Raw genomic sequence first — 70,108 nt, 5'->3', positions numbered from 1 at the left:
CTCGCCCGACGCCGGCGAGATCGAGCCTCGCTAGATCCGGCGAGGTTCGACCTCGCCGGCCTCGGGAGGCCGGCCTTGCCGGTGCCGGCGAGGTCGAGCCTCGCCGGCGTCGGCGAGGCCGGCCTCGCCGGTGCGAGCGAGGTCGCCCGCCCGACGCCGGCGAGGTCGAGCCCTCGCCCGACGCCGGCGAGGTCGAGCCTCGCCCGACGCCGGCGAGGTCGAGCCCTCGCCCGGCGCCGGCGAGGCCGGCCTCGCCCGGCCCGGCGAGGGCGGCCCTCGCCCAACACCGGCGAGGGCAGCCTCGCCTGAGGCCAACGACCTCCGCCGGCCCCGGCTATGGCCGGCGGAGGAAGAAAAGAAAAAAAAAAGAAAAGGAAAAGAAAAAAAACAGAAAAGAAAAATTATGAACCAGCCCAGAACCGGTTCCGAACCGACCGGTTTCGAACTTGAATCGGAACCGGAACCGGCCCGGAACCGTCCGGTTCATACTTGGCCACGAACCGGAGCCACCGGTTCCGAACCGTGGCCATGACTAGTCCACAGCCTCGATGGTCGCAGGGAAACCCTCGCTGGCCACATTGACGGCTCGCGGCCCCTTGCCCAAATATGGCAAGGGCCGCGACGCCCTCGCCCAATGCTAGAGAGTCACCAGCCTCATTTAAAAAATAAAAAGAAATAAAGAAAATAAAAAGGAAAAGAAAGAAAAGAGGAAAATGAAAAAATTGTTAAAAATTATTAAAAATTGCAAAAAATTATCCACGTTAGCGCTAGCCGTGCTACGTAGGATGTCTAGCATCCATGTCAGCGATTTATGACCAAATGGACCTCATTAATAAATTGTTAAAAAGTTTAAGGCTAAATTGGCCAAACTGAAAGGAAACTAACATTTTTCCTTCACATTTTCCCTAAACCATCAACCAAATAGAAACTAATAATTTTTCCTTGAAAATGATTTTCATTAAAAATATTTTTCTTTATCATGAATTTTTTAGTAAAACAAATGCACCAACGTTTTTCGAAAATCAATTAATTTTTTGTTATTTAAATATCGGAAAGTCGAAAAACAATTACCTGAGAACAGTAAATTTGAGAACTGGTCTATGCCAATTGCTCCTTTTTGGACTTATCCCATGATTGAATTTTTTTTAAGAGAGAAAACAGAGATTGCCATGTGATAACAACAATATTATTTAAAGTTATCATGATTGCGAGCCGAAATTCATTTTTCAAGAAAGCAAGACCCCCAAAAAAATATAGAAAACAAGAACGTTTTTCAATGTTTGCGCAATTGGCTGAACGTTCGGGATTTTCAGTCCAGAAACTAAGGGTGCGCATGGAATGCATTCCGGAATAAAAATTCTGTTCCGGAATGCATTCCGGAACAGAATGACGTTTGTTAAAAAATTTCCGGAATGCATTCTGGAGCGATTTTTGCATTCTGGAATAAAAATGCGTTTGTTAAAAATACTTGATTCCAGAATGCATTCTTGATTCCAGAATGCATTTTTGATTCCGGAATGAGTTTTTGGCAAGAAAAAGAGAAGCTACTTTTTGTAGCTTCTTGATTCCGGAATGCATTCTCCCTATTTTCTCACAAATTTTTTTTTAGAAAATGCATAAAAATTGAAAAATTCTAGAAAAATTCATAAAAATTTCTAGAAAATAAAAAAAAAGTCAGATTTCGGGAAAATATGAAATTTAGTGAATATTTTTTAAAAAATAAAAAAAATCAAAAATTTCAAAACTTCACAAAATAGCATAAAACACATGTGGCCACCCACTTTGAGTGAAATTTAAATTTTTTGAGGTGCCCAAAAAAAATCAAAAATTTTCAAAATTTCACAAAATGGCTTAAAATACCTGTGGCCACCTACTTTGAGTGAAATTTAAATTTTTTGAGGTGCCCAAAAAAAAATAAAAAAAATAAAAAAATAAAAATTTTCAAAAACTTCACAAAATGTCTTAAAATACCTGTGGCTACCCACTTTGAGTGAAATTTAAATTTTTTGAGATGCCCAAAAAAATAAAAAAAATAAAAAATTTCAAAACTTCACAGAATGGTTTAGAATATCTGTAGCCACCCACTTTGAGTAAAATTTAAATTTTTTGAGGTGCCCAAAAAATTAAAAAAATAAAAAAATTCAAAACTTCACAAAATGGCTTAGAATACCTGTGACCACCCACTTTGAGTGAAATTTAAATTTTTTTAGGTGCCCAAAAAAATTTAAAAAAATCAAAAATTTCAAAACTTTACAGAATGACTTATAATACATGTGGCCACCCATTTTGAGTAAAATTTAAATTTTTTTAGGTGTAAAAAAAATCAACAAATCAAAATAGATTTCTGTTCCAGAAATCAATTTCTGGAGCAGAATTAGTCATGTTTTACCAAACAGATTTCTCCTCCAGAAATCAATTTCTGGCAAGAATTCCAGAAATCAATTTCTGGCAAGAATTTGATTTCTGGAGCAGAATGGTTACCATTCGCACCCTAAAAGTCATCCGTTCAAATCCCTTCAAATCCCCCAATAACGTGCAAATGCTCTGATTTTATGCTCCAAGTCAAGAGCACATTCATAGGCGAATGGTCTGGACCTAACCGACTGATGGGATTTGTAGGGTGTTAGATGAAATTTTATGTAGTTCGATCTCAATGTCTGTACCCTAATTGATTAAAAGAAATCAGACTTACTATTAACCCTTTTTCATGTCCTTCTAGCAGGGCATAAACAAAAGTTTTATCACGCACCTATTTGCAACTTGAGGAATCTTTGTTTAATTCAGTGAAGATAGAAGAGGTTATCTACAAACCTTTTTTCATGTCCTTTTTATCTTGTTCTTTTTCAATCAGGAACATATTCAATTCAGATAAGTTAGGTGAAAAGAGGGTTGTTTTTTCTTTCTTATAATGATTCTTTAACCACTAAGCTCATGATAGGACGCGAGAGATAATGTTTTGGAAATCGTATCGATGACCACACCGGACGAGCGGGCTTATTCTCGATTTCAACTTGTTCGACCAATTGTACCGGCCCTATTCGTATCACCAAGAGCACAAAAATGGTTAATATATGGTGCAAATTCGACCGGTGGTTGGTATGTTCTTTCATCAATCTTAGATGTCTCGAGACACTTTCAAGATCGCGTGTTCAAAGTCTGCCTTTGTAATAGTCCGACGGTCCAACCGAGGGATTGAACCTCCACCTTGGAACACCATTAATTTAACACCATGATTCGATCGAACGTGGCACGTATTCAAATGGTTGAACCGGGTCAACACCTGTCTTTGATTGGCTCGACCTCCTGATGATCAACATAGCGGCCACAGGACCCGGTCGAATCGGTAATAGGGCGAGGTTTCCATTAAATTTTACTATCAAATTGATCAGTTTAATGACACGTGGCAATTGACGGATGTGCTAGTGTAGGGTTTTACCCTTCTATTTGTCACAGATTTATCAATTTGCGATTTTTCGTGATATTAATCCAATTTAACGGAGGGTAAATTTGTCACAGGTGTACCAGTTTGGAGTTTTTGGTAGTCAAAAAATTAGTTTGGGGTTAAATTTGCCATAAATATACCAGTTTGGAGTTTTTAGTGGTCAAAAAATTAGTTTGAGATAAATTTATCACAAGTGTACCAATTTAGAGTTTTCCGTGGTATTAACCCAAAGAAAAATTAAAACCGTATTTTGCCCTCGCCATCGCCATGATTGGTTGGTAGCTCCTTGTTCGAATGATCTCTTTGCGCAGTGCCATTTTATGCATGGAGTCGTCATTCAGAACAAAAATATCGCAAATGAATCTATGACATTATAACCCTTTCATTGTAATTGAGTATGAACGTGTGATTGCATTATACATGCCATAGAAATTTTCGATAGAGAGTGAATACGAGATGGGAATTCTTTATCTTGACAAAAAGTTTTAGGTAGTATTTGGTAGACACGACGTATTTTTACTGATGGCCCATCTATTTGGAAGAAAACTGTTTCCGAAAATTGCATTTCGGCTTTTCGGTATTTTGATGATAAAAAACCAATCGATATACGGAACATGTTTTCCGTAGACTGAAAACGGGGAAATTACCAAAAGAGTCTTGAAACTATTGCACTTGTGCCAATTCTATCTTAAACCTTTCAATTTAGCCAATTTAGTCATAAACATTCTTTACAATTTGCCAATGAAGTCCATCAGGCCAATTTTGGTCAAAAATCGTTGACATGGACGTCGGGCGTCCTATGTGACATCACCAACGCTGACATGGACAATTTTTGTAACTTTTTAATAGCTTTCTCTTTTTTCTCTTTTTTTCCTTTTTCATTTTTTTTTCTTTTACTTCTCTCTGCCAATCCGCGGCTTTGATGGTCGCCATCGGAGATCTCCAACTATAGGCCAGAGCCGAGACACCCTCACCAACCACATTGAGGGCTCGCAGCCCCTTGCCCAAATCTAGCAAGGGCCCTGATGCCCTCACCCAATGTCAGTGTGAGTCACTAACCTCATTTAAAAATAAAAATAAAGAAAAGAAAAGAAAAGGGAAAAAAAGAAAAAAGAAAAAAGAAAAAATTATTTAAAAATTGCAAAAATTGTTTACATCAGCGCTGGTAGTGTCACTTAGAATGCCCAACGTCCATGTCAATGATTGCTAACCAATATTAGCCAAATGGATTTCATTGACAAATTGTCAAAAAATTTATGACTGAATTGGCACAAGTGCAATAGGTTTAGAAATTTTTTAGTGATTATCCTAACTGAAAACAACAAACTTAGATTATAAGAAAATGACTTCCCTTTCTGGCAAGAGGGAAAACACTTTCCCTAAACCACCAAACAAATGGAAACTAACATTTTTTCCTTGAAAATAATTTTCATCGAAAATATTTTCCTTTATCATGAATTTTTTAGTGAAATAAAAGCACCAATATTTTCTGGACATCAATTAGTTTTCCATCATCCAAATACTGTAAAGTCGAAAAATAATTACTTGGAAACAATGTATGGATTTAAGCAAGACCAACAAAAAAAAAATAGAAAACAAGAACATTTTTCAATGTTTGGCAATTGTTTAAACGTTCGAGATTTTCAATCCTGAAACTGAAAGTCATCCATTCAAATCCCATCAATAAAATGCAAATGCTCTGAGTCAGAGGCACGTGTATAGGTGAAAGTTCTGAACTTAAACCGACTGATAGGATTTGTGTGGTGTTTGATGAGATTTCAGGTCAACCAATCAATGTCTGTACCCTAATTGATTAAAAGAAATTAGACTTATTATTAACCCTTTTTCATGTCCTTCTAGGATGGCATAAACAAAAGCTTTACCATGCACCCATGTGCAACTTGAGGAATCTTTGTTTAATTTGGTGTAGATAGAAGACCTTATCTGCAAGCCTTTTTTCATGTCCTTTTTCTCTTGTTCTTTTTCAATTGGGAACATATTCCATTCGGATAAGTTAGGTGAGTAGAGGGTTGTTTTTTCTTTCTTATAATGATTCGTTAACCACCAAGCTCATGATACGACACAAGAGATAATGTTTTGAAATCGTATCGATGACCACACCGGTTCGACCAATTGAACTGGCCCTATTTGTATTACCAAGAGCACAAAAATGGTTAATATATAGTGCAAATTTGACCGGTTGGTATGTTCTTTCATGGGAAAAGAACACTAGAAGTGTCAAAAGTTATATACGGCGCTCACTTTAGTGTCAAAAGTTTCTTTTAGATCACTTTGGTGCCAAATTTTTTGAAAAACGATCGTTTCAATGCCAATTCCGATATGTTTGGCCGAAAATCTGACGTTGCCTTTTTTTATTAGTTTCTTAAGCCGACGTGGCTTGCCGGAGAGTCCAATCAGCATCTAAACCCTAAAATGACGCCATCTAGTACCCTTTCCCCCAAATAAGAACCCTACATCCCCAAATTGAAAGAGAATCTTCCAATTTGCAACCCTAACCAGCAATTGAACCCCCCAAATTACACCATATTTCGGTTTGCCCCCAAAGTTACTAGCTCAATCTTGCAAATGGAAGACATAAGCTTCAGTAGTGACTCAAATTAGTCTCAATGAAGCGAACAAGAGGGTGAGCGTTTATTGTTTTTGCGGGTTACTGAGTCCAATAAGAACATCTTGGACTCGGTTGAATCCCGGGAGAAGATTCAATGGATGCGCCAAGTATAGAGAAGGCTCGAAGTGGAGATATTTCAAATTGGTCAATGCGAAATTCTCCAGTCGAGCAACAGAGGTAATCTTGGAGCTACTTGAAGGACGACATCAACCTCCACCTACATTAATGAACGAGTTGGAGGATGTCAACTTAATGCAAGCTAAAATGAAGACTCTAACATCTCTGGCGAACCATTTGAAAAATGAAGTTTCAAGGATAAAAATTGAAAGGAAATGTTATTGAGCATTGATTGTGTTGTTGTTATGCTAAGTAGCCTACTTATGGTCAAATGTAAAGTGAGTGATGAGAAGAAATTTCTCAATCTACCATAGTTGAAGATGAGTGGAATATATACTTGTATTGGGTAATTTATAAGTATAATTGTATTAGGCAATTTTTATATGGAACAAAAGATTTGCTGCAATCTATGGTGAAAATGAAAGATTGGAATTCATTGGTTATGAGCGTTTAGTTGTGTATTCTTATTCTTGATTTGCTTAGTTTTGCTTGAGATATTTGGATTACTGCAATGGTTTGCCGGTAATGGTTGGCTACAATGGTTGCTGGTTTTTGCAATTTTTGCTACAAACGCTTGTCAAATTAAGGAGTGGTAACAAGTTCACGAGTGATTATTTCAGTGCCATAAGTTGTAAATAGTGATCGTCTGAGTATCAAGTTTTTCTAAAAGTGATCACTTAAGTGACAGTCATGATTAAAAAATAATTACTTAAATGCCAATTGTTGTTAAAAAGTGATTACTTAAGTGACGGTCATGGATATGTTCGTGTCACTTGTACTACACCAGCAACCAACTAAGTGTTGGTATAGAGTGTGCATCATGTGCATGCACCAACACATAGCTGGTGCAAGTATAAGATGGTGTAGCCTATGTGCTGCATTGATACATAGCTGGTGGACTAGCGCACCAGCAGGTTGCACCTTACACTAGCACGTATAACACCAGCACATATAACTACTGGTGCAGGGTGCAAGCACCAAGCCCTACATCAACCAAGCACCACCAACACCTCCATCAAGCCATGCACCAACCAACCACCACTGTGACATCCCCGATTTCGGGCCTAAGAAGCCGAGGGCTGGTAATAAATGGATGAGCGGGTAATTCGAGTCGAGGGTTGGTAATGGAATGGACAGCATGATCGGAACGAGTGTACTGAGGGTTGGTCGTGGTTCGATCGAAAGATTGTCCATGAATTGGCCTAGGGATCGACAGTGGAATGACCCACTGACTACGCAAATGATTAGAGTAATATGACTGTGGAATGACCCTTCGACCATAAGGGCCGTTAGTGGAACGGTCCGAGATAATTGTGGATCAGTCCGGTGTCGGCATATGTCGGTCGCGGGTGATACCGCACGGCCATGCATTAGTCCCGGATGACTATGAGTTAATCCCGGGGTACTGGAATCCACGAGGTTACATGACAACCGAGGGTCGACCATGGGTCGTTGATACTCGAACGTGGCTCGGTCACGAATCGGCCACGGATCGTTGCGTTGAGTCGGGTAGGCCATGGACGAGACATGTGCCAGGCCATGTGCCTAGTGGCTTGGTCGCGGCCCGGGCAAAATTGCCAGTCGCGCCGACCAAGGCCATGTGCCCGGTCATGACCGGCCATCGCGCCCGTTAGCCAGGCCACGGACCGGCTACATGCCCGGTCGTGTGCGGGCCATTGTGCCCGACCCTTGTGCCACGTGTTGTGCCCATAAGATCCGGTTCCGATCCCGTCCCGTGCCCAAGAAATATGGCCATGAGTCGTGCATCGTGCCATTCACGGGCCGTTGCGCGTGTTTGGTCATGAACCGACCCCTCGCTCGTATGACCCGGCATAGTGCTCGGCACGTTGCCCATACGGCCGGCAAGGCACTAAGCACGTCGCCCGTGCGGCCAAGCAAGCCGCTCGGCACGATGCCCGTGCGGCCCAGTCTCGCCCCCGGCTATGTGCCCGTGTGGCCCAGCGACGTACCCGACCATGTGCCCGGTGACCCGGCCACGCGCCCAGGCCACCCGAGAAGCCTAATTTGGCCTAGTTTGGCTTAGATTTTTCTAGGGCTATGTTTAGTCACTTGTGATGGCTTTTCCACACTAAACCTCATTTTAAATGGGATTATTAGAATTATTTATCGCGAGAAAACCTCGGAACTTATGAGAATCAATATGATGCGGGGTTGCGACTATAGCGTCGTTTAGCCAATTTCGGGTAAACCGATTGGCCCGAGAGGTTTTTGAGTGGAACCAACCAGCTTGTAGACCTCCCACGGTTCAGATTTTGGTTGAAGAAAAGAGACAAAAATGGTTGACTTGGTCAAAAGTGCAATTATTGCCTTTAAGCCTTCATTATTGGACCCCCCATGAGGTGTCCCCTTCTATTATTGTGCAATCTGAGCTGTGCCCCCTCCATTATGGCTCATTTAAGGCTTCTTGGTGACTCATTGGTCACCAATAATAGAGCCCAAGGCAAGGCCAATAATTGGCCAAGCCAAGGGAGCCGAGAAAGAAGGCCATTCGGCCAAGGGGAGAGAGAGAGAGAGAGAAAGAGAGAGAGAGAGAGAGAGAGAGAGAGGACCAATGAGGTGAAGATAAGTTTGGCCTCTTCATCATTTTCCTTGGCCTTAGTCCATTAATGGCATTTAATGCAAGCCATCATGAAATTTGACTTAGAGGCCCTCCATTATTGGTTTAGTTCTAGAGTTTTCTAGGGTTTTCTAAGAGTTCTATAAATAGCAAGACATCCCCCCGTCTCTCTCTTCTCACGCCAACCTCACCATCATCTTCTTCTCCCTTTTGTTTCTTGTTTTTCTCACCCTTTTGGCCCGAGAAGCTCACGCCCAAACAAATCCCGAACCGGCCCGTGTTTCTTCTCGTTTCTACCCAAGAACCCACGGTTTGGCCTTTGTAGGCCTAGGTTTGCTCGGCCAAGGAAGAAGGAAGCAAGGAGAAAGCCCGAAATTTCCCGAGCTCACCCGTCTCTAAACCGTTCTCTAGTTTTATTTGTTGTTGAGTAAGTGAATTCCCTAATATCGGGAAAGGAAATTGCGATATGTTGTAACATGGGTTGCTTGGCCCGTTTTCTTGGTTTCATGGTTGTTCGTTCTTTCTCGACTAACGATGTTCATGTGTGATACTCACGCTTGATGTTTATTTTTGTTGGTTTCGTAGCATGACTTTGCTATTTGAATTTCCATCGATGCCGGTACGGTAAGAGCCGACTTGTGTGAACGGTGATTATCTCGCCCTCGCTTGATATTAGAGTTTTTACTTATTGAGTCTCCCCGACTCACTCCTGTTGTTTTTCCTCTTTTCAGGTCCGTGATATGGCATCCCCTCCAATCCGGTTCGGAAACCCAGTGGAAATGCGAGCCGAACTCCTCACCGTGATCGACGCCCGGGAGAATCGCGCTTACCGTCAAATCACAACCTATGTGATGGTCGACGAAGGTCGTGATGAGTTAGTTGCTCACCCATACGAGGCGTGGTACCACCTAGCGAACAGAGAATGGGTTAGACCCCTTCGCGGGTTCAACGGGCCATTTGGAGGACCGGGCGGGTCGGTTCCGGGGCAAATCGGTGGTGGAGCGTGAGATGGCCAGCCGGACGAGGAGCGGGAGGAGTGGGAGGAGCGAGAGGAACGAGAAGCTATAGCGAAGCTAGGAACCCGAGCCAAGTTTTGTTTGTTTTATAGTGGCTTGTGTCGGAAACGCCCTTGAAATGGGCATGTAAAATATATACGTGGCTTGTAAGGGCCCGTAAAGAAGGGCTCGATGAAATAAGCACGTATCGTGTAAATATAACGTGCGTGGTTTGTTTATCTCACTCCTGTTTGTCTCGTTTATCGTTTATTTGCTTCCGTGTGCGCATTTGATTATTTAAAATAAACGGGACGAACTAATATATTTTCGCGAGTCACAGGTCCGTTCGGGTCATGTTCGGTCACTAAGTATCGATCGTGATTTCGAGTCGGGACGTGACAATATGGGGTATCGTTTGTTTTGGTATCAAAGCAGGTTTTCCCTCCGGTAGGTACAGTTCGTGGCGACTTGCGATTGGACAATCCGATGAGGGCGGGGAGTGGCACCGGGGCCATACGACCTGAATATTGAGCGGCCTCTTAGGAGGTGGCACCGAGGTCACGAATGCCTGATCATTGTGCGGCCTCTAAGGAGGTGGTGCAGGGGCAATAATACCTTATCATTGTGCGGCTTCTGACCGAGGTGGCGCCGGGGCGGGTAGCCTGATCATTGTGTGGCCTCTGGGAAGAAGTGGCGCCGGGGTACATATACCACCTGATCATTGAGCGGCTTCTGAAAGGAAGTGGCGCTGGGGTGAAGGGCCTGATCATTGAGCGGCTCCTGGCAAGCTTCTAGGACGGCTAAAGAATGAGAATTTCCGAACTGTGCACCAAAATGTGGAAAACGGTTCTAAAAACCAAGCGGAAATAAAGGCCTGGAGTGATAAGGTGCGCTGAAGTTGGGGTAGTTAGCCAGGAAACACCCCGTGCATGTGACTGTATGTCTGTGTACCTGATTGATTGGTAAGTAGGCCTTTGATTGTTAAGTTTTTGATCGCTGACATATTCTTGCGTTGTAGAAAGCCTTAGTAGATTACCAACGGCAGTATGAATGCTCAGGACCCGGCCTCAACCTCGAAAGGAAAGTCAAAGCAAGATCCCCGAATAGACGGAATTCTGCAGGCTCTTGCGACCGTAGGAGACTTGCTGGGACAACAAGTGCAACAACTGCTGCCTAATGCTGAGAGTGCAGTAGCAGCAAATGGAAATGGGAATGGTGACCGTACGATGCATGGATTGGTCGAGCAATTCCTAAAGCTACGAGCCTCGAAATTTGCTAGAACTAGAGATCCTGAAGAGGCGGAATCCTGGATCGATGAATTACAGAAAACATTTGAACTTCTGCGATGTTCCGAGGAAGATAAAGTCACCTTAGTAGCCTATCAACTGCAAGGAAACGCCAGCTATTGGTGGAAGGTGACCAAGGAAACCGTGTTCCCAGAAAATGCTGCGGTGAATTGGAATGCTTTCGTTGAGGCATTCAACGGAAAGTATTTCTCCGAGTGTGCTCGTGATCGGAAGATGAAAGAATTTCTGCAACTCAAGCAGGGAAATATGACGGTGGACCAGTATGAAGCAAGGTTCGCTCAGTTGTCAAGATACGCCCCTAGACTTATTGAAAATCCAGTCGACAGGGCAAAACGATTCCGTGATGGTCTCAAACCTGACATCCGGAGTCAGTTAGTACCTCTGAACTTGAAAGATTATAACAAGTTATATGAACGAGCTCAACTGATCGAGAAAGATTTACTAGAGAGGGCGACTTCGACAAGATCTTATTATTCTACTCCCCGAATGGATCAACGTTCAGGCAAGAGGCCAGTGACAAGGGGAAAACGTCCCTTTGTTTCCAACAAGAAGCGAAATTTCCAACAGACAGCTAATATTTCTGGCAATTACTTGTTCTATTTGCGGAAGACAGCATGGCGATGCGCGGTGCCCAATTCGTACATGAGCATGCTTCGGGTGTGGCCAACAAGGTCACATGGTCAGGGACTGTCCACAACGACGACAGAATATACCTTTACAGCAAAGACAGGCGATAGCATCGACTGGAGTTCAACCTCGTGCTAACAACGGCGATCGTCCTCCGGCACAAGGACGAATATATGCACTTACTCAAGAGGATGCTGAGAACTCCGATGCAGTGATCACAGGTACAGTTTTCCTCAATAACTGTGCTACATATGCGTTAATTGATACTGGAGCTACACACTCATTCGTATCTAGTCAATTTGTACGTTTGGCCAAACTTGAGATGAAACCGTTAGAAAATGCACTTAGTGTTTCTACTCCGATGAAAAATAAAGTGCAGACTATCCTATAATGTCAAGGGTGTAAGATAATTATAGGTGGATTGGTGGATATTATAAATCTAGCGGTACTGACCATGTATGATTTTGATGTTATCATTGGTGTGGATTGGCTTAGTAAACAGCGAGCCAATATAGACTGTTATAGCAAGGTGATTCAGTTTCATCCCCCTTATCGCCCCTGCTATACATTTGTGGGAAATGGAAGAAGACCTTCTACTCCTCTGATCTATGCTTTAGAAGCAACCCGACTATTGCAGAAAGGTTGTCAAGGATTTCTGGCAACAATAGAAAATACAGCAAAGGAAGACGAACCAAAGTTAGAAGATATCCGGGTGGTACAAGAATTTTCGGATGTTTTTCCAAAGGAATTACCAAGTCTACCTCTGAAACAGGAAGTAGAATTTGCTATTGAAGTAGTTCCTGGAACGGAGCCTATGTCCAAAGCTCCCTATAGGATGGCTTTGACTGAGTTGAAAGAACTCAAAGTGCAACTGCAGGAGTTACTTGATAAGGGCTTCATCCGTCCAAGTGCATCTCCCTGGGGTGCACCAATATTGTTCGTGAAAAAGAAAGATGGATCGTTGCGACTTTGTATTGACTATCGACAGTTAAATCGGGTTACTATCAAAAATAAGTACCCACTGCCGAGAATCGATGATTTATTTGATCAACTCCAAGGAGCATCCGTGTTTTCCAAGATCGATTTAAGGTCGGGATATCATCAGCTAAGAATCAAGAAGGAGGATATTCCGAAGACGGCATTCCGAACCCGATATGGCCATTATGAATTCACCGTTATGCCATTCGGTTTGACGAATGCTCCAGTAGCCTTTATGGACCTGATGAACCGAGTGTTCAAGCCATACTTGGAACGTTTCGTCATAGTCTTTATTGATGACATCCTGGTATACTCAAAGAATTCAGCTGAACATGAACAACATCTGAGATTCGTGCTTCAGACACTCAGGGAACACGCACTTTATGCAAAGTTCAGCAAGTGCGAGTTCTGGCTATCTCGCGTGGTGTTTCTCGACCACGTGATCTCGGGAGACGGCATATCAATGGATCCATCCAAAATTGAAGCGGTAATTAATTGGCCAAGACCAACGACTGTCACCAAAGTTCGAAGTTTCTTGGGTTTGGCAGGATACTACAGAAGGTTCGTGGAACGATTCTCTAGCATCGCTATCCCTTTAACGCGAATGCTAAAGAAGGAAACGAAGTTCGAATGGACTGAAAAATGTGAGCGAAGCTTTCAAGAATTGAAACGAAGGCTGACGACTGCTCCTATTCTGACTATACCTAAAGGACCAGGAGGATTTGAAATATACAGCGACACCTCGCACAAGGGGCTAGGCTGTGTATTGATGCAAGATGGCAAAGTGGTGGCTTATGCCTCGAGACAATTGAGGCCATACGAATTGAATTATCCAACTCATGATCTGGAACTTGCTGCAATCGTGTTTGCCTTAAAAATTTGGCGACACTACTTATATGGGGAGCAATTTGTCATTTATACAGATCATCAAAGTTTGAAATATTTATTTTCCCAGAATGAGCTGAATATGAGGCAACGACGTTGGATGGAACTTCTCAAAGACTACGACTGTGAGATATTGTACCATCCTGGCAAAGCAAACAAAGTTGCCGATGCTCTTAGTCGAAAATCGACCATCGCCCACTTGATGATCAAGGAATGGATCTTACTTGAGGAAGTTCGGGATTGGGACTTCAAGCTGGAAGTTAGGCATCATCAGAATTTACTAGCTGCTCTCAGAATCGAGCCGGACATCATATTGAAAATCAAGGCGTTACAACAAACAGACCCGGAGATTCAGAAAATCCGGAAGGAGTTAGCAGAAAAGAAGAAATCCAATTTTCATGTGGCTGACGACGGAATCTTGAAGTTTAATGGACGCCTATGCACGCCAAAGGATGAACAACTCAAAGAAGAAATTTTAACGGAAGCTCACAAGAGCAATTACAGTATTCATCTAGGCAATACCAAAATGTACCAGAATTTGCAACAACATTTCTGGTGGAATGGCATGAAGACAGACATAGCCAAATATGTGGCTAAATGCTTGATGTGTCAACAAATCAAGGCTCAACATTGCAAGCCTGGTGGATTATTGCAACCGTTGGAAATTCCTGAATGGAAGTGAGAACACATTACAATGGACTTCGTAATGGGATTACCAAGAAGTCAACGAGGAAATGATTCGATATGGGTGATTGTCGATCGATTGACAAAATCAGCCCATTTTCTTCCTATGAGAAAGGACCTTCCATTGGAAGGTTATGCCGAGTTATATGTTCGTCATATTGTACGACTACACGGAGTGCCAGTAACGATCACATCCGATCGAGATCCAAAGTTTACTGCAACTTTCTGGCAGAGTCTCCAAACTGCTATGGGAACGAAGTTGCAATACAGTATAGCTTACCATCCGCAGACGGATGGCCAAACAGAAAGAACTATCCAGACCCTTGAGGATATGTTGCGAGCATGCGTCGTGGATTTCAAGGGGAGTTGGGATGAACATTTGCATCTCATTGAATTTGCATATAACAACAGTTACCAGCAAAGTATCGGGATGGCTCCATTCGAGGCATTATACGGTCGAGCTTGTAGAACTCCAGTCTGTTGGGATGAGGTCGGGGAAAAGAAGGTCACGGGTCCAGAGCTAGTCCAACTCACCAATGAGGTTGTGCAAGTGGTTAGAGGTAAGTTGAAAACTGCCCAAAGCCGACAGAAAAGTTATGCTGACAGACGTAGGAAGCCTCTAGAGTTTCAAGTAGGCGACCACGTGTTTCTCAAAGTGTCACCCATGAGCGGTGTGTCGCGTTTTGGGAAGAAAGGTAAGTTGAGCCCCAGGTACGTAGGACCTTTTGAAATTCTAAAAAGAATAAGGAATTTGGCTTATCGGTTGGCGCTGCCACCAAAACTTGCTTAGGTGCATGACGTGTTTCATATATCCATTTTGAGAAAGTATGAACCCGATCCGGCACATGTGCTGAATTTCGACGAGGTCGAATTGGACAGCAGAGTGTCCTATGTTGAGGAGCCGGTGCGGATCGTGGATCGTAAAGAGCAAGTGTTGAGAAATAAAACTGTTCCCGTAGTAAAGGTCCTATGGCGACACCATGGCATAGAGGAAGCTACCTGGGAAAGTGAGGAAATCATGAAGCGGCAGTATCCGCATTTGTTCGAGAAACCAGGTACGTGTTTAAATTTCGAAGATGAAATTTTATTAGAGGGGGAGAATTGTGACATCCCCGATTTTGGGCCTAAGAAGCCGAGGGCTGGTAATAAATGGATGAGCGGGTAATTCGAGTCAAGGGTTGGTAATGGAATGGACAGCATGATCGGAACGAGTGTACTGAGGGTTGGTCGTGGTTCGATCGAAAGATTGTCCATGAATTGGCCTAGGGATCGACAGTGGAATGACCCCCTGACTACGCAAATGATTAGAGTAATATGACTGTGGAATGACCCTTCGACCATAAGGGCCGTTAGTGGAATGGTCCGGGATAATTGTGGATCAGTCCGGTGTCGGCATGTGTCGGTCGCGGGTAATACCGCACGGCCATGCATTAGTCCCGGATGACCATGAGTTAATCCCGAGGTACTGGATTCTACGAGGTTACATGACAACCGAGAGTCGACCATGGGTCGTTGATACTCGAACGTGGCTCGGTCACGAATCGGCCACGGATCGTTGCGTTGAGTTGGGTAGGCCATAGACGAGACATATGCCAGGCCTTGTGCCTAGTGGCTTGGTTGCTGCCCGGGCAAAATTGCCAGTCGCGCCGGCCAAAGCCATGTGCCCGGTCATGACCGGCCATCATGCCCGTCAGCCAGGCCATGAACCGGCTACGTGCTCAGTCGCGTGCCGGCCATTGTGCCCGACCCTTGTGCCACGTGTTGTGCCCATAAAATCCGGTTCCGATCCCGTCCCATGCCTAAGAAATATGGCCATGAGTCCTGCATCGTGCCATTCACGGGCCGTTGCGCGTGTTTGGTCATGAATCGACCCCTCGCTCGCATGACCCGGCGTGGTGCTCGGCACGTTGCCCATACGGCCGGCAAGGCACTAGGCACGTCGCCCGTGCGGCCAGGCAAGCCACTCGGCACGATGCCCGTGCGGCCCGACGCAGTGCCCGTGCGGCCCGATCTCGCGCCCGGCCATGTGCCCGTGTGGCCCGGCGACGTACCCGACCATTTGCCCGGTCAGGCCCGGCCATATGCTCGGTGACCCGACCACATGCCCAGGCCACCCGAAAAGCCTAATTTGGCCTAGTTTGGCTTAGATTTTTGTAGGGCTATGTTTGGTCACTTGTGAGGGCTTTTCCACACTAAACCTCATTTTAAATGGGATTATTAGAATTATTTATCGCGAGAAAACTCTCGGAACTTATGAGAATCAATATGATGCGGGGTTGCGACTATAGCGCCGTTTAGCCAATTTCGGGTAAACCGATTGGCCCGAGAGGTTTTTGAATGGAACCAACCAGCTTGTAGGCCTCCCACGGTTCAAATTTTGGTTGAAAAAAAGAGAAAAAAAATGGTTGACTTGGTCAAAAGTGCAATTATTGCCCTTAAGCCTTCATTATTGGACCCCCCATGAGGTGTCCCCTTCCATTATTGTGAAAGCTGAGCTGTACCCCCTCCATTATGGCTCATTTAAGGCTTCTTGGTGACTCATTGGTCACCAATAATAGAGCCCAAGGCAAGGCCAATAATTGGCCAAGCCAAGGGAGCCGAGAAAGAAGGCCATTCGGCCAAGGGGAGAGAGAGAGAGAGAGAGAGAGAGAGAGAGGACCAATGAGGTGAAGATAAGCTTGGCCTCTTCATCATTTTCCTTGGCCTTAGTCCATTAATGGCATTTAGGGATAAGTACAACTCAAGTGCCATAACTTTTGTACGGAGGACACTTAAGTGCCATAACTTTTTTTTTTGCTCACTTGAGTGCCATAACTTTCAAAAAAATGATCACCTAAGTGCCACTTACGAGCTAATCGTGAGGGCCCGAAACCGCGGCTTTTCCGGCCGAACGTTGACCTTCCCGGCGAGGCGAGCACCACCAGCTTGAAGAGGGGGTGTCGGTGAATCATTCCATGGCCTCCGTTCGTCTCGAAATTTCCGTTTTAACCTCCGTTAACGAAGGTAAAATGCTTCGTAGTCACACATTTATCGAGCCGATTTGTGTGACTACGAAACATTTTTACCTTCGTCAACGGAGGCTAAAACGGAAATTTCAAGATGAACGGAGGCCATGGAATGATTCACCGACACCCCATCTTCAAGCTAGTGATGCTCGCCTTGCCGGGAAGGTCACCGTTCAACTGGAAAAGTCGCGGTTTCGGGCCCTCACGATCAGCTCGTAAGTAGCACTTAGGTGATCATTTTTTTGAAAGTTATGGCACTCAAGTGAGCCAAAAAAAAGTTATGGCACTTAAGTATCCTCCGTACAAAAGTTTTGACACTTGCGCTGTACTTACCCCATGACATTTAATGCAAGCCATCATGAAATTTGACTTAGAGACCCTCCATTATTGGTTTAGTTCTAGGGTTTTCTAGGGTTTTCTAAGAGTTCTATAAATAGCAAGACATTGCCCCCCCCCCCTTCTCTCTCTTCTCACGCCAACCTCACCATCATCTTCTTCTCCCTTTTGTTTCTTGTTTTTCTCACCCTTTTGGCCCGAGAAGCTCACGCCCAAACAAATCCCGAACCGGCCCGTGTTTCTTCTTGTTTCTACCCAAGAGCCCACGGTTTGGCCTTTGTAGGCCTAGGTTTGCTCGGCCAAGCAAGAAGGAAGCAAGGAGAAAGCCCGAAATTTCCTGAGCTCACCCGTCTCTAAACCGTTCTCTAGTTTTGTTTGTTGTTGAGTAAGTGAATTCCCTAATATCGGGAAAGGAAGTTGCGATACGTTGTAACATGGGTTGCTTGGCCCGTTTTCTTGGTTTCATGGTTGTTCGTTCTTTCTCGACTAACGATGTTCACGTGTGATACTCACGCTTGATGTTTGTTTTTGTTGGTTTCGTAGCATGACTTTGCTATTTGAATTGCCATCGATGCCGGTACAGTAAGAGTCGACTTGTGTGAACGACGATTATCTCGCCCTCGCTTGATATTAGAGTTTTTACTTACTGAGTCTCCCCGACTCACTCCCGTTGTTTTTCCTCTTTTTAGGTTCGTGATATGGCATCCCCTCCAACCCGGTTCGAAAACCCAATGGAAATGCGAGCCGAACTCCTCACCGTGATCGACGCCCGGGAGAACCGCGCTAACCGTCGAATCACAACCTATGTGATGGTCGACGAAGGCCGTGATGAGTTAGGCTGCGCATGACAACCATTCTGTGCCCGGGAACAGATTCTGGTCAGAAATGATTCTTTTTTATTCTGTGCCCGGAATTGATTCTGAGCATTTTAAGGCGTTTGTTAACGGCCCAAAATTCCATCCCTGGAATAGAAAAAGAACAGAAATGCGTTTGGTAACGCCACAAAATTTCTTTTTATTAATAATATTTTTAAATATTTTAATATTTCTTTCTTTTTTTTCTTTTCTTTTTTTCTTTTCCTCCTTCTTGGCCATAGCATGCTCGCCGGCCATGACCGGAAAAATATTTTTTTATTAATAATATTTTTATTAAAAGTATTTTTTATTTTTTTTTGCCATGGCCTGGTCGCCGGCCATGACCGGTAAAATATTTTTTTTATTAATAATATATTTTATTAAAATATTTTATTAAAAATATATATTTTTATTTTTTTTGGCCACGGCCTGGTTGCCGGCCATGGCTGGTAAAATATTTTTTTTATTAATAATATTTTTTATTAAAATATTTTTATTAAAAATATACATTTTTATTTTTTTGGGCCATGGCCTGGTCGCCGGCCATGGCCAGTAAAATATTTTTTTTATTAATATTTTTTTTTATTAAAATATTTTTATTTTTTTGGCCATGGCCTGGTCACCGGACATGGCTGGTAAAATATTTTTTTATTAAAAATATATATTTTTTCTTTTTTTTGGCCATGGCCTGATCGCCGGCCATGGCCTGTAAAATATTTTTTTATTAAAAATATACATTTTTATTTTTTTTAGCTATGGCCTGGTCGCTGGCCATGGCCGGTAAAATATTTTTTATTAAAAATATATATATTTTCTTTTTTTGCCATGGCCTGGTCACCGGCCATGGCAGGTAAAATATTTTTTTATTAATAATATTTTTTATTAAAATTTTTTATTAAAAATATACATTTTAATTTTTTTTAGCTATGGCCTGCTCGCTGGCCATGGCCGGTAAAATATTTTTTTTATTAATAAATTTTTTTATTAAAAATATATATTTTTTCTTTTTTTGCCATGGCCTGGTCACCGGCCATGGCAGGTAAATTTTTTTTTTTATTAATAATATTTTTTATTAAAAATATATATTTTTCTTTTTTATGGCCATGGCCTGGTCGCTGGCCATGGCCGGTAAAATATTTTTTATTAATAATATTTTATTTTCGTCAGATCCGGCGAGGGCGGTCCTCAGGCCGGACATTAGAAGCTAAATTAAAAACCAAAAAAAGGAAGAATAAAAAAAAATTGATTCTCAAAATTGTTCCCAGAATCAAGAAGCTACTTTTTTTTTATTCTTGATTCTGCTCCAAAACTGATTCTGGGAACAATTTTTGACAAAATTGTGCCCAGAATCAAAAAATTAAACAAACGCATTTCTGTTCCCAAACTGATTCTGGGAACAAAAGAACAGAATCAAACACTGTTTGGCAAGTTGTCATGCGCAGCCTTAGTTGCTCACCCGTACGAGGCGTGGTACCGTCTAGCGAACGGAGAATGGGTTGGACCCCTTCGCGGGTTCAACGGGCCATTTGGAGGACCGGGCGGGTCGATTCCGGGGCAAACCGGGGGTGGAGCGTGAGATGGCCAGCCGGACGAGGAGCGGGAGGAGTGGGAGGAGCGAGAAGAACGAGAAGCTATAGCGAAGCTAGGAACCCAAGCCAAGTTTTATTTGTTTGATAGTGATTTGTGTTGGAAATGCCCTTGGAATGGGCATGTAAAATATGTACGTGGCTTGTAAGGGCCCGTAAAGAAGGGCTCGATGAAATAAGCACGTATCGTGTAAATATAACGTGTGTGGTTTGTTTATCTCACTCCTGTTTGTCTCGTTTATCGTTTATTTACTTCCGCGTGCACATTTGATTGTTTAAAATAAACGGGACGAACTAATATATTTCCGCGAGTCACGGGTCCGTTCGAGTCATGTTCGGTCACTAAGTATCGATCGTGATTCCGAGTCGGGACGTGACAACCACCACCACCACCACCACCAGCATTGCACCAAGCCCTACACCAGCCAAGCACCACCACCACCACATGCATCATCTGCACCAGCACCTAGCACCACCATTGTCACGCCCCGACCCGGAATCGCTTTTGATACTAATTGATCGATCACGACCCGATCGAGCTCGTGATTCGTGGGAATAAATTAGTACGTCCCGTTCATTTTATTCAATGCGCAAGTGGAAGCAATTCTAAATAAAATATCACAAGACAACATGAACAAACCATCGTACGTTGTATTCACATAACTCGTACTTATTTAACAAGCCCGTACTTCGAGCCCTTGCAAACAACATACATACTTTTCCACACATGAGCCAACTATAGACAAGCAAAAATTTAGCTTAGGTGATCCTACTCCCACTACTACAGCTTCTCGCTCTTTGTACTCCGTTCACTAGCACATCTCCTCCCCTCGTCCCGTTCGTTCGGCCATCCTACCCCCCCCCCCCCCGCGTGAAGTTCCCCAGAACTGGCCCGTCATTTCCGCCAAAGGGGCCGTTGAATTCGCGCAGGGGTCCAACCAAATCTCCATTCGACCAGCGGTACCACGCCACGTAAGTGTGGGGGACCAAGTCCTCGAGGCCCTCGTCCACCATGACATGGGTCGTAACCCGGCTGTAGACATGGCGTTCCCAGGCGTCAATCACGTTGAGCACCTCAACTTGCATCTCCACGGGGGTGCCGAAATTGGTTGTGAGTTATGCCATTCTACGGACCTAAAAAGGGAAAAACGACGGGAAATGAGTCAGGGAGACCTAATAAGCGAACTCACTAATATTAAGCGAGGATGAAAGAATCGCCGTTAACATGAGTCAGCTCGGCATTGATGGCAAATCAATAGCAAGGCACATGCCAATAATTAACAAGAGAACATCAAGCATGGCTATCACACATGAGTATCACTAGCCAAGTTCCAGTTTCTGTCTTGTGATGTTATCGTGAACGTCTAATACAAAACACAAGCAAGACATGAAAAGAATCATCCACGACCAACCAAATGACCGAACACGGTCCAAGAAAATCACGTCATAACGTATCTCATCTTCCTTCTCGATATTAGGGAATTCACTTACTCAATACAATAAAACTAGAACACGTGAAAAATCGAAGAAAGCGAAAGACGTGTGGCTTGAGCACGTGAACAAAGTGCGGTCTTGGGCATGGGCTCCTTGGTGGCCGAATAACAAGTGAAAGAGGGGATGGTCGGTAAGGCTTCTTGGGCGTGAAATAAGAGGAGAGATGGTGGTTGGTGTGTGTCCTTCTAATTTAAGTGAGGCCTCTCCTATTTATAGTGGTCCACACTCAATTATTCATGGAGAAAAGATAATGTCATGATGAGATTGCTCCTAAAGTCTAATGTCATCATTATCTTGATCTTAATAATCTTGGCTATTAATGAAGAAAGGCCAAAAGATCGTAATGAGATGATGTTGCAAATCTTAGCTATTGATATGGCTCTCTTTCTTTCTCTCTTTCTCTTTCTCTCTCTCTTGGCTCCTCCCTTGGCCGACCTCCTTTAGTTGCCCTCTCCTTTGTGTTTTGTCTATTATTGGTGGTAATGAGTCACCATGCCCTTAACAATGAAGGTGGACAACTCAACTAGTGAGCAATAATGGTGGGGACACTAAGTTTCGACTCAATAATTGCGGTTTCAATAAGAAGATTTGGCCTTGACTTGGTCAATTTCATCTTCTAGTTTTCCCCATCTCCTTAGGCTGAGGCCTCATCTTGGTTCTCTTCAAGTGTTGATTCTACACACAATTAACTTGGATCAATCGATTTACACAATACCAACTAATTGACGCCTAACTTGTAATCCTGCATCATATCCACTCATTTTATTTTCCGAGGGTTTTTCACGATAAAACACGGTCATTAAGTCCGTTTAATCCGAGGTTTGGTGTAGGAATACCCACAAATATCACCAATTATAATCAAGCCAAAGTTCAAGTTGAATGGAACAATTTCAGACCAGTCGGGCTGACGAGACACATGGCCTGTGCGATCGGGTATAACTGGGCGCAGGGCCGGCACAATGCCGGGCCACACGGTACAGGGCCGGGCACATGGCCGAGCACAGGGCCGAGTGCACAGGCGTGGTGCCGGGCTGCACGAGCAATACGCCGGGCACAATGCTAGGCTGCATGAGCAAGGAGCCGGTTCATGGACCAAACACATGCATTGACTCATGAATGAGCACAATGCATGGCTTATGGCCAAGTCTCTTAGGCACTGAACTAAGTCGGAGATGGATCTGAAAGGGCATAATGCCTGGCACAAGGGTCAGGCGCAATGACTGGCATACGGCCAGGCACGTAGCAAGTCTATGACCTAACTGACAGACACAACGGCCGATCATGTCCGGGTACGAAGCCTGGCCGGCGCGGCTGGCACAATGCCTAGTTCGCGACTAAGCCACTAGGCTCTTGGCCTGGCACATGACTCATCCATGGCCTACCTGACTTGTCGCAACGATCCATGGCCGATTCGCGACTGATCCATGTTTGAGTATCAACGACTCATGGTTGACACTTGGTTGTCATATAGCCGCGTGAAATTCAATACCACGGGATTAATCCATGGTCATCCGGGACAGATGCATGTCCATGCGGAATTACCCGCGATCGACATATGTCGATACGGTACTGATCCATGATCGTTTCAGACCTTTCCACTAATAGCCCTTATGGTCAAAGGGTCAATCTGCAGTCGTCTCACTCTAATCGACTTGCGTGGTCGGGGAGTCATTCTACCGTCAATCCCTAGACCAATTCATGGACAATCTTTCGATCGGACCATGACCAACCCTCAGTACACTCGTTCCGACCATACTGTCCGTCCCATTGCCGACCCTCGGATCGGGTTGCTCGCCCATTCTATTACCATTCTCCTTTGGCTATCTTGGTCTCAAATTTGAGGATGTCACAACCACCTTCTGGTGCAAGCCCTGCACCAGCACCAAGTACCACTAGTACCAAGTCCTGCATCAGCCAAGCACCACCAACACCTCCACCAAGCCCTGCACTAACCAAACACCACCAGCACCACCACTACCATTGCACCAACCCCTGCAACAACCGAGCGCCACCACCACCACCACTGCACTAGCCAAGCACCGCCGCCGCCGCCGCCACCACATGCACCACCATCTGCATTAGCACCAAGCACCACTACCTTCTTGTGCAAGTCCTGCACCAGCACCAAGTACCACCAGCATCAAGCCTTGCATCAGCCAAGCACTACCTCCACCATCACCAACTCAATCACCACCAGCACCACCATATAACTCCTAGTGCAAGGCCTGGACCAGCACTACGCACCACCATCACTAGCACAACCACCACCACCATTTGCACCACCTGCACCAGCACAATTACCACCACCTACACAACCATAACCTGCACCACCTGTACCAACACAACCACCACCAACTGCACCACTTGTACCAGCACAATCACCTACACCAGCAGAACTACCACACCAGCAGCACAACTAGCACAACCAATAGCAAAATATGGAAATTTCAAAAGCATAGACAAAATAAACATCGGTCTATTAAAATTAAACTTAGTCTTTACATTTGATCAATATGAATAACCAACTAAAACATCCACATCCAGGGGATGACTTCTCACCAAACAAAAATATTCAACTAACTGAACACCTAACAATACCAATCCCATAAGTCAATATGCACAACCTCCCAACAAAAAATAAAAACTACCATATTTAGCACCCTTTTATTAGTCAATACGCACAACCCACCGTTCATTTTCCTTTAAATGGAGTTTTGACTTGATTCATGGTCCTTACACTCTTTTGCACTCTCTCTAACTGGACGTGTAAGTTCTTCAATTGGCTTCCTGTCCCATGTGTCTTCTTTTTAGCAGCAGCCATTTTCTTTGTAGGCCGTGTCATTTGATGAGAGCTCTCCATAAGATCATTGTTGGTGCCAGGATCGGTTGGTTGAGATGGAACTGATGGTGGGTTCTTTGTCGGTGGCTGTTTTGGAGCTGCACCTGATGTCTTCTTCTTTGAAGCACTAGTCTTTGGTGCCGTCCCCCTTATCTTTCGACCTATCGCTTGACTTCCTCTTTTAGGTGCAACCGTTGACTCTTGAGTTGCGCCACTTTGAGATATAAGCACTTTCGAACTTCTCCCAGGCTACAACAACATAACAATATTGTCAATAAAAAGAAATACCATAAATAAATTAAATTCATGATTCCTACAAAACTTACATTCAAAATAGTCATTCTAGTACGCTTATATGTAAAAAGGCAATAATCATATTGCCTTATCCTTTTCCCAACAGTTCCTCTTGTTCGCAGTGGTACCTCACTTTCAGCAACTTGTGCAGTTGGTCTTCTTCTCACTTAAGAAAGACATAACAAAGTTAAACTTTAGCCCATAAAATAACACAAACACAAATTGTACAAACTTACGGGATATCTTTTCCTCATTTGTTCAACAGTCGACTCCGTGGTTGGCCTTATATCTAGCCCTACAACAGTTCATTATGTTGGTCCTTCGGCTAACCCAGCACCTGGCTCTATAGCAAGCCCTTTAGTTGGCCTATGGCCTAGCCCTGCATCAGCCCCTATATATGGTTGTTGTTGTTGCTGCTGCTGCTTCTTATTCTTCAATTCCCTCTGCTTTTGCCTTGACTGTCCAAGTTCATTATCATCATCGTCACTTAGGAAATTTACATTTGCCAAAACTTCATCGTTCGATTCACTAGATAGAGCAACTTTCCAATCTAATCTAATCAATTCTTCATCAAGTATGTCTTCACTAGAAACTTGGGGACATCTCCCCGTTTGCTCAACTCTCTCTATATGACTTGCCTCCCTCTTCGGACTCTGTTGTTCGCCTTTGTCCCCAACTTGGTTACTAGGTTGAATAAATTCTCCTACTTCTCCTATTTTAGTGCTTTCATCATCTTCATCATCACTGTAATACTTAACATAGACTTTAGCTTCCTCGCCATGAAGATAATGGCAAATAATATCCTTAACACCATTATCATCAGTGAAAAATCTTAAACCGTCCTTCAAGCTCTTTTCAGGAACACAATAATGCAATTTATGTACTTTGCATCGCAAATAATGCACTATATCCCTCATGAATTCAATTTATGATGACCTCCTTACATCGAAGAAGATAGTACCTTCATTTCCACCAGCATATCCTTGGTGGCAATAACAAATTCCCCACCATAGCAAACAATGATGGCTACAACATTATCCCCCGTGCCGACGCTACACCCAAGGAAAAAAATAATTAGCTTTCGAGACTACAATGCACAAAAGCCAACAACTTCACATAGAGGTCCCCGTAACCACATTTAAAACAACTTCAATAGCTGTCCTTTAGAAGAAACAAAGCGACACCGAATTGTCTAAACAAATTGAGGTCCCCACCCACAATCGCAACATCACTACTGATAATGTGATTAAATAAGTTAATGACCCCATGGCTGTGCAAGCTGATACTGTGATCAAGCAATTCGATGTGATTAATTAACATCATTATGATTAAATAAATTGAGGTCCCCACAGCTGCAAGTACTAAGGGTCTGCAAAGGAATTGGGAACCACCCTGACCGCTCGGAACCGGACCAAACCGGCCCAGAATCGACGGTTTCCGATTCCAATTTACTAAAACCGATAAATACCGGTCCGATTTGCGGTTCTAGGCATGGAACCGCCCACCCAAACCATACTGGTAATATATATAAATATATAATTTTTAAGAAAAATTTCCAACCAAAAAAAGAAAGAAAAAATCTTAAGAAAAATTAAAGCCCTAAAATCCCTAATCTAAAGCTCAATGCCCATCAACTAAGTGCCTGTCTTATCTCACTCTCGCTTTATCTGAGTCGTCTCTCTATCTCTCACTCATGATCTCGACTCTCAAGCTCAATGTCCATCGACTCTCAACTTCCATCAACTCACGATCGCACCTCTGATCGTTCATCACCTCCCGCTCTCACTCTCAGTCACCTCCATTTGCATAAAGCTTGGTGGGACCGGTTCCATGGACTCACTCGGGAATCGGACCGGACCGACAGTCCAGTTCCTAGGTGAATCCATGGAACTAATGGGCAGTTCTCGGTTCCAATTTTTCGGAACCGGTCCTCAGTGGGCGGTTCCCAGTTTCATGGTGGGGACTGCCCACCCGGACCACGCTCACCCCTAGCAAGTACCATCGTCCCCATGAAAGAAAGTGATATTGCGATTAAAGAAATTGAGTGCACCCACAATCACAACCTAACTTTTTCCTAACCCCTAAATTTGCCTTTCAAGCCCTAATTTTGCTGTCAGATCCCTAATTTTTGCCTTAGAGCACTAATTTTCCAGTAACTGAGCCAGGGAGAGAAGATCACAAATCTGAGTTATAGAGAAGCGATGGCAAGCGACGACGAGGACGAAGCGAGCGACGATGAGTGATGGTGATGCCAACAACAATGTCGACGACAATCGGTTTGAGATAACAAAATGAAAGCCATGCGACGTCGTCCAGGAGAGGGAGAGGACACGGCGTCGTTTTGATGCAATCCGCCACGTAGGAGCGTGCGACGTTGTTTTGGACGTCCACATGGAGAAATTTTTTTCAATGATATTTCACCTCATCATAAATTTATAATTATAAAGGCCACGTAATTAATTTGGCCGGAATTTCTCGTCATTGACACTTAAGTGATTATTTTTTATCCGATTTGATACTTAAGTGAGCTGGCGAAAACTTTTAGCAGTAAAATGAGCGTCGTAAACAACTGTTGGCACTTCTTGTATCCTTCCCCCGTTCTTTCATCAATCTGAGATGTCTTGAGACACTTTCAAGATCACGTGTTCAAGTCCACCTTCGTAGAGGTTCGATAGTCCAACTGAAGGATTGAAACTCTGCCTCCAAACACCATTCGTTTAATTGTAACGCCATGATTCGATCGAACATGGGCACGTTCTCGACCAGTTGAACCGGGTCGATACCCATCTTTGACTGGCTCAACCTCCTAATGATCCACATAGGAGCAACAGGACTCGATCGAATCGGTAACAGGACAAGGTTTTATGGGCCGATCCAAGTTCACTATATTTGAACCCATTTTGGGTCGTCTAGTCTCTCCTCCATCAGACTCTGTGCCTCTCTCCACACTCTGGCCCAACAAGATCCAATTTCAAATGATAACTGAATTTCAAATTTGCGCATCTCTCCAGAGAACTTTATTTCTCCATTTAATGGCGACTCAAAAGCTCTTAAGAAAGAACTAAATGTTCCTAATTCCTTTTATGCATGTATGCACATCGCGGAAAAATGACTTTTCAATATCTGATATCTAATTAGAAAAATCCTAGAGAATTGAAAAAAAGTGATAAGGCAATCGAATTTTTGCATATCGAGAAACGCAAATCGCAACTTCGATTTTCACTTTGGTGAAATATCTCGAGATTAGTCATCATGAAAAGTACTTTCCGTGAACCAACTCGTTGGGGGTGACGATACGCAGTCGACCCGGTTGCAACGCATGTATGGACACAATGCATAGAAACCTTGTTAATGAGACATTGATTACGCAACGGTCACTAGAGACAGTTCATCTTTCATTGCTTTTCTTTCCTTTTCTTGCTTTCACCACAAGATTTGATATAATAAATACAGCCTGAATTCATTGCAAATTCTTCTATTCATTTCCATTATTTCAAAATTCAAAAGATCCGCACATTTCCCTCTCTCTCATCGTCATTAATCCCATCCCACCATTCTTCTCTCTCTCACATCGCCATAATCATTCAAAGAGATTCTGCCCAGAAACACGAAGCCAACGTACCGTTCAGTCCAATCCATGGATGATGAGAGTCACGAGAGTTGCGAGATTGCATGCAAGACAGACAGACACACTGGGCCTCATGTCGCTTCTGGGCTTTCATATATATGTCTGTGTGTGATCATGAAGCTTTCATGGTTTTGACTTACAGAAGTTTTCTCTCGTTTTCGAGGAAGATGGAGAAGAAGAAGAAGACTGACATGGGTGTTGATGAGAGAGACGAGAGCAGAAGCAGCACGACCGTGAAGAAGAGATCGTGTGATGCTATGGCCAAGATCAGAAGCGATGATGCAACGGTGATGGCCAAGAAGACTAGTAGGAAAATTCTTCCCGAGGATGAAGACTACATAGTGTTCTGTTTCAGAGAGGGTGGCGCATTCGATGTCATCAAGGATAACCACGACAAGTCATCGGCATCGGTGTCAGTGTCGGCTCAGCTTGATGGTGCAAACTTGACTGCTCCAAGACCTGTCATCCGAGAGATCAGTACAGCGCCCCTCCAAGTTTAAGTTACAATAAATGACGCGAGTTATTCTATAATATTTGGCATAGGCCGATGTTATGAAAATGGTCGTCCCCATAACATGATTGCATCAAACGTATGTTCCATTGTCGCCCGTGTGATTTAGATAGAGTACGTACATCATGAGAGATCGAAGTCTTTCAAATTTTTCCATTCGGGAAGTTGGCTAATATCAATCTTATTTTCTCTTGATCTTCTCGACCGTAGCTTGATCACGGCAAGATTGAAACAGTAAGGAATGAAGTCATCAAGAATACTTAGTCTAAAGATGAAGGGAATGGATTGAGAGGCGACGGGGAATGTGTAAGCTCGAATAAGAAGGTCGAGTTCATAAACCCTAGAAGTTGATGAACTCTTGATCTTATAAGCGACATATTCCCATGCATTTGCGTCTTCTCTCATTTGCCTTCCTCTTTTAAATGATCTTATAGGACAAGAAAGAAGGAAGCAACATCCGAAAGGAGATGACCGAACGAACAGACTCCATTAAATTAGACGGTAGTGGCCGCGGCTCTTTCTCCCTCCCCGTGTAAGACTCAATCATCATTCTTGAAATGTCGTACTTCTACGAGTGCGATTCGATGGTTGTGATAGCGCCCCGGTCCATTTGACCTAGTTCGTGGATCAAATGAATTGTGAACATTTGTGTAATGGAGCGTCGATCATGAAATGAGAGGAGAGCCTGTCACGTTAGATGAGGCGGAGCCAATCATTAAAAGCCTATCTTCTTTAATTTTTAAGGCACAAGATGCGCACTACGACATAGCAACCACAGTAACAACAATGAAAGCCCATATTCAAGCCCTTGAAGAGCGTGCAAATGCAGCTATAGTGAAGAGCACAGTATTTGGACAACTGGCAGCGGAAGCATTACCAAAAACCCTCCATTGCCTAAATGTGAAACTCACCGTTGATTGGATCAGGAACCCATCGCTGTAACAACTCACGGAAGAGACTAGATATTCTCCTCGGCTTGTCGACAACAATCTGTATCACTTCTGCATATTCTCTGATAATTTGCTGGCGACATCTGTAGTTGTTAATTCTACTGTCTCTAATGTGGATCATCCTCAACAGCTTGTCTTTCATGCTGTAACGAACGGAATAAGTTATGGAGCGATGCAGGCATGGTTTCACCGTAATGACTTCAAAGGAGCGACCATAGAAGTGCAGAATATCGAGGAGTTTACTTGGCTGAATGCTTCTTTTGCTCCTATCATGAAACAGCTGTCAGATGCAGATGCTGAGCCGAAGGTGTGGAACCAAAAGTATCTGTCTTTACTAGATCACCTCCGGTTTTACATCCCTGATATCTACCCGCAGTTGGAGAAGGTGGTTTTTCTTGAAGATGATGTTGTCGTCCAGAAGGAATTGACGCCGCTGTTTTCGTTGGAATTGCGTGGAAATGTTAATGGAGCAGTGGAGACGTGCCTGGAGGCATTTCATCGCTACTACGGGTATCTTAATTTTTCGAGTCCGGTCATAAGCTCCAAGTTTGATCTTCAAGCATGTGGGTGGGCATTCGGAATGAATGTTTTGATCTGATTGTGTGGAGGAAAGCAAATGTTACGTCTTGGTATCGATATTGACAACAGCAAAACACAGATGGGACGCTGTGTAAGCTTGGCACGCTTCCACCTGGCCTTTTAGCCTTTTATGGACTCACAGAGCCACTTGATCGACGATGGCATGTGCTGGGTTTGGGCTATGACATGAACATCGATAGTCGTCTAATAGAGAGAGCAGCTGTCATTCACTTCAATGGCTATATGAAGCCGTGGCTCAAGTTGGGCATCGGCAGGTATAAGCCTCTGTGGGAAAGGTATGTGAATGCAAGTCATCCGTATCTCCAAAACCGTGTCACAGCATGAAATGTTCTGCCTCTTGACTGTCGGTAGCTCACGCAATGACCGACACTTTCGTCTAGCTGCTACAGCTCTAACATAGGGTTACAAGCAGAAAATTTTGAATGTTGTTAGGAGGTTCTCTTTTCTTCTTTTTCCCCAATTATATCTCAAATTATTAGGATTATTCTTACAGAGGATAAAGTGAAATTCATTATTATATGAGGCTTCAAATTTTTCTGGTGGAATCTTTTGTTACCCTTCTAGAAGTATAGAATTATCCTTTTTCCCCCTTTCAATAGCGGATTTTGTAATAATCTCATCTCATTTTAAGAGGGAATGGGAAAGTTACTGGTTGTCTTGCCATGCTCGGCTGGTCTGCGGAGGCCTATTTTGTGACGATTTATATTGAATAAGCAATTAACTGACGATGGTTTTCCGATAGTTATGCTGGCATTTTGCTCGCCTTTGCTGCGTATTGAAGCTCAACTTATTTTCATATCTGCTGTCAAAGATTTCTGTGATCTGAGATGTATGATACATGCAGAAGATTTGGTAACTACAAATTATTGGTGGAAACTACATGAAGCTGTTGGATGATCACGTGTGCGCAGTACGACTGCTTTCATAAGTTGTTTAAGGATCATTTTTTTTTAATCATGACCGTCTTTCATCTCTTCTGGACAACATAGGGAAACGCATTTGCGGATGACCATAGGCTGCTGCTTGCTTGGTGTCACGATCCGGTGGTTCTCTTGACAAAAAGACCAACTTTAAACAAAAATAACAGAAGGCTCATTTTGCAGTAAAATCTGATAATCCGGAATACATTGGTTCTGAGACATTTCAAACTTCAGGATCAAAGCTTTTTTTTATTTTTTCCACCAAACAAGGATCAAGCTTGTGCAAGTAAAAGTAATACAGTGATAGAAACCTTAGCAAGGCGATGCAAAAGATCAAGTTGCTGATAGATCTGCAAAGGTACTTTGACTATGTTACTGCAAAAGGAAATGAGGATTTTAAGGACGAGGAATAGAGTCGAAAGCCGATCTTTCATCCCAACAGCCACCACAATGGCAGTAAATATCCTAGTCCTAGAAACAACACTTGAACATCGACAACTTATGGGAAGTTGAACAATCTTTACAGCACGTTTCTTTTACAACTGCCATAAATAGTAGGAGCATTTGACTGATGGTGAAGACAAGATGTTGCCCGAAACAACTAAACCATTTTACTCTTTTGTTGAAGGCCATATTGCAATTTCTGAGTACCCATCCTCGGTAGCACATGCTCGGAACATCCCGGTCGTATTAAATGGCATGGTGACTTCTCCCGTTGCAGAAACTGCGACGAGGCCAACTTTCCCCTTCGGAACCCTCTCTTTCACAACGCAGGCAGCTGCTTCTTCCAGGGAGAGTCCTTTGAACTCCATGATTGCGGCCACATCCCTAGCAACGGTTCCACGTATTATAGCTTCTCCTTTGCCCGTAGCAGATACTGCACATAGACTGTTGGCATAAGTCCCCGCCCCTATGATGGGCGTGTCTCCTATCCTTCCGACCATCTTGTTGACTAAACCTCCAGTAGAAGTTGCCGCAGCTAAATTCCCATCATTATCTACAGCGACGCATCCCACGGTACCAATTTGGCTGTCACCATCAGTAGTGGCTGCGTCCTTCTCATTCTTTTGCATGGGTTGGGTATAATCAATCTGCGGTTATATGACAGAAATGTGAGCACAGAATCAAATTCCAACTTAGGTTATCTAGTGATTCTTGAACCAAACAAGCAAGAAAAACAAGTTTTTCATGGCCCAGCAGAGAATATTTGCGGTTTCACATGCCCTATGCCATTCAGCATATATTTTGCTCTGGCGTTAAAGGATCTGATACTTTAGCCACCACAAAATGTATAAGTGGAGGAAGTCATTTTTCATGACTGTTGTCCTCTGCATACAGGAAGTAAACTCTTTCGCCTATCTCTCTGAACTTAGTGTGATCAATAATTGGGTTCTTGAGATTTAGCACTAACCTAAAAATTGGCTGATTATTGGGAAACAATAGAAAATAGGGCATTTATAAACGATTGAAGATGTGAAATCCAATTTGCAGTCACAGAAATTCAAACGAGGGAAATACCTGCACTCTGTTTGCTTCTTTGGCCTGTTTTAGCCTTTCAATGTTCTCTGGAGTGATAAAATGAGATGCATCAAGAGTTTCTACACCCTGGCATATTTGAGAAGTCAACAAAGATTAAAAATTCCACCAAACACAAGATTAGAAGCTAAAACAATTGTAAAACAAGAAAACTGGAAGGGCAATTCTGTCAGAGGTTCGAATGCATTGTGTAATGCAACATGTGTATGTGTTTACATAAGTTCAGAATTGGGAAGGAAGCCAAAGAGACGCATAATCCTTATATCTTTGAAGAAGTGATTTAGCAAGCTAAAATGGCCTGATTGAACTAGAGAGGTTGAATCGATGAGCAATATCTAGCGAAATATGAAAACACAGCCAAGAAAGAAAAGGTCTGTCTTTGTCTTCTGATCACCAATTAAGTTCCAGAGACTACAGAAATGCTAGAGTATATCAAACCTCCTTCACTTAAGAAGAGTGACTGGGTAAGACTTTTAACTCACATGTTCCCTCGCAAATGCTTCTGCCCCATCAAATCCCAGGTATATATGAGGAGTTCGTTCCATGACTAGTCGTGCCAAAGATATGGCGTTGACAACAGTGGTGAGCCCTGAAACAGCTCCACACTTCGTTGTGTTCCCATCCATGATGCAGGCCTCCATTTCAACAGTGCCATCGTTGGTTAAGACCGACCCTCTGCCTGCATTGAAGTGAGGATTGTTTTCCAACTCACGGACCTGGTTATCCCCAAACACGGTAAGGGTACAACCAAATTCTTAGAGAAGGAATAGGCTCACGTAGAAAAACAGTAGCCACACATCATAGGTAAAATTCAAAGAGCATAATTCACATTTCAAGCAAGTCATTATTGATGTAACCTGCAGGGAAAATGTCTTAGACTTTCAAAACACCGGCAGGCATAAACCCAGCAACTTTTGGTTCTCCCTCTTTGTTTCTTATTCCAAAATCTGTTTAACCTCCTGCAATTGTGTATTGATGTTTTTGAGCACTAATCTCTAACAAGACCGAAATTCTTCTACGGAAAATTTCCCTTCAACAAGGGCGAAATACTTTAGGCTAGGATGTTCTTGACATGGTTCCAGGTTTATTGAATGTCCTAGAAGAGACACTAGAGCCCAAGATGAAGCAAGCCATGCTTGTGTTCATTATATAAAACAGAGTTATAAAGTACAAACCAAACATCCTGATCTCAACACTAAAGCTAGACAACTCAAACTGCTAAGCTAATGCCTCACTCCCCTTCTTCTTGATACGACTTAAATCATCACTACCCAATTTGATGTACTAAATCTTCTCGTCACAGGAAGATCTAGTGTCACCAGGAGAGAGAGAGAGAGAGAGAGAGAGAGAGCACACGGACACATGCATAAGTTCAAAGTTCAGTACGATGTTAAACTGCGGATCATTCATTTGCCCGGGACTACGTTGCTATGAACACCATCATAAACCCAAAAAACAACAAAAATATAAACAAGAACAAAGAAACCAGATGGGTCATTTGAAATCTACAAGCACAACTCTCCAATCAGCTCAAAAAGATAACTTTTTTTCCGGGTTTTTTCTTTTACCCACGAACTAAAAGAACTTAGTTGTTAACCCATCGCGAAACACGTAAGAGCGATGCTTACAGAGAAACCTAGCGCAAATCAAATTACCACGAGCTCGACGACGTCCAGCGGCGATTTCTTGGACTTGAGAGCGTCGACGCCGAGCTGGAGGCAGTGGCGGAGGCAGGCCTCCCGCGGGAGGCGGCGCTCGGGCGGCAGGGACAGCGGGATATTCCCTGCTCCTCCGTGCAGTGCTATCGCCCACCCCATTCGCCGCCGCCACCTCCCCACCTCCCTCCTTCTCTCCCTCTCTCTCTCTCTCTCTCTGCAACGCCCGTGTGCGTCTGTCAGGAGCGAGTACCCAATGAGTCACGATCAGCACCCACCTTAAATACTCACTACTGACACTGACAGACACTGCCAAAGGAAAAGGAAGAAGAAAACGACAACCTTATTCGCATAAAAGAAAAATTAGAACCGTATTTGTCCTCGCCATCGCCATGATTGGTCGGCAGCCCCTGTTCAAATGATCTCTTTTGTGCAGTTGCCATTTTATGCATGGAGTCCGTAATTAAGAACAAAAATATCGTGAATCAATCTATGACATTATGACCCTTTTATTGTAATTGAGTATGAAGGAGGTGCGATTGCATTGTACATGCCGTGAATCCATCTGACTGCCTCTATTCCTCTCCTCAGGCCCTTTTGGCACTGTTACGTAACACCGCCCCTTGCTTGGGCCCTGTTGGCTAAGTCCAGTTTGTGATATAAATAAGAATTCGCATTTGATCCAAAAAAAAAAATTTGATAGGGAGTGAATACAAGATGGGATTACTTTATCTTGACAAAAAGTCTTACTATATAAGACGCGAACCCGTATGTTTGGCAGGAAACAGTTTTCAGAAAATTATTTTTTGACATTCGATTATTTGAATGATGGAAAACTAATTGATGTACGAAAATAAGAAAATTACCAAAAAAAGTTTCAAACATATTGTATTTGTGTCGATCCTGTCGTAAAAATTTCAATTCGGTCAATTTAATCCTAAATCTTTTGACAATTTATTTGGCCGATTTTGGTTTAAAATCGCCACAGTAGATATTGGTCGTCATACGTGCCATTACCGACAATAGCGTAGATAATTTTTTAATAATATTTTTTGTCCTATTTCCCCTTTTCTTTTCTTTTTCCTGTTTTTTTACTTCTTTCTCTCTTACTTCCCTCCGCCGGTCCATGGCCTTGATGTTTGCTGGTGGAGGTCACCAGCCACAAGCGAGGGCTGGGACACCATCATCGGCCACATTTGAGGGCTCGCAACTCCTCACCCATATCTGGTGAGGTCTGCGAAACCCTCACCCAATGCTAGTGGCAGACACCAACCTCATTTAAAAAAAATAAAATGGATATGTTCGCTAGAAATCCTAAAACTTGTCATCAAAGTGCAATTGAGTCCTAAAATTTGCAAAAAGTGCAATCGAGTCCTAAAACTTATCAAATTGGTTCAATCGAGTCCTAAAGTTAACACCGTCCAATTTGACTAACGGAAAATACTGACGTGGCTTTTTTATTATTATTTTATATCATACGTGGCAATGACGTGACTTTTTTATCTTTATATTAATATTAATTTTATTTTAATTAAATTTATAATTAAAAAAAGGAGGAAGAGGAGGACAGTCGGGGAGAGAGGGCTTGCCCTCCCCGCCGCTGCCCCACCATCGCCGGGAGGGGCTGGCAAGGATGAAGGAACAGCAGGCAGGGGTCGCCGAGCCCCGGCCAGGGGCCGGCGGCCCTCACCGACGGCAAGCGAGGGCCTATAAGCCCTCCCCCAGATCTGGCAAGGGTCGTCGGCCCTCACCTAGACCTGGCCGAGGGTCGCCAGCGACAGCCGACCCTCACCAGATCTGGGGGAGGGCCGCCACTGGAGACCCTCAGCCAAGTCTGGGTGAGAGCTGGCGACCCTCCCCCAGATATGGGCAAGGGTCGCTGGCCCTAGCCGGGGCCCGGCGACCTCGCCAGCCGTCTCCCCACCCTTGCTGGCCCCTCGCAGAGATGGTGGGGCGGCGGGGAGGGTAAGCCCGCCCACCCCGCCTATCCTCTTCCTTTTTTTTCTTTTTTGTTATTTTATCTTTTTTAAAATTTTAATTTAAATAAAAATAGTATTAAAAATCAAATTTTGGCCAAAACGACGTCGTTTTAGCTACGTCATCGCCACACATGAGAAATAAAATATTAAAATAAGCCACGTTAGCGCCACGTCAGTATTTTCCGTTAATAAATTTGACGGTGTTAACTTTAGGACTCATTTGAATCAATTTGACAAGTTTTAAGATTTGATTGCACTTTTTGCAAGTTTTAGGACTCAATTGCACTTTGATGACAAGTTTTAGGACTTCTAGTGAACATATCCCAAAATAAAAAGAAAGAAAAGAAAAGGGAAAAAATTCAAAAATAAAAAATAAAAATTGCAAAAATTGTCTACGTCAGCACTGGTCATGCTACGTAGGATGGTCGGCATCCATGTCGGCGATTTCTGGCCAAAATTGATCGAATAGACTTCATTGACAAATTGTTAAAAGGTTTAAGGTTAGATTGATCAAATTGAAAGATTTAAAATTGAATTTATACAAGTGCAATAGGTTTAGGACTTTTTTGACAATTATCCTGACTAAAATAACAAACTTAAATTAGGAGAAAACGACCTCCCTTTCTGGCAAGAAGGAAAACACTTTCCCTAAACCATCAAATAAATGGAAACTAACCTTTTTTTCCTTGAAAATGATTTTCATGAAAAATATATTCTTTTATCTTGAAATTTTTTGAGAAACAAACGTATCAACGTTTTTGAACATCAATTAGTTTTCCGTCATCCAAATATCGAAAAGTTAAAAAAAATTAACCAAAAAATTTAATTTGAGGACGTATGGATTAAAACAAACTGGTCTATGCCGACTGCTCCTTTTGGATTTATCCCATGATTGAATTCTTTGAAAGAGAAAAACAGAGATTGCAGTGTGAGAACAACATATTATTTAAACTTATCATGATTGCCGGCCAAAATTCATTTTTCAAGAAAGCAAGACCGCCAAAAAAGGAAAAATAAAAAACATGGACTTTTTTCAACGATTGCACAATTGGTTGAACGTTTTCAGTCGATTCAAATCCCACCAATAGTGTGCAAATGCTCTAAATCCGGGGCACATGCATAAGCAAAAGGTCTTAACTTAACCAACTTATTGGATTTGTGGGGTGTTTGATGAGATTTCAGATCGTCCAATCTCAATGTCCGTATCTTAATTGATTAAAAAAATAGACTTTATTATTAACCTTTTTCATGTCCTTCTAGGATGGCATAAACAAAGACTTTGCCACGCACCCACGTGCAACTTGAGGACTCTTTGTTTGATTCGGTATTGGTAGAAGAACTTATCTACTAAACTTTTTTCATGTCCTTTTTCTTTTGTTCTTTTACAATTGGGAACAGATTCCATTCGATAAGTTAGGTGAGAAGAGGGTCGTTTTTTTTCTTTCTTAATGATTTGTTAACCACCAAGCTCATGATACGACGGGAGAGATAATGTTTTGGAAATCGTATCGATGACCACACCGAACGAGCGGGCTCATTCTCGATTTCAACTTGTTCGACCGATTGAACCGGCCCTATTCGTATCACCAAGAGCACGAAAATGGTTAATATATGGTGCAAATTCGACCGGTTGGTTGGTATATTCTTTCATCGATCTGAGATGTCTTGAGACGCTGTCAAGTTCGCGTGTTCAGAGTTCACCTTTGTAGCAGTCCAACGATCCGACTGAGGGATTGAACCTCCTCCTTGGAACACCGTTCATTTAATTTAACACCATGATTTGATCGAACGTGGCACATATTCAAATGGTTGAACCGGGTTGACACCTGTCTTTTTCTGGTTCGACCTCCTGATGATCAACATAGGAGCCACGGGAACTGGTCGAACCGGTGACAAGGTGAGGTTTTATCGGCCGATCCAAGTTCACTATATTGAATCCGTTTTTGGGCCGTCCGTTGTCTCCCTCATCAGACTGCGTGCCTCTCTCCACACTCTAACCCATAAAGATTAAATTTCAAATGATAACTGAATTTTGAATTTGTGCATCTCTCTAGTGAACTTTATTTCTCCGTTTAATGGCGACTTGAAAACCCTTAAGAAAGAACTAAATGTTCCCATTTCTTTTATGCATGTACGCGCAACGCGAAAAATTGATGGTTCAATATATGATATCTAATTAGAAAAACCCTTGAGAATTGAAAAAAAGTGATAAGGTAATCAAAATTTTGCATATCGAAAAACGTGAAACGTCGATTTTCACTTTGGTGAAATATCTCAAGATTAGTTATCATGAAAAGTACTTCCCACAAAGCATCTGGTACGGGCGACGATATGTAGTCGACCGGTTGCGACTTATGTATGTATACAATGCATAGAAACGTTGTTCATGAGACATTGATTATGCAACGGTCACTAGAGACAGTTCATCTTTCACTGCCTTTCTTTCCTTTTCTTTGCTTTCACCACAAGGTTTGATATAATAAATACAGCCTGAATTCATTGCAAATTCCTCTATTCATTTCCACTATTTCAAAATTCAAAATATCTGCGCATTTCCCTCTCTCTCGCCGTCATTAATCCCATCCCACCATTATTCTCTCTCTCACATCGCCATCCTCATTCAAGGAGATTTCGCGCAGAAACGCAAAGCCAACGTACCGTTCAGTCCAATCCATGGATGATGAGAGTCACGAGAGTTGCGAGATTGCATGCAAGACAGACAGACACACTGGGCCTCATGTCTCTTTTGCTATGTATATATATATGTATATGTGATCATGAAGCTTTCATGGTTTTGACTTACAGAAGTTTTCCCTCGTTTTCGAGGAAGAAAGAGAAGAAGAATACGACTGAGATGGGTGTTGATGAGAGAGACGAGAGCAGAAGCAGCACGACCGTGAAGAAGAGATCGTGTGATGCTATGGCCAAGATCAGAAGCGATGGTGCAACGGTGATGACCAAGAAGACTAGTAGGAAAATTCTTCCCGAGGATGAAGACTACATAGTGTTCTGTTTCAGAGAGGATGGCGCATTCGATGTCATCAAGGATAACCACGACAAGTCGTCGGCATCGATGTCGGTGTCGGCTCAGCTTGATGGCGCAAACTTGACTGCTCCAAGGCCCGTCATCCGAGAGGTCAGTACAGCGCCCCTCCAAGTTTATTCCAAAAGTTTAAGTTACAATAAATGACGCAAGTTATTATACTTGGCATAGGCCGATGTTATGAAAATGGTCGTCCCCATAACATGATTGCATCAAACGTACATTCCATTGTCGCCCGTGTGATTTAGATAGAGTACGTACGTCATGAAAGATCTAAGTCTTTCAAATTTTTCCATTCGGGAAGTCTATATCTATCTTATTTTTTCTTGATCTTCTCGACAGCAGCTTGATCACAGTGAGAGGGAAACAGTAAGGAACGAAGTCGTCAAGAATACTCGGTCTAAAGATGAAGGGAATGGATCGAGAGGCGATGAGGAATGCGTAAGCTCGAATAAGAAGGTCGAGTTCATAAACCCTAGAAGTTGATCAACTCTTGATCTTATAAGCGACGTATTCCCATGCATTTGCGTGTTCTCTCGCATTGGAACCGTACGTGTTATCATACTACATGAGCTCACTCATTTGCCTTCCTCTTTTAAATGATCTTACAGGACAAGAAAGAAGGAAGCAACATCCGAAAGGAGACGACGGAACGAACAGACTCCATTAAATCAGACGGTAGCGGCCGCGGCTCTTTCTCCTTCCCCGTGTAAGCCTCGATCGTCGTTCTTGAAATGTCATACTTCTCCATGTAACTCGATGGTTGTGATAGCGCCCGGTCCATCTGACCTAGCTCATGGATCAAGTGACTTGTGAACATTTGTGTAATGGAGTGTTGATCATGAAATGATGCAGATTAAGGTGGGAATGGATGGGAAGTCCAGTGCAAATGCCAAAGCCAGAGGGGAAGGGACTGCCATACTTGAAGAAGCAAAGAGTTCCACGAGTCCGCTTTCAGTGCTGTAGATTTTGAGAAGTCGGCCTTTCGTTTCAATTATTTTTTTTTTCAATTTTCCTTTTTCTTTGTTTTGTTTTTGTTTTTCATTCGGAATTTAGGAGAATTATTAGAAATACTTGTTGGTGTACGAACTTATTCAAGCAAGGGTTACATTGAAATCTCGAGCAAGCTCTATCTTAATGTCTCTCTCCGTCTCTATAGTATTTGGAAATCAAACGGTATATTTTCAATAATGATTCTTTTTCTATGAACCTTGTGATCATTACTCCAAAGTTACTAACTCGATAATAGAACTTATTATCAATAAGTTACTAACATGTGTTGAGAGAAATTATTGTCCTTTCAAGTAAAAAGATGGTAATGTGTAGGGGTAATCGGTTCCCAAATGAATTGGTTCATGACCTAGAACGGGGAACCGAATCTATAACTCCCGATTCTAAAATTTTGGAGACACGAACCGGTCCGCTTTTTGTTTCATGAGAAATGATTTTTTTTTATAGAAAACGAAAGTTGCAGTATTTTACTACAAAAACATATGTTGGTCAAGTAAATATATTGTTGTTTCTTCATTTGAAGCACCTAATTCCAAAAAAAAAGTATAAACTTTACCTTGAGCGACAATTCTGACCCAAACTTTTTTTGTCTCATAAAAAATCGCCAATTTTCACATTAATCCCAAATCTGGCCCGAACAATTTGAAAAATTCACATCATGGGGGCAGATTTGGGACTCGAGTAAAAGTTGGTGTTTTTTAACCAGACAAAAAAAGGTTCGGGCCAGAATAATCATTCAAGGTAAAAAAAAAAAATTTTAAATTAGCCCCATTGAAGACATGTTCGACTTTCTATTAGGAGTGTGCAAAGAAACTCGGAACCGCTCGAACCGCCTAAAACCGGATCAGACCGGTCTAGAACCAACGGTTCCCATGGGGACCGGTCTGGTTCCCGGTTCCATTTTACTAGAACCGGTAAGTACTAGTCCGGTTCCCGATTCCATGTGCGGACCCGCCCACCTGCCCACCCGGACCGGACTGGTATATATATATTAAAAAAAAAACTGTTGTTTGGAAAATCATATTGAGAGACATAGTCCTCACACGTTGAAAGGTAAATATAATGACAATCTCCCACTTCAATGTTTGAATTGAGGAGGCATAAGTACCTGCCAGTATGGCATTATCGCTCGCATCCAGCCGGTGATGAACACGACACTGTTTTAGATATCATCTCAATAACACAGGTAAATGTAGGGGGCCCTTTCCTCACAAGAATGTCTTCTGCACTTTCCATTTCCTTGCTTCCTCGTCACCTAAAGGAAAATTTTCGGGCTTCGTGCAATTTCGTAGGGATTGAGGATCGGTCTTATGGACCCATCCGATGAACCAACGGACGATTTCCGATTTCAATTTTTTGGAGCCGATCCTTAGTAGGCGGTTTCCAGTTCTAGGGTGGAAACCGCCCATCCGGACCATGCTCACCCCTACTTTCTATGGATGCAAAAGTTTTTTTTTCACTAAAAGAAGTTTTAAAATTGGTTCGGAACCGGTTTAACACTGGAACAGGACTAGTTGAACCAATTTGGAACCAAATTAAGCCGGTTCCCAATTTGAACCGGCAGTTCTGACCTTTAAACTGGGAACCGAACTTGTGCTCCCTAGAATGGGCCTCGAATCGGTCGGTCCAAGCCGGTTCGGTCCGGTTTCTGGGGTGAATTGGACCCAGTGCACACCCCTAGTGAATGGGGGCTTCATGGGCTTCATTTCATCGCTTTAAGCCAAAGTCGAATGCCATTAAGGCAAGCTGAAGCCCAAATATGAATGGACTGTGAATTCCTGAATTTGCAAGACGAAAGTACTAACGAGAAGGAAGCCGAAAGAGAGCGATGGAATGAAGAGAGAGACTAAAAGAGAAGGGAAAGAAGACATCTTTGGTCTCCACAGTCACAAAACTTTACTGATATAAATCAAATATTGATCCAAGAAAATTAATCCTGGCTTACACATGACCATTTGAGAAAGCACGGCCGGTGCTTTCAGCATCAATGAAGCTGGTCCTCCTTTTCGGTTTCTCTGTTTCGTTTCTTCAGAACCCATGTCCTAATTGATTATGCTATATTGGAAGGTTAATGACCTAGTATTGGATAGCTCAATCTGCACTTTTCATTGAAGAGCCTTGCTCAACAAAGGGACTGCATTTAGATTGTTGATCTGTCATGCTCAGAAAGTGTCCAGCTCTGTGGTGAATGCAGGAGGGTTTCTTGGAGGACCTCGTACAATCAAATCTGTAACAACTGTGCTCAAGAACAATGGACCAATAAGAGCCAATTAAGTTTCATGAGCTTTTATGAGAACCCAACTGCAGTAAAAGGGGCAAAGAAAGAACATGTCCACAAGCATATTTGAAGATGTTTCAGCTGATTTTGCTGATGTTTAGAATAGAAAGAGCTGGTCATGCGATCCAAATCTTCGCCCAGAAAATTTTCGGTCACATTTCAATTCACTTAAACTATTTTACTCCATTCTCCACAGCTCGTTCCTCGTTGTCTTTCTTTGTGCCAATCAACTTCTCGCCCTTCCCCAACCTTTTTTTTAGATTGAGGCCGGTGGCCTGTGGACAATCTCGTATTGGAGGAATCTTTTTCATGATACCAAATTCATTTGTTTATCTCTGTGGACAAGGGTAAGTTTCTGAGCTGATCATGTCGGTGTCTCGTGTACTCATACTTACATCGTCTTCTTGATTTTTCTATGGTAAGATAGAGATGACAAACTACTGCGGCATTTTTCTTTTTCTTTTTTTGTTTTGCTTGTTAAGTCCATTTCAGGTTCTTCATTATAGCTCTTTTCTGTTTCCACTTTCATCTAAGACAGAATAAACATCTTCAGATTAACTGATTGGTTTTAATCAGCAGTCCATCGTACTTTGTAGATCTCTCTTTGCTCTTTGTTAGTGGTCTGCCCTAAGAATCAATCAAGGTTGATACTCTAATATTAGTTGTGGATTAGGTTGTGTCGGAAAACCGATCTTCACTATACTTAGGTAGTCATAATGTGTTGCTAGAGACCGCTTATGACTTGTGGGCCAAAAGAGTTTTGGGCACACTGCTAATGTTTAGTGAATCTACAAGGTCGCACACAATAGCGAACGGACTTAATATTGTCTATGCGCCTTGATCACTTAAGAAGTGGATTTTAATTTATTCTCCTATTTAAATTATCTATGCGGTCGTACGCGTTATGAGATAACGATTAAACGTACGATTGAATGGTGGACGGTTTGGTGGGCCCAAATAGCCCGGCCCACTCCTTTTAATTCCGCTAGATAATGAGGCTGTATAAATAGATAGAGAATCGTTCTCTGTCTAGGGTTTTTCGATAGAGTATCGAAAATCAAAAGGCGTTCAAGAAAAGGAACTTCAAGATCTTTCGCTAGCACGTGGATCGTTGGAGAATTCCGTTCGTGTGTGTGGATACCGGTAGAGGCGCAACACTTGGGGCGCTCATCCAGACACAATCAGTTGCTGATTTCTCTTTGATCTGCAAAAGGTACGTATCGAAATTCCTTTTCGATTTCAATATACGCATGGATCCTGTCTAGGGTTCTATATTCCGCTGCGTTGTTACTGTTGATGAACCCTACACATCGTACTTTGTAGATCTCTCTTTGCTCTTTGTTAGGTTGTCATGCAAATCAATTTCCTTTCTGGCGATGATCATGTATCTAGCAAGAGCCTACCTGCTTGAAGGGTCATGCGCTATTTATTGTTACGAGTACTCATTCCCATATGGGTGACATCTATTCTAAAGTGTAAAGAGACCCTTCTGGTTCATGACAATGGTCTTACCTTTGTAAGTTCACACGCCGAAAGATGAGAAAAGTACGAAACTTGGTTATAGAAAGGGAAAGAAAAGGTCTTGACATTATGGCATTGGAAGGATCTTGTGCTCTCGTGATGATTTAACTAGTGCTAACCAGATCAACAATAGCTGCCAAAGGAATTTTCGCTTCTGATTGTATGCCCGGTGCAGTTTCTCTCTATCATCTTTTCTTTGACATTGACAATAAGGATGCGGGGCTTTTTATTCTTGTTCATTCAACATTCAATCTTTGAAAGGTTGCAGCGGGTAGGCTTGGCCTGAGTTCCATTTGGCATCCTCAGTATGCAATAGGTTGGTACTTAGGCCTATGAAGACAATTGCGGACTAAGGTTCTGCCTCTGCATTACCCTCCTGCGTGTTTGCTTGTACTGCACAAATATGTTCATTTCCTCAAAGAAATTTATGAAGGTCGGCTCAAATCGATAGTTAGATTGATCCACGTGTATATCTATGCAATACTAATAGAAGTCTACATTATACTGCACTACAGAACTAGCCTGTTTGAAAGAGTAATAAATGTTGTGTGCCAGCAACATGAACATGGTTACAAGGAAAAGCCTTTTCAGGCCTTTCGACAATCACTCTGTCCACTTTGTGTTTCCTAACAGGTTTAGACAAAAATCCCAGAACAGATAACTTCATTTCCACCGACCAAACTCTGGATTAAAAACGCAATCACTAGCTTGTCAACCTCAAAGTTCTTACAGGATGAGGAAGTTGAAGGAACAGGGCTACCAGGACATGCTTCCCTCTATTCTTGACTTAGAAAGCCAAGATTACGGGGTGATCTCACATCGTTCTGCTGGCAATAGACTCGGTTTAAGTAGAAAATTTGATGAGACAGACAATTTACTGAAGCATGCTGAAGTTTGCGCTGAAACAAAATGGTGCAAGGAAGTACATAACCAGTCCACTATAGATCCGGGACTCCCAGAGCTGGTCGCATTCTTGCAAGATACAAGTGCTTCTGGTGAGCGACATCCTTCTCACGGAAAGTGTGGGGTGCAAGGTTGTGAACTCGACCATAATGCCATTTCCTGCACACTTGACTCAGATGTGGACAGCGGGAGCGAAGTGACTAGACATGCTCTATGGACGGAGACATCATATGTCGTAAAATTCAAGGCAAAGCAAGTGCTCCACGAGGATCAAGTAGAGATACACAGTCCTGAACAGGTTGCGATTGAGAAGAAAGTAGATGTTCATGTGAAAGACGAGATTCTGGTTAAGCATGTTTCGCCTGAAATGCCGCCGATACATGGACATGTAAGAACATGCTGGCTCCTTACTGTGTTTCGTAATATACATCTTTCCACTCGACATGTCGATACTTAAAAAACATAAACTAGGAAGGATTCCGTGAATAGCGAACACGCATACATGTTGCATGCCATCTTATTCGTGGTAATTTAAATGGTACAGTCCGATGTTACAGATTCCAGGTGAGACATCAGCGACGCCAATTTCTGCAGTATCATATATAGCGGCAGCAATCAAGCATGATGTTCCTCCCAACATTAACCAAAGACAAGATTGTCCTGGGAGTTTGGAATTTGAAAATGCTTTTGAAGTCGAAAGTAAGCTGATGCTCGGAAGCGTGATGTCGGAAACCAGAACAAAATCAGGTCAGATACTCATAAAGAAACAGGTTCGCGGCGACGCCTATTTCTCTGCAGCTAGTCCAATCGCAACTCGTCCCACGGAGTCGGATACAGTACCGTATTTCCGTACCATCTCTCTTCGCTCGAAATCGAATAGCAGTACAACCAGCTCCAAGTCCTTTTCATTTCCATTGTAAGCTTCAATTCCTCTCCAACACATCCTATACAATACCAAGAGAATTATCACAGATGTTTTCACTGTTGAGTCTTTCGCGCATGAACAGATTGCCCTTCGAATGGAATGGCAGCCCGATAAAGATGGCAAAAGCCGACCGGACGAAATTGCAGGAGCAGCAGAACAGGCCGTGGTGGACACGTTTCGTCTGCTGCAAACAGAAGTACATTAGCCAACGTGATTTGGATGATGACATTGCTCGTAAAATCGTGAAATAGTCGTCACAAATTGCATTGTTATTTTTCATGTATACAGGGAGAGACTCAACTACAATCGTATCATATACTTCTGAGAGTATCGATGTTGTTGGTCCTGCTTTCGCCAAAATCCTGTGATACAAAAATTTCTATGCATCTGGTGACTTCGGTAAAGACTAATGAAGCTAATGCTCTTACCAACAGTCGGACCCAAACTGATTGTTCTTGTCGAAAGAGGGACTTAGGTCTTATATGACGGACCTCCATGATCATTGCAGAGGGTGCGCCATTTGATTAGAGTGACGATGAACTCGTTCATCCAGCTCAGCAATGTGAGTCGGCACGGGGTCTCCTATGATTTCTCGAGTGTAGGCCGGAGCAGAATCATCGACAGGCGAAGTGAAGCAACTCATCGATCACAATCATACCCAAAATTACCGTGGTCCTGTTCCGGAAGTAAACCGAACCACGATTCCAGGGGAAAAAAGAACACGGCAACTTCCCGATAGATCGGTCGCGGGTTCCACCTCAACGTACGCCTCGCAGCACGCGGCTTAGTCGATATCGATAAGCGCAGGCAGTACACTAAACAAGAATCGGCGGGATTTCCACCTCAACCACTTCTCTTGCAATTCAAGCGATCAATATACTCCGCAAGAAGATCAACAAGAACACTGGAATAAGGAAACCCCATCTGGACTCCAACCGTTCCCCATCAATTCCATCATCAAGGACCCCCCTGACCCCTCCATTGTCAAACACGTTAGGTGATGATTAGCCCCTCCAAAATTAGGCAAACCCTAGTAATGGCGGGTCACAATCACAACACCCCCCCCCCCCCCCCAAAGAACAAGAAAATTTTTGCAGGAATTCCTGAGAGGCGGTGCGGTGGCCGATGCTGCATCATCTTTCCTGACAACCTATTCCTTGGACCACTCCTTGTGGTGGTGGTGGTGGTGGTGGGGACGCATCTTGAGGTTAACACGTTCCGCTTAGGCCCTCTTCGAGGAACGCGGGTTAGGTTTCCATTAAGCTTTTTCTCCAAAGTCAGTCCAACTCGAGGCACGTTTTGCTGTAGGATGGGCTACGAAGCGGACCCTTTAATAGGGAACGCACATTAATGGGCGATGGTCACCCCCTGCCCGCGTTACCAAGAAGAGGTTTTGCGTGCATCAACGATGTGGTCGGCCGTCCTTGATCGAGAGATCCGTCACGAGAGATCGTCCCCCACGCAAAATTACATAACTTGCTGACGAGGTGGACGGTTGTCAGAATTCGATACGTACGTGACATCTCGTAGATGTCGCCGTCCTCGAATTGATGTAACCGACGACGTATCTAGCTAATCAAGATTGGAAAGACAGCGAACAAATTCAATTCGAAACCGGCCCCAAGAAAACCAACGCTGTGTGGTGGCGGCCCGGTGGGGAGGACCTGGAACCCACGCACCCCCGCCCCACTCCCCCCACCCCAAGAGCTCATCCCTCTTGGCACGCACCACCACACCCCCCCTCTCCTCCCGCCGCACGTGGCCAGCCCCACCACTCAGCAACCACCCACCTAACGCGTGGCCCCCCACCACCGCCCATGCCACCTCCACGTCATCCGATCCGTCCCCATCCCGCGACGCCGACGCCGGGCCGGCCCCGGGGCTGACGCGCCGCCCCGAGAAGATATTTCGCGTGCCGACCTAAGCCGACGTAAACAATCGTGATCGACCACCACACACGCCCAGAACCGCAACTAGAAATATCATCATAAGCACCACATTTGAGTACCAATCGCACGGTCGCGCCCGCCCGCCCGCCACCTCCCGCACGGGAAAGCACAACGGATTTAATCGAGCATTAAAAATAATGAAGGAAAAAAAAAAACACGAAACTCTCGTACTTCGTCTTGCGCCGGTGCATGCAAAAAGTTTGCCGTTCCGGCACTGAAAACGTTGAGGGGGGGGGGGGGAGGGGTTTGGTTCAGCGGGCAGACAGCGAACTGCCGGAGAGCGCGGCCGGGGGAGAAGGAAGGGGGAAGAAGGTCGGGTCGGGTCGGGTCGGGTCGGGTCGGGTCGGGGACGAACCGACCGCCGCGCCACCCGCCCAATCACGGGCCCCCACGTGTCCTCCACTCCGTGAAGTCCCGTCCCCATCGCCACGTGGAGTCATGATCGCGCATGCGACTCCTCGCTGCGCCTCCGCCCCCCCCCCCCCCCCCGTCCCCCCTTCCCTCCCTCCCTCCGGGCCCCACCCACTGCCCTCTCTCCAAATCTGGGCCGTACGATCCCCCCCCCCCCCCCACCCCCACCACCCCCACGGCCCAAGCGATCGGCGTCGTTAAAATCACCGGCCGAGATCGAAGCGGCGGTTACGTGGCGCGCTCTCGAGTCGGCATGCAAATTGGTTACGTCAAAAACCACTCTATAATCCCGTCTATTATCCTCCGCCAATAATTTAGTTTTTGCTTACATGAAATACCCCCAAAAAAATAAAAAATAAAAAGGGAAAAACCAAACCAGAGGAATAATGGGCAAGGGAAGGTTAGCTCGTAGCTGCACATGAACATCAAGAACAAACCCATGCCACTTTCCGGAACAAACCCTTAAAAAATTAAAAATAAAACCAAGAAGATCGCAAACAAAAAATTTACAAAAAGTCAATTACTGAAAATATAAATTTCGATATAACGTTCTCCTCCTCTTTACCTTTTTTTTTCGTTTATTTGTCATTTTTTTTTAAGTTCCTTTTTTTTGCGTCCGGATTTTTTGGGAGTTAAGGCAAAAAGAGAGAGAAGGAGGAGAGATTTTACGGGAGATACAGGCCTGGTGGGTCTTGGTCCCCGTCCGTACTCCATTGACTCTGACTCCAGTATGCGTGATCGACGGCGCTGGGGAGATCGAACAGGCCCTGATCGGCGCTCGGTTGCCAATCCAACGGCCCAAAACCTCCCCCGCCGCCGCCGCCGCCGCCGCCGCCGCTCGACCTGTTCCCCTGCGACGTCGACGTGGGCAGATCCACGAGCACGCTCTGGTCGATGAACCCGCCGCCGCCCATCTCCTGCTGCATCTTCATCTCGTCGGCGGCGCCGGCGTCGGCGCCGGCGGCCATGTGGTGCCACTGGTTCGGCTGGGCCTGGTCCTGACCGTGCTGGGTCATCACGGCGCTGAACCCGTAGGGTAACGGACCGTCGCTCGAGGAAGTGATCAGGCTCGTGAAGCTTCCGATGTCGGAGAACAGCCCGCCCTCCACCGCCGGATGCTCGTAGCCACCGGAGTCGCTAGCGTTTATGTTCATGCTCTGAGAGATCATCGACTTGTAATCGTTGATGTTCAGCAAGCTCGACTGGTGGGACGCCGAAGACGGCGCGGAAACTGCTTCGGTGGCGACGGCGGTGGTCGTCGCGGTGAGGCTGGAGCTCTCGCTGCTGGAGTGAGAGCTCGACTTCCGCTCCCTCGGCGGGTCATCCTCCTCCGCCTCCGCCGCAGGCTCCGCCGGGGGGGCGGCGGACGCGGACGAGGAGGGCTTGGGCTTGGAGGAGCGCTTGGACTTCCGGCAGCCGCCGCCGACTGGGACGTTGCGGAGGACGCCGCCCTTGGTCCAGTACCTCCGGCAGCTCTTGCAGAAGTGGCGGGGCTGGGAGAGGTTGTAGTTGTTGTAGTAGCAGAACTTGGTGTTGAGCGAGTCGCAGCGCGGGCACTTCAGCGCCTGGTGGATCGGGTGGTGGTGGTGGTGGTGCCCGTGCGGTCGTAGCCTCCGGTCCCCGACGGAGGCGGCCGCGGCGGCTGCTGCTGCTCCGAACATCCGCCCCCCGGCGATCGAGTGAATATCTTGCATCTTCTCCTCCTCCTCCTTCCTCCCTCCTTCTCCTTCTTCCTCCAACTTCTTCCTCCTCTCCTTACGACCCAGGATCTGTCGTAGCGTCGCGGCGATGCTTGAGGTGTCGGCAATGGATCACATTTGGTGGGTGCGACGTCGAGCGGTTGCCTGGTCCGCGCGTGCGCACGCTTATCTGTTTCTCGCGGTGCGAGGATGACGATGAAGTAGGCGAGAGCAGCTTGCTGCTTCAGCCTGCGAGAAATATCCGTCTGCATTAGCCTTCGATTTTCTATATTCATTTTAATTTTTCCCGTGGGAGGGACATGTGAAATGACCAAGATCGCCCCGGCTCCTCCCGCAATTACTTACTTGACCCTGAGCAAATTAAGGAATATCGATCGAATAATTAATGATCGCGACGTCTCCCGGTTTAGCATGGGGCTGATTTGGGTCCAAGGGCAAAATTTAGGTGATGATAATAGTAGTAGTTTGACCAAAAAAAAAATTTATTAGTAGTAGTTACTTCTCAAATCTATGTAGAGACCGGCCTCAATGAACGATGTCCAGAAGGATTGTCCGAAGAAGGCGGATGTATTTTTCCTGGTTATTACATCCAACGTAACGGTATAAGTAATTGGTTTCGATCGAAAAGGAAATATGATGAAATAGATTAAGAACAACCAATTGAAGAACTTAAATTGTTAAGTGGAGTGAGATTGGATGCTTATAAGAGCATATTATAACCCTGTATTCATTGATGCGGGACTACACCCAACACTCTTCTCACTTATGCATGCTCGACTCGACTGTGTGTTGTGAAATAAGCACGGCTTCTACGGTGCAAACAATTTTTGAATCTGTCACGAACAATGAGTACGAATTGGAGTACTGGGATTTGAAATCTCGACATATACTCAGATACCATATCGAAAGAAGTTATTACTCGAGAGCTTAAGATATTTGAGTAAATGGACACGACATGCATCTAAGGCATGTCACAATCAAGTGCACATTACAATTGCGTGCTTAAGCAACGCAATACTATACCTAACAAAATATTGTATGTACTTGTAGTGGCGATCCAACATGCTCTTCACCGATAAAAAGAGAAGATATTTTGCAAAGTGGATGGAATTTTGTGGTTCTAACGTAGAGCCACGCAAGTCAAAAACTCCCTCATCGATAGTTTATATGTAGATACCACAAGTCACGTTGTTGATGTTTTTACTGTCGAAAATCCTCTTATTATGTCCCTCATTATACATTTTCTAGTGATTTGTAGACTATTTATGCAATGTAACCATATTGTATTGCGTACCAATCTAATTTTGGACTTCTGTAAAAAAAAAAAACTAATTCACCATCTTAGTGTCTCCCATGTTGGGTTTGCTCCATTTTTCGAGGGGAGATTACAAAAAAACCCCAAACTATATTCGTTGTGATACATTTATCATAAATTTTTTTTTTCTGATATCAAAAATTTCAAACTTGTATATGTACAAAAGTTTCCCTCCATCAACATTCTATCAATGAACTCGTTAAAAATCTGCTTATATGGACGCCGGAAGTAATGATTTTATTTTGATTGAAAAATCATCTAACGAAATATTAACAGTTAGTAAATATGTCATAAAAAAAATTAATAATAAATATATTAGAGTGGACATACTCTGAGATCCTTGATGTCAAGAAAAAGTTTAAAATAAACTTATACAATTGATATAATTTGAGATTTTTGTTGACTTTTTTTCCTTTTCTTTATAAATTTCCTTTTTTTTCAAAATTAATTAGGATCGTAGCAATTTCAGCACGACTTCCCAAAATCACAAAGAAATTTGACCAATCAAAGATATTTTCTTTTTGGAGAGGCGGGATGGTGACGTGCGTCTTCACTATAAATGGCGGTTTCCATGCGCTAGGGCCTGGGGCTACTGCCGAGGCACAACATTAGGGGGGTTGTGGGGGGGGGGGGGGGGGAGGGATCCGACCGTCCGTTCCGGACACGTGGACGGGCGCGAGGCCCCCGAGGCTGCTGTCCACAAGTGTCCTCCTGTCGCCTTGTCGGCCACAGTTGTTTTTTTTTTTTTTCTGTCCATCTGATATCTCCGGGGAAGTTGTCAGCTGCGACTGGTGGAGGGGGCCGCCACGTATCGACCGCCCATTGGCCAACAGCCAAAACTGAATTTTTTTTTTTTTTTTTTTTTGGGGGGTGGGGGTTTCAGCAGTGATTGGGGTACTACTGTGCCTTTGTCAGTTTACATCCAACCAAATACTGCACAGACCAGTGTTCACTGGGGAAATCTTTGGTTTATACAGATCAAGATTGTTCAATGAGGAACATGATTTAATTTTATAAATTATATATATATATATATATTTTTCAACCATATATGTATGCACCAAAATTTGGCAAGGTCGTTGGTATAAATAGGAACGTGATTAAAGCGCGGGTCATTATTGAACACGTAAGCCATTGTCGTCGGCCATAAGCATTTCTATCGATATTAAAGTCCGTCGATGGCCATTGACGACCATGGTTAGCGATAATTGACGAGAATATCAATTTAAAAGGAGCAATGGATCACCGGTTGAAGCGCCAAGAGAAGGTTGAGTACCTAGAGGGCGTCAGGATGCAGTTGTGAGTTCTCAAATTTGAAACCAACTGGTGAGCGAAAGCAAAGGAGATGAGGAAGTCGCGGGACAACCAAAACACCATTTTAAGGGAGTAACTGCTTTAAGACAAAATCATGGCATCGTGAGAGTATGGGCACAAGATTTTCGTAGATGAGGGAACATGGCTATAACTGTAGGAGAACCGCTCAGAGACGATTATGGCACGATCACTATAAAATACCATCATTCGTCTACTGAAGACCCCCGCACAAGCAAACAAACATGAAAGATCTTTACTTTCGTGCACATTAGCTTTAGTTTCCAAATTCGCATCGTCGATTGAATTCTGGCATTGCATCTTTTGCATAAAAAAAGCTTTGTTGACGATTAAAATCCGGCATAGTTTGTATGCATTCAATTTCGTTGAAGTTGATGTATTTTCAAGTTTTATCGTCGATTAAATTTTAGCACGATTTGTATACATACAGCTCTGTACGAAATAAGTTATCGATTCCGCCATAGAACCCATCTCCTAAAATAAAACCAAAAAAAAACTTTGCTTCAAACATGTTTCTTCGAAATTAACTTGAGAACATGTGATTTCTCATTATAATACTTATGTTGTATATGTCTAGATTTTTTTTCGGGGAAAATTAGAAATTTCGGTCTATGCACCATTGCTTCTTATTCGATTTTGGTCATTGTATTTTATTCCGCGACAAATTCGGTCCCTAAACTAATCTCCAATCGCGATTTCAGTACCGATCCTAGAGTTCTATTCAAATATCGACAGAGCATGCTGACCAAGCACCAGGGATAGTTACACAATTGGTCCCTACACTATTGGTCTATTGAACTTTGGTTCTCATACTTCACTTTCTAATAGATTGGATCATTGAACTAATTTTACTCTTGATTTTGCGGGCGAATTTCGAATTTTCCGGTGCAAAATACGAATAAAAATGTTGGCGAAGTGCTTTAGATTAACACATAGTTTTCCCTAAATGGTCAACACTTGAGCATTTCTCTTGCGGGATTTGGCCCATCATGTGTTCGACTCTGGCACTTGGTTAGCAGATTCTAATAACTCCGTTTTTCGCGTAAAATAAATGATTTGTAAAATGATATCCTAAAAATAATCATTTACATAGCTTAAAATAATTAATTAATTAAAAATATTTTCATTACAAAACGATAATTTATGTCTGAATATTTGCACCGACGGTAGAAATAATTTTCGTTCGTTCATCGCTGTAAGAGATACAGGCAATCGATTTTAGGGAAATTTTTCTAAATCATTCATTTTTAGCAAAACAAACGCACCCTAAGTACCCGACAAACGGAAATCTATTTTACGTAGATTGCTCGAATCAATAATATTCATAAACCAATAACACCTAATCGCTATGGTATGCCCCATTCATTAGACAAAATTGCTAGATCCGATAGAACAACAATTGATCTGTCCATAGCAGTAACGATTAACGTTAATACAATGACATGGCTCGAAGTACTAACATTATAGGCGATGGTAAACCCACCATTAAGGACGAACTTAAATCGGTCGCTGAAGGTTAGAAATTATGTTTTGTATCTTCCTTTCAACTTCAATAGGTCGACACCAAAAAATAAAGGGATAAATGCACTGGTAGTTTTAAAACCTGTCACGAAAGGTGCAATTGAGTTCTAAAACTCTCAAAAAGTGCAATCGAGTCTTAAAACTCATCACGAAAGTGCAATTAAGTCCTACAACTTTCAAAATGTGCAGTCAAGCTCTAATACTTATCGAGTTGGTGCAATCGAGTTTCAAAACTCGTTAGTATTTCCCATATATCAAGTTGGACCAATTTAAATGGAAGAACTTGATTGCACCAACTTGACAATTTTTTACAACTTAATTGCACTTTCTAAAAAGTTTTAGGGCTCGATTTCACTTTCGTGACAAGTTTTAGGACTTTCAATACACTTATCCTAAAAATAAATTTGAAAATATGCATTTAACGAGACCAATTCTATTTGACATTCGAAACTTTGGTGATTTACCCTGGTTACATATATGGATCTTAGGGTGGCTCTCTACATCATGTAGCAAGTTTTCGTCCATGTTAAGTTGTGCACGATCAATGTTTCGGCCTCAGACATTATGCGCACCTACCAGTTAATGCGGTCAATCGCTCAAACCTAACATTCTTGTTCATCAAATAAAAAACGACCAACGGCATAGATGCGAAAGAAAATGCCAAACACTATTCTCCGATATAGACACCCCGGTCCACCGCCTACGGAAGAAAATACCTAGCGTGAACATGCAATCGAGCGTCCATCTATTAGACAAACGTTTTTCTTTTCCTCTAAAAAAACCTCACTAAGACAAAATCGAGAGAGAGAGAGTTGCCAAGTTCGGGCGCTTGTGATCCGTGCTCCGATACCATGTTCGACAGACTGTTCTTCTTACAAGCTCGAGTTATTCGAAAATACGTTAACATTGTATTTCTAGCCTATATTTCTAGACGAATCCGAAGACTCGATATCGTGAATCTGATGTAGAATGCACTCAACCTGAAGACACGGGCGCGCGTACCCGTGATTGACGCGTGCTCGACCGCATCGGTACACCGGGTATGTGCAAATGGGGGGTGGGTGTGTGTCGATAAATGTTGTCCCAAAATCCAAACCCCACTCAAGAGCCGATCCATGTCCAAATATCTCATCCAAACACACTCGGACGAGAAGAGAAACTCATGAGGACCCTCCGCTCCCCATTCTCTCTTAGGGCATCATTGTACATCACGAGACAGCGTGTGCTTGAGGCCATTTCAGTGTCGATTCCACCCGTTTAATCCGCTGTCCATCACTCCGAATAGATCTCGGCACCATCATCCCCCAAAGATCCGGACAAACCGGCCATTGCATCATTAAGCCGCGCGGCCGCGCCTACAGTCGCTTGCCATGATTCAGTTGGCATTGATTTCGAAAGTTTCGACCGCAATAGAGGAATTACTGCACCGACGCGGTAATATATAGGGTTCCATTTGATTCGGTTTTGGGGGAATGTTTTGGGAAACTGCACAGGCCTTTGGGTTAAAGGATATTTTTCAAAATACAAGTAGTGTTTGGTAAAGTTTATTTTAAAAACACATTGAAAAGTAACTTTGATCCGAATGCCGCTCGGTAAATCTTACACTTTGTAATAGATTTTTGCTAATTTTTTCATTAAAAAATATCTCAAACTATTCATTCACCTACGGCTGAGTTCTGCCGGCGAGGCAGCTGCCAGGGTCGCGCGACCTTAGGTGAGGGTGGCGGTGGCTCTCCGGTAGCTAAGGCCTTTGCCAGCAAGTTAGGGTGTTCGAGGACATTTCCGAAATTATAAAAGTTAAGCGAGGGCAAAGTTGGAAGAAAAAAAGAGTCTATTTGCATTCTTAAAATATAGCATTCCAAAGCACCTCCGAACCTACTTTAGGTCAAAAGCCTTTTGAATTGTAATTGCATCTCCCCAAAGTTCTCCAAAAAATTTGTTAATCGCGCTTTGCATTTGCCCAACGAACTTTGTGGCCCCAAAGCTCCTCGCAAATGCTGAACCAAACTCACCCATGGTACTATTCCGCACATAGTGTCACATACGTCCCGCTCGATTCCCTTCGCTGAGTTGTATCAGGTCGATTCGGCAAATTCTAACATCATGCTCTCGATGATCAACGCAAATGGAACCGCGAGTGTCTAGACACCACCCAGGATGCGGTGAACAATATCCTTCATATCGTTCTCATTGCCCGTTTTAGGGATGCACCTCATGCTTCATCTACTTGATTTCTGCACATTCTAACATCATGCTCTCGACGATCAACGCAAACGGAACCGCGCGTGTCTACGCGCCGCGCTTCATCTATATCGCGGGATCGTAACCGGGTTCCAAAGTAACAAAAGGAACGATCACAATTGGTGTTCTCCGTGTCATCATGGATAAGCAACGGGTCTCTCTGTAGCCAGTGGAAACCAAAGTTTTAGTCCCCATCTCTAGTCCATCCGACGTTGCCGTTCGAGAAACGGCGTCGGTAAAGTACAGGCAGATCTGTCTGTACCCCCTTTTGTTCTTGAAGGTGGGTCACTCTCGCTCCCATCCCAAACATGCGCTGCTGAGAGACTGCTCACATGGGACGGTGCGATCCTCGGGGAAGGACCCGATCTCATGGGGAACGAGGTATCTTCTGTCAAACTCCGTCCACATCTCTCTCTCTCTCTCTCTGCATATCTCTGCGCGCATATGCCTTGATCGGATCGATTTCCCTCGCTATATTTCCAAATGTAGATGTGGAGTTTTGCAAAGTATCCCTCGCATCAGGTATCCCTTCTCCAATGGGGCGCTCTCTCTCTCTCTCCTTCTCTCTCTTCCCCTTGCCCTTCCAAACCAGGCACCTTTCGCCATCTTCAGAGATTGCAAAAGATATCAACTTGTCCTCTCTCTCTCTCTCTACTCCTCTCTTCTTTTGTGCGGGGGTCATTGTCGTTGGGCACCAACCAACCAATGGGCTCACGCCAGATGGGCCCAGTCGGTTGGCTCGGAGACACCCTCCAGTGTGGGCCCCACCCCCCTGCCTCCCTCAAATTGAATCTCCTAGCCCCTCTAAAGGAAGGCGAAATAATTGGAGTACCCCGCACGCGAGGGGATGCACGATCCGCCCTACACGGCCATGCACCGATCCATAGATGGAGGGGCGAGACTCTAGGATTGGTTTTAAGAGCCATTATTGCCCCGGTTGAACCTTTGCCACCCTCCGGTACCGTGCTACCCACCGTCCCTAAATCATGCTACGAATTATTTTTCGGGTAATTTTGCTACATTTGATCCCCCTACGTTTCGATGGAAGGAATGCCTGGAAATTTGCATGCTTCCCGATGCTCCTTTCTCCTCTTTGGCCAAGGGCAGTGCTCGCGACCCTCTAGGCGCTAAGCATATCTCGATTGGGCCGGTGCTCATGGGGATTGACATGACATTATAACGATTTTTTTGCTTGAATGGTTTAAATACGTTGTGATTGACGTGATATGACATGACATGACATCTGAGCTGTGCAAATGAAAAGAATTTCGGTTGAGTCAAAAACAAGGTTGTGGGAAAGTTGGATGAACCCACCTTTTCTCCAACGACTATATTAGAATTACTGAGTATGACAGTGCCCGTAAATATGATCTCGTTATTAATCATCCGGGCATAATTGTTGTCTTGTAACTTCAAAAAAAATGATATCGACATTCATACAATTCGCTCATCAATATACATCAAACAGATTTCGTGACGTACTTCTCGCAGCCAACAAAATTGGGTATTCGCGATCTAACTCATAAGAAGAAATGGGAAGTGACCCGCATTTGAATTTCTCAGTTTGCGATGCCAAGATAACGATAGTATCATGAAACACAACATTTTGCATGCCAACTTGAAATTATTATACTTATATTTGACCAAAGAAAAAAAAGTATCGCAAAGTTCAACCCCATATTATATTCGGAGCATAGAATCTTGAGGCGCGAGAATATCTTTTGGCCGTGGTCCTCTCAAATTAGGTAGAACATAAAAAAAATGTACTTAACGGTATTATAATGTGACATGACTGTCGATCGGATAAACAAATCATTAAAAAATACTTTAGTGTAGAATTTAATTAATGTGACGGTCCAATAGTCCAGCGAAATGCCGTTAAATTTTTCGTCCTAGGAGGCGGCTTCGACAGGACGAGTTGTGAGCTTTTGGGATTGAATACTGTTGGGTCTTTCTGGTCCCCCCCCCCCTCCCCAAGTTCATCTCTTGTCCTCTTCACAAACGAACTTGCAAAAACCCAAGTTCAAACAACTCGTTTCTCTTTTTAATATTATCAACATTTTCCGGATTTATTTTTATTAGGATTAAAAATCTCGAACCGATATTCTCGTGGCATATTTACCCGAAACCGATACCCTTTTGACGCGTGTATACCCTGAACTAATTTTTTATCTTGTAAGTAAAGCCCGTAATGATCCCCGACCCAGATCTACCCTCCGTCGGCATTCCGTCTGATATCCCTTTAAAGCGCGTATACGTCAACACACGCAGCAGGCGAGCCTGTCATGGAGAACAACAGATCTGACACGGGAGATCCGCGTGTGCTGACGCGTGCATTTTTAACGTGGGGGTAGATTTGAGTCGGGGGTGTCGGGTTGCGGTTTTTCGCGAGATGAAAATTAACCCGAGGTGAATCCGTCAAAAGGGATACCGGTTCGAAATTTTTCTGCGAGCCAAAAATTGGTTTGTTATAAGAGTACCATGAGGTGCCGGTTCGAGATTTTCGATGGCATTAGTCCTTCTCACGCGTCGAAAAAGATTTGACGGCAACGGGAAAGGTCAGACTTGGTAGAGGGAGAGAGAGAGCGAGAGATTGCGGACAAGGGACGGTGACAACGAAATGACCCGAGCTAGGGGAGTCGAGTCAATTGGCCCATGTCCTTGTCTCCGACGTTGGTCCGTCCAAAGTCCCACGACAACAACACATGCAATCGACGCATTTCCTTCGTCGCTCCCTTCCATCTTGTTATCATTGCTATTCCCCCTCTAAACAAAAGCTTGTAAGCCCCTCATTTGACGTTAGTGGCGGGACGAAACCCTAGCTAAGATCTCGTGGTCACATCTCCACGATTCTTTCTCTTTTCCTCTTTTTTTTATAACAATCTCCCTTAGCGCTCGCACGTCGCCGATTTAATAGCGTGAATATAAAGAGCATACAGAACACGCCGTCACCCGCGAAAGGTACAGCATCTTTCGATCCGAAAGATTGAGCTGATAGGTGAAGGGAGACCGTGTGAATATAAGGAGCACATAAGATTTGTTGTCGGGAGATGTGAGATAACATTTCGACGGGTTTATTGGTTAGCGGTCGAGTTGTGATTCGGGCGATGATCCGGGGGTTGTCTTGACTTTTCATGAGGCCCCCCACCAGGAACATTTTTGGGGTTCTTCTCGTGGACGCTTTCGTACCAAACCATGCCTTTATGTGCAGCAAACAGAAGCAACTGTTGATCAGATTCGCATGTGCCTCGATAGTTTAACCATGATGAATTGACCTACTCAGCAGCATCAGATAGATCTGTCTCTAAGATGATGTGCTTGTGCATTGCGGATGTTATTGTACGATCTTAGATGTTGGGCAAACATGGTGATATTAGGTCAGATTCGGAGTACATAATTGTGTTTCGTCAATGTTTCTCTTCTGGGGCTGCTAGCATGGTGGAATAGGGGGGCCTAGGATAGGATGCAACCCGAGGTCGAGGCCTTCGGGCTAGCAATCCGGTCGAAGCAACACTCGATTTCATGATCAACAGTGTGACCAAATGGGATTAGTCGAGTGACCGAGAAATGGATATCAGCGTGATTCAGACACGTTCTCGATCCGATTCCCCACGTCCCTATTTGCAAAACAGCTTCATATTTCGGGTCATCCGCTCGAGTTTTGACTTGGGATATCGGAGAATGGTTTTATGGACTCGGGATTTCACGTACTAAATGTAGACTTCATCCGAAAAACGGTGGTCTCGCCGGATACATGACATAGAAAATTCATTTTGCACCGATCCTGGATTTTAGCCGACATCTTTCCACGCAGACGTGACCGTGCGCCACAACAGCAGCTCCCATCTATTGCGCACTGTCGTGTGGTGTTGCTCCATTACGTTGGATACTTGAACAGTGCGGTGAAAAGACAACCGAATTTCTTGAACTGTGCAACAACAATAACTGGTGTAAAGAAACAGATGATGGTCAACAAAGAAGATGAATTATTTGCTGAGATCGACAACAGTGGGTCTTTCGAAAGATGGTGCAGGAGTGGACGACCGCACAGTTGACACCAAGAGCAGAAACCAAAAGGGTCAGGATCAAGGTCAGATAAGCACGAACGAAGCATTGCTGCTAAAGTGGGTTTCTGGTCCTTGTGCATGAATGGATGTTCGCCATTTTGCTAGGGCGACCCGAAGTGGAAGTTGGAGTGGCACAAATCGCACGCACGATTGCTGGTGGATGAAAGTCGAATCGATCCCATGATTCGAGCACCCCTTTTTGTGCTCGGGACTAACTCGGGTCGCATTAGAACCGTCCATCCGAATTATGCCTCGGACTGCATCCGATCGAGGCTTCTTGAGCACGGGATTAAAGACAATCGGTGACGAAACCAAGGAATGATGATTTCATGGGCGGGGAAAGAAAATCTCAATCGAGCAGCTCCTTTGTCCAGCTAAACGTCATTTTCATCGGATCATTCGTTGGTACAATTGAAGGACGGGGTTAATGATGATCATCAATGTCATCACACGTGCGTGGGGCACGAAATGGCTAGTTTATTCAAGATCATCAATGTGCGCACATGCATCGGATTAATCCGGTTTTGTGCGGGTGGGGGCCTTATGGTGACCCGGACCCGGACCCAGACCCACCGGTTTGGTCATTCGGCCCGACCCATCAATGAACAGCTTGGTCCAATCCCAGCTTTGAGAAAACGACACTATTAATTGATGAATTTGGTCGGCTGGTTAGTTAGCTAGTAGTTCGAACCGGATAGAAACGTTAATCATCAGAAGTGGCAAGTGGTTGCAAATGGCAATTGAGTAGAGTCGGAGTCGAGCCAATAAGGTGTACTAGTTAATATTAAATCTTATATATGTGTTGACATTGCGCAAGAAAAAAAAAAATCGACTTCGATGTGAAAGAGCTAATGTTAATAAGAATTGATGTCATTGACTATACATCGTCCATGGTTTTGACTATAATATTAGGGTCGGCTTATTTGATGGAAAAATCATTTCCGAAAAATTGTTTTCGGACTTTTCGATGGTTCTGATGACGGAAAACTACTCGATCAATAGAAAACGTTTTTCATTGACTCAAAACAAAAAAAAAAAAGTCTAGATTAGGGAAAACGACTCCCGCTTCTCACCAGAAAGAAGTCATTTTCTAATTTCCTATCTTCTTAGCTCTCTCTCCATCTCTCGTCAAACGAGATTTAGACACCCGAAAAACGTTTTCAGTCACACTTTTCAGCATATCATCAAACAAATCGAAACTAATCATTTGACTTGAAAATGATTTCCACGGAACTCATTTTCCCTGAACATACGCAAAACAAACACACCCTGAAAATAGGTACAGCACATGAAGATCGGGGCGAACACAAACATCACGGCCAAGAAGATGTTGGTCATCGCTCCTGCGTCGGTGCGTCCATGGGACTCAAATTGTTAAGGCCCAATAAGAGAAAAAAAACAATGCTTGTTTACAATCTATTGAGGTATGTATGTTGTGAATATTTAATTCGATAAACCTTCATTTGAAATTTGATAATATAGCACATATAGCTTTTATATCGCATGAATAATGCACGTCTCTTCAGGAAAATAAAAACAAGTCTTTCTTTTCAAGCGACCAAAAATAATTTCTAGCTCATTTTTCGTATTTCAACCAAATAAGGGAACAATATATTGCCATTTTCTTGGGAAATGACTTCTTGGAAAGTAATTTCCATAAGTGCCAACTTTTCCGCAAAATAAAATCCTTAACTCAGATCAAGGGGAAAGTGTCAGAAAAGTCCTAAATCTATTGCGTTTATGTTAATTTAGTCATTAACCATTTAATGGTGTCGATTTAGTCATAAAACTTTTGACGTGGAGCCAATTCAGTCATTCCGACTAATTTTGGCCGGATATTTCTTACGTGAATGCTGGCCAGCATATGTGGCACGGCCGGTGCTGACGTGGATAATTTTTAATAATATTTTAATATATTTTCGAATTTTTATTTCTTTATTTATTCTTTTTCTTCTTTTCTTTCTCTTTCCTTTTTTTTTTTTCCCTTCTCTTCCTTCTTCCTCTAGTCAGTGGCTAGACCTTGGTAACCGGCCAGAGATGAGGTTCGACGAAGTTGACCTCGCCGGCCACAGGCAAGGCTTGAGCCCTCACCAAAGGTCGCAAGCAATCCCCTCGTCAATTAAAGCACTCTCCTTTTTTCTTTATTTTGGTCAAGTTACATTTTTCTCCCTCCATGTGTTTCTCCATTCAAAGCATCTTTCGTGTTCTCTACTAATTTTTTGAGGTAACAATGCTTGCTTCCGGATCATCTTGGGTGGATTTAGAGGATTGGAGTGGAGATTTGCTTGGGAGGGTCAAGTGTGGATGGTCATAAGGCTTTTGTCTTTTGCTGTGTTTGCATTTTTTTCGCAAAGAGCTGTAGGAGGCGACAATGCGCAATGGACCATCTCGTAAAACGCCAAACTTTGCTGCTTGCAGTCTCTGGTGAGGGCTCAAGCCTCGCCAGTAGCTGGGCGAGGCATAACCCTCACCTGATTCAGCGAGGGCAAGCCTTTCCAACCCAACGCGAGGCCACCCTCATGGCCTTTGAGCCTTGCTAGGGGCTGGGTGAAACATGACCTCGTCAGTAATATGCGGCCAAAATTAGCCGAAAGAACTGAATTGACTTTAGATCATAATGTTTATGATTAAATCGGCACCATTAAAAGGTTTAAGATTAAATTATTACAAATGCAATAGTTTTATAACTTTTCTGACAGTTTTCCCTCAAATCGATGTCGATGAAAAAGTTCTAAAACCATTGGGACAAAGAGAAATCACATAAGTATGGGCTATAGCGATGCAAACAAGACGGGTTCCTGGCTCACAAGGCCAATCTTACTCCATATCTACTCAAGCTAAATCTCCTTCAAATTTATGCCATCAATGAGCACTTCACCCACTTGCAGATCATGAAATCTCTCTATAAGATTGATGATCACGGTTGATTTGCTTCCACGTTGTCTGATCAAGGCCGCAGCTGTGTCGCTTGGTATGTAAAAAGAGAATTCGTTATGATAAAGCAGAGTCATTGAATTTTTGTCAAGGTCGATTATGAGTATTGACTGACTAATAGTACATGTTGAGTGTAATCATAAAAGTAAACGATAAGTTGACCAACACATGTAGTCTGAGATTGATGGGGAATATCGACGGTCAAATATTAGCATTGATTGTGAGAAGCCGATAAAATTAAGTTGACAAAGGCGGGAATAGTTTTGGCAATCGACTAATATGAGTCGATGTCAATCGAGTCGAGAAGCATTGACATTGGTTCACAAGATTTGGCCAAAATCAGATCAACTTCAAGGATAAATGGGGGAACAGCTATTGCAGTTAAACTCTTCGGCGGGGATACCAAAGATGTTGACTGACAGATCAAGTTATTGTACACAAGCTCCGGAGGCGGGGGCGAACAATCGACCCCTCAAACATGGATCAATGATTTGATTTCATGCTTGGGAACGGGCACAAGGAAAGATCAATCATGCATGAACGTTAAATTGGATTAATACTATGAAAAATCACAAATTAATACATTTATGATAAACAGAGGGTAAAACCCCAAACCGGTACACCCGTCAATTAACACGTATTATCCAACTCAATAATTTGACGTTGAAATTTAACAGAAACTAACAGAGGGTAAACTTATTATATTTGTACCAATTTAAGGTTTTTGGTGATCAAAAAATTAATTTGGAGTAAATTTATCACAAATGTATCGGTTTGGAGTTTTTCGCAGTATTAACCCTAATTTAAAGTTGTTCTAGTTGTTCATCTACTTTTGTCAATCAAATGCTTGCTCTTGTTCTCTGGAAAACATTCGTGCGGTCGTCAATAAATTTCGCTTCCCAAGTATCGTAACCCGACCATCAAACCCAATGTCTCGAATGGCCCAAAGTCGGGCTTGGTTCATCAACACGGGATCGAGCCCCGACCCGTGCCCGACCCGAATAATCGGGCCGGGGGCCCAAGTTGATCGCTAATCAAATTCCATCCTCGCCATAGTCACCCATCAATCGATCAGAGAGTAGTCCCCATATCACGAAGCACCGAAGCAGACGACTACGACGAAGACGACGAAGACGAAGAGGAAGAGCGGAGCTAACGAGCGGCGATGGATTTCTGGGGCCGGGCACGGAGCTTCGCGGAGGAGGCCGCCAGGCGGTCCCAGGAGCTGACCGTGGAGGCGGCGAGGCGTTCCCAGGAGCTCGCCGCCGGCTCCTCGCGGCTCGCCGACGCCGTGTCCGAGGCGGCGAGGAGGTCGTCCCGGGAGATCGCCGCCGAGGCGTCCAGGCGGGCCGACCAGATCAAGCTCGAGGCCGTCAGGCGGGCCGATCGCCTCAGGTCGCTGGCCGAGGGCTCCGCCGCGGCGGCGCCGCCGAAGGAGGAGGAGGCGGAGGAGGGGGCGGATCTGGAGAAGTTCGGGATCACCGACGAGCTGAGGGAGTTCGTCACGGAAATCAACGTCACCACCTTCCGGGATTTTCCCCTGCCAGGTGCTTCGTTAGTGTGTTTTTTCTTTTCTTTTTTTTCGGATTGGTTGGCGTTCTTGTCGTCATTTGGTTGGTAAGGAACTGTCCGGCAGTTGATGACCGTTTGTTTCGTTAGGAATGGCGTGCTTCTGTCGGTCAAGTCGGAAACCCAAGTTAGTTTAGGCTGAATCTTTGAGTGATCACGTTCTGTTGCAAGAACTGGATTGATGATTGAATGTGCGGAAACCTGAAGACGTGCTTGCTCCAATCCTCTAGTGAATTCACTTTGATCTCTGTCACACGCATTTGCCGGATTTCGAGTTCTTGGGCACGGGCGATGCGTGTGTAATGCTAATCGACTCCATAGTCCTAGCTCATGTATGACTATGGTTTTGCTTTTCTTAGTTTGTTCTTGATGAAGTGTCCGCTGAAGTTCCGCTGTGGGAACTTCTGAGCTTCCAAGGGAAGTTTTTCGTTGGTTGCATGGTACCACTAAGGTTATGTTGTGACAACTTCTGTGGTTCCTAGGGAAGTCTTTTTGCTGGTTGCTTAGATTCAGTGGAATTTTTTATGGTTAATGTCGGGCACGTGAGCTGGGATATGCGTTGGCTTGGCATAACAACGGAACTAATGCAATCTTGTGCTCATTGTTGAATGTTTGCATTTTCCTCTAGCTTATGTTTCCTGACTTTTTGCAGATGATTCTGAAATGTCGGATGTTCCTACGGTCTCAAATGTAAGGCAGGACCTTACAGAGTTTCAAGAAAAGCATGCCAAGCTTGTACTTTCATCTGTAAAGGTACTCAACCGTGGCTCAATTAGCAAATCCTCAATATGCCTTACGGGGAGATAGAGACAGTGATAGAGAGAGAAGGGGTGTAAATTGATGCATTTGCTTTTGGGTAAACATCACTTTTGCCTTCAAGGCTATAGAAATGCAGTTGTATAGGGGGTCATCTTTAAGGAAGGTTGGCTGTACTTACGCTTATAATCAATTAATCATGTTAAACATAAAGAGTTACATATTGAAGTTTTACCTGCGCCTCCATGTGGTATGAAGGCTAAGAGTCAGTTACCTAAGACTTATGGCACAATGGTGCTCGGACGACTTTCCTATACACTTCAAGGTCTTGTAAAGTTTATTGTTGACTTGAGCTTGGCCCCATCCTCAACATTTCTGAGGTTCATAATGAGATTTATCTCAGTCTAAGGGATGAAATTCCCAGTCGAGTAGTATAAGTCTAATTATCTAATTCTATTGTCAGGAAGAGATCTTTATAGATCTTATTTTTAGCAGAAGTCTTTAAGCATGATCTTTCTGAAATAAATAAATTGCGGGAATGCTATCAACTTCTAATATTTGGTTGCCATTGACCCATTGCAGGAAATCTCAAAGTTGAGATATGAGTTGTGCCCACGGATTATGAAAGAACGGAAGTTTTGGAGAATATATTTCATACTAGTTAATAGCCATGTTGCGCCGTATGTATCCTTATTGTGATGGAACCTCTATCTAAGATTTCCTCGTCCTTCTTTTGAGATGAGTTCTGATGTCTAGTTTAGTAACATTTGACAGTCTTGACTTAAGTACCTTGGAAGCTTAATATTGTCATTTTGTGATCTTTAGTGTCGTTCATGATAGTGGAAATGTCTTATCGTTCTTAATTACTTATAATTACCCACTATGGGATGTCATATAGAATGAGCGAGGGCTCCTTTCAATCTTTTTGATGGTCACCTCGATTTGATATGAGCCCGAGGTTTTCACTTTGATATTTTAGACCCAGCCTGTTATCACTTAAAAAAAACATACTGTAGAAAAATCTTTCTGCATTGCAGTTTTGATCAATTTTTCATGAATGCTAACCGAAAGATTGTGGAGCCAAGTTTGCTTCAACTCTCTTGAGATTTTCTTCATCATGCCTGGAGCCTTATTTAGTAAAGATTGAGGAATTGCCAGACTTCGTAAATAAACTGCATCTAGTGCAATGGTACTTGTGAAGGATTTTTGCGTTTGCATTGTACTCAGCAACTAGAATATGTTAACATAATAAATATTTTATCCAAAGATGGAGACATCATGTCAGTATGGTGAACAGAATAAAAGGAAATGTACATATCATATGTTTGATTGCTAAATTTCCCGCAATTTTGGTTGCCACTGATCATACCTGTTGACTGCTCTTTCTTTTATGTGCTTTATGAACTTCCTCACTCTCGGTTGTTGTCAGCTACGAGAGGCAATACATGGAGGATGTTAGACAAAAAGCTTCAGAAGAAGTTAAAGAACCTGCAAATGCTACTGAAGTTAAAGAACCTGGAAATGCTGGAGTAGCATCTAAAGCGGAGACAGAGGAACCAAATAATCCAATTAAGCTAAGCAAGACTTCCACCTCAACAGAGCAAGACTTGGATGTCTTCCTTTTGGGAGATCTTGGAGATGATGACGAGGGACCAGGTACTATGACTAAATAAATTTTCTGCAGTTATTGGTGTACATTCCGGTTTATTGATGCTATTTCGATCTGTTAATTCATCTGCAAAATTTGATGATGGCAGACTTTATTGTAGAAAAATTTGGTGGAATGCTGAAAATGTGAGAGCTTATGTGGTCATATGCTATTGTTCTTAACTGTAATAATTGCCAGTCGTTAGTTGATAGCCGACAACTTGTCATGTCGTGTCATGTCATTTGCCCTTAGTGTTGGTCTGAGAGTCTTTGAATTTGTCTACTTGATTGATGTTTATGATTCTATGAGCCCCATCCAGTTTTCTGCAGTGTTTTATGGTTGTGCAATTCGACATTCGGGACTGTTAATCATACTAATAGTCTCTCTGTTCTTTCAGATGATGGAGATGCAGGCTTTGATGATGATTTTGACAAAATGGTGGATAGTTCAGTGAGGATAGCTCCTTTAGCTCTTTTTTTACTCCAAATTGGGTTCACTTACACACACGTTTTTACATGACCGGAAGCATTCAGATGAAGTGACGTAGCATATAGTTCTCATATTTAGTTTAGTGCGGTTTTTCTTGCATCAATAAGATTTTCCATGAGCTGTCTACCTGGTTTAGATATTTACTCAACTATAGCTGGTGAGCTAGGTGCAGGCGCTGCCCAATCTGGGCTAGGTTTCATTTGCTAAGTAATCCATCAGGAACAGCTGCATTATCTCAATTGGCTCATTGTCATGAGTTGACCCAACACTAACGACAATGCCGACTCGATTGGATTATTGATGTGTAGGATGACGAGAAAGAGAAAGAGTAGAAGATTCTGGGATTGGCTGCAACACAGCTTGTTCATTGGTAGTCCGCATCAGGGAGATCTTATCGTGGCAACTGAAATCCGAAACCTTTGTGGAGTATCCACAGATATGTCCTCCGAACTTTTCCTTTATCTATCTACTTGCTTTGGTCTCTCGATTATTTTCTTATTTTCGGCAGGAGATAAGATGAGGGAAGTTGGTCAGTTGTATAAAGTATAGAAGTTTGTGGTCAAGTGAATTGTATTTGTGACTACCATTCTTTGTAGGATCAACTCTTAGAAAAATAATGCTACTTGACAATGGCTCACTAACCTGTCTCGTAGTTTTTGTAATTGGTGCTTCCGCAACAGAGCATTAACCTTGCTACTTGACTTTTCTTCGTTCTCAGAATGAGTTCAAAATGATTTTTATTTTTCAAGTCGACCACCTATGATTTGTTAAATCATACAGACATTTGCATGTAATTGAGAAATCTTTTATAGTTTGTAGATTTTACAATATTCCCTCGTTATTGGAAAAGTAAATAGGCCTTAATTGTCTTACATGAACCTCTTAGGCTGCATTTGACAGCTTTGAGAATAGACGTTCGGCAAGGCCTGTGTGCCCGAGTTGAGGTGTTCGGCAAGAGAGTTTCAAAGGATTTTGAACCAAAGTTAGCATTTCCATCATCCCGTAGCCAAATGAGGTCCTATCCAGCTTTCTTTTTGACCATTTTCGTGAAGCTAATGATTTTTTTTCTTCCAACTTTGCCCTTGCTAAAATTTCAAAATTCCAATTTTATCCTTACCAAGACTGGCAACGCACGATGTTAGCGACAACCTGGCACCTGAGTTGGGTCCCTGATCCAGTCGGCACCCGAGTTCTTCACTTGAGGACTGTCGGTTGCTGAGCTTTAGTTTTCTTTTTTTATTTATTAAAAATATAGTCGACGTCCGTGCAGTTTTTTTCAAACAACATTCAAGCCAAGGTTGCTTTCGATGCACTTTTCAATTACATTTTACCAAACGCTATTGCATTTCATTAATCTGAAGTCTTTTGCGTAACTTTTCCCAAATGCTCTTCCAAATGCACAGCAAGGCTGCGTTTGGTTCATTTTTTGGTGGACATGCAAAGAGTTTAGGTTATAAGAGCTTTTTCGAAATGAAAAAATGTTTGGTGAAGTCTAATTGAAAAAACTAACCTTGTAAAGGACATCATGTATATATTTCAAATAAATAAATAAGGAAATCTACTTGTAACCACCGATCGTTGCCAGCAAGCTAGATTTGGCATCGACAGCCACTAGCAAAGGCCACCTAGGGTCACGCAATCCCAGGCAAGGCTCATCAGTAATGTCGTGCGAGGCTACATAATGTGATAAGGGTAAAATTGGAATTTGAAAAGTTTAGCGAGAGTAAAGTTGAAAGAAAAAAATGCATTAACATTTCGAAAATGCTCAAAGCCCAACCGTTAGGTAGGACTTTGCTTGGGCTAGATGCCATTGGAGCACTATGGAATGCAATCATCTTCCAAAAGCTCTCTAAAAAAAGTTGCCAAACACCTTAGCATTTACCAAGGGGTTTTGGTTCGGCTTTTGAGGAAATCTTCTGGGACTATGAAAGACTTTGAGTTTAAAGGGTTTTTAATAGTGTTTGGTAAAATGTAATTTAAACATGTATTGGGAAACAATTCTGATTAAATGTTGTTTGGAAAAAGACTATACTTGTAAAGGATGGCGGCGAGCTCAGGCTGTCGGC

At 43.5% G+C, this 70,108-nt stretch overlaps 5 protein-coding genes, 1 long non-coding RNA gene and 2 pseudogenes across 6 annotated transcripts; 5 read left to right on the top strand and 3 right to left on the bottom strand.

The window, feature by feature from the left end:
- The first annotated feature begins 28,287 nt into the window (after positions 1–28,287).
- LOC115676572 (uncharacterized) lies at positions 28,288–29,325 on the top strand (annotated as a pseudogene).
- Positions 29,064–31,578, top strand: LOC115676540 (hexosyltransferase GAUT11-like; annotated as a pseudogene).
- A 28-nt stretch (positions 31,579–31,606) lies between these two features.
- On the bottom strand, positions 31,607–34,684 carry LOC115676541 (isoaspartyl peptidase/L-asparaginase 1). The gene is made up of 4 exons (XM_030599493.2): positions 34,451–34,684; positions 33,278–33,511; positions 32,778–32,864; positions 31,607–32,350 (listed from the first exon to the last, which is right to left on the bottom strand). The coding sequence occupies exons 1-4, from the start codon at positions 34,610–34,612 to the stop codon at positions 31,871–31,873; spliced, it is 963 nt and encodes a 320-aa protein (XP_030455353.1). The 5' UTR covers positions 34,613–34,684; the 3' UTR covers positions 31,607–31,870.
- Positions 34,685–39,057: 4,373 nt separating this feature from the next.
- On the top strand, positions 39,058–40,614 carry LOC115676765 (protein BREAKING OF ASYMMETRY IN THE STOMATAL LINEAGE-like). Its single transcript, XM_030599751.2, has 4 exons — positions 39,058–39,565; positions 39,818–39,931; positions 40,084–40,181; positions 40,328–40,614. Exons 1-4 carry the CDS (start codon positions 39,107–39,109, stop codon positions 40,443–40,445), a joined length of 789 nt encoding a protein of 262 aa, XP_030455611.2. The 5' UTR covers positions 39,058–39,106; the 3' UTR covers positions 40,446–40,614.
- Positions 40,615–45,015: 4,401 nt separating this feature from the next.
- LOC115676739 (uncharacterized) lies at positions 45,016–46,494 on the top strand. Its single transcript, XM_030599727.2, has 3 exons — positions 45,016–45,573; positions 45,743–46,101; positions 46,193–46,494. The coding sequence occupies exons 1-3, from the start codon at positions 45,016–45,018 to the stop codon at positions 46,359–46,361; spliced, it is 1,086 nt and encodes a 361-aa protein (XP_030455587.1). The 3' UTR covers positions 46,362–46,494.
- On the bottom strand, positions 45,670–47,832 carry LOC130140329 (uncharacterized). The gene is made up of 2 exons (XR_008818350.1): positions 46,412–47,832; positions 45,670–46,294 (listed from the first exon to the last, which is right to left on the bottom strand). It is a non-coding gene; the product is annotated as an uncharacterized LOC130140329 (long non-coding RNA).
- Positions 47,833–48,854: 1,022 nt separating this feature from the next.
- Positions 48,855–50,424, bottom strand: LOC115676619 (dof zinc finger protein DOF5.4). The gene has a single exon (XM_056319393.1). The coding sequence runs from the start codon at positions 50,162–50,164 to the stop codon at positions 49,136–49,138; it is 1,029 nt and encodes a 342-aa protein (XP_056175368.1). The 5' UTR covers positions 50,165–50,424; the 3' UTR covers positions 48,855–49,135.
- Positions 50,425–64,661: 14,237 nt separating this feature from the next.
- LOC115676621 (uncharacterized) lies at positions 64,662–68,786 on the top strand. Its single transcript, XM_030599562.2, has 6 exons — positions 64,662–65,127; positions 65,802–65,902; positions 66,488–66,585; positions 67,335–67,561; positions 67,951–68,003; positions 68,351–68,786. The coding sequence occupies exons 1-6, from the start codon at positions 64,746–64,748 to the stop codon at positions 68,372–68,374; spliced, it is 885 nt and encodes a 294-aa protein (XP_030455422.1). The 5' UTR covers positions 64,662–64,745; the 3' UTR covers positions 68,375–68,786.
- Positions 68,787–70,108: the final 1,322 nt, after the last annotated feature.

This window comes from Syzygium oleosum, unplaced genomic scaffold (genome assembly GCF_021117445.2).
Source record: "Syzygium oleosum isolate NSW1041296 unplaced genomic scaffold, Sole_v2.1 Sole_v2.17, whole genome shotgun sequence".
NCBI lineage: Eukaryota > Viridiplantae > Streptophyta > Magnoliopsida > Myrtales > Myrtaceae > Syzygium > Syzygium oleosum.
Note: the sequence above shows the minus strand (reverse complement) of the source record. Positions and strands in the feature narration are given on the sequence as shown.

Bases quoted from the DNA above. Each gene is read 5' to 3' on its own strand.
- LOC115676619 (XM_056319393.1), bottom strand. From the start codon at position 50,164: ATGCAAGATATTCACTCGATCGCCGGGGGGCGGATGTTCGGAGCAGCA.
- LOC115676765 (XM_030599751.2), top strand. From the start codon at position 39,107: ATGATGAGAGTCACGAGAGTTGCGAGATTGCATGCAAGACAGACAGAC. The intron at 39,566-39,817 runs GTCAGTACAGCG...TCTCGACAGCAG, and splicing joins CAAGGCCCGTCATCCGAGAG to CTTGATCACAGTGAGAGGGA. The intron at 39,932-40,083 runs GTCGAGTTCATA...ATGATCTTACAG, and splicing joins GCGTAAGCTCGAATAAGAAG to GACAAGAAAGAAGGAAGCAA.
- LOC115676621 (XM_030599562.2), top strand. From the start codon at position 64,746: ATGGATTTCTGGGGCCGGGCACGGAGCTTCGCGGAGGAGGCCGCCAGG. The intron at 66,586-67,334 runs GTATGTATCCTT...GGTTGTTGTCAG, and splicing joins GTTAATAGCCATGTTGCGCC to CTACGAGAGGCAATACATGG. The intron at 68,004-68,350 runs GTGAGGATAGCT...ATTGATGTGTAG, and splicing joins ACAAAATGGTGGATAGTTCA to GATGACGAGAAAGAGAAAGA.
- LOC115676541 (XM_030599493.2), bottom strand. From the start codon at position 34,612: ATGGGGTGGGCGATAGCACTGCACGGAGGAGCAGGGAATATCCCGCTG. The intron at 33,512-34,450 runs GTAATTTGATTT...GGGGATAACCAG, and splicing joins TGGACGTCGTCGAGCTCGTG to GTCCGTGAGTTGGAAAACAA. The intron at 32,865-33,277 runs GTGAGTTAAAAG...CAAATATGCCAG, and splicing joins AAGCATTTGCGAGGGAACAT to GGTGTAGAAACTCTTGATGC.
- LOC115676739 (XM_030599727.2), top strand. From the start codon at position 45,016: ATGAGGAAGTTGAAGGAACAGGGCTACCAGGACATGCTTCCCTCTATT. The intron at 45,574-45,742 runs GTAAGAACATGC...CCGATGTTACAG, and splicing joins TGCCGCCGATACATGGACAT to ATTCCAGGTGAGACATCAGC. The intron at 46,102-46,192 runs GTAAGCTTCAAT...GCGCATGAACAG, and splicing joins AAGTCCTTTTCATTTCCATT to ATTGCCCTTCGAATGGAATG.